At 46.2% G+C, this 71,416-nt stretch overlaps 5 protein-coding genes across 5 annotated transcripts; 1 reads left to right on the top strand and 4 right to left on the bottom strand.

The window, feature by feature from the left end:
- Positions 1 to 6,476: 6,476 nt before the first annotated feature.
- On the bottom strand, positions 6,477 to 7,496 carry LOC136505870 (phytosulfokines 2-like). The gene is made up of 3 exons (XM_066501005.1): positions 7,215 to 7,496; positions 7,029 to 7,132; positions 6,477 to 6,933 (listed from the first exon to the last, which is right to left on the bottom strand). Exons 1-3 carry the CDS (start codon positions 7,363 to 7,365, stop codon positions 6,802 to 6,804), a joined length of 387 nt encoding a protein of 128 aa, XP_066357102.1. The 5' UTR covers positions 7,366 to 7,496; the 3' UTR covers positions 6,477 to 6,801.
- A 16,446-nt stretch (positions 7,497 to 23,942) lies between these two features.
- Positions 23,943 to 24,991, top strand: LOC136503097 (uncharacterized). Its single transcript, XM_066498284.1, has 2 exons — positions 23,943 to 24,363; positions 24,441 to 24,991. Exons 1-2 carry the CDS (start codon positions 23,943 to 23,945, stop codon positions 24,989 to 24,991), a joined length of 972 nt encoding a protein of 323 aa, XP_066354381.1.
- A 4,601-nt stretch (positions 24,992 to 29,592) lies between these two features.
- On the bottom strand, positions 29,593 to 36,009 carry LOC136505226 (ATP-dependent RNA helicase DBP3-like). The gene is made up of 6 exons (XM_066500373.1): positions 35,173 to 36,009; positions 34,982 to 35,070; positions 34,728 to 34,827; positions 34,259 to 34,513; positions 30,404 to 30,573; positions 29,593 to 30,124 (listed from the first exon to the last, which is right to left on the bottom strand). Exons 1-6 carry the CDS (start codon positions 35,923 to 35,925, stop codon positions 29,854 to 29,856), a joined length of 1,638 nt encoding a protein of 545 aa, XP_066356470.1. The 5' UTR covers positions 35,926 to 36,009; the 3' UTR covers positions 29,593 to 29,853.
- Positions 36,010 to 47,682: 11,673 nt separating this feature from the next.
- On the bottom strand, positions 47,683 to 49,084 carry LOC136503096 (uncharacterized). Its single transcript, XM_066498283.1, has 3 exons — positions 49,074 to 49,084; positions 48,552 to 48,645; positions 47,683 to 48,360 (listed from the first exon to the last, which is right to left on the bottom strand). Exons 1-3 carry the CDS (start codon positions 49,082 to 49,084, stop codon positions 47,683 to 47,685), a joined length of 783 nt encoding a protein of 260 aa, XP_066354380.1.
- Positions 49,085 to 69,498: 20,414 nt separating this feature from the next.
- Positions 69,499 to 70,286, bottom strand: LOC136506071 (uncharacterized). Its single transcript, XM_066501195.1, has one exon. The coding sequence runs from the start codon at positions 70,089 to 70,091 to the stop codon at positions 69,651 to 69,653; it is 441 nt and encodes a 146-aa protein (XP_066357292.1). The 5' UTR covers positions 70,092 to 70,286; the 3' UTR covers positions 69,499 to 69,650.
- Positions 70,287 to 71,416: the final 1,130 nt, after the last annotated feature.

Here is a 71,416-nt window from a genome sequence, read left to right as displayed (position 1 = left end):
ATGCATGGACCCACCCCAAAGCAGCATTGACCACCATGTCCGGGTGTGGCTCACTCCCACGAAGTACAGGCACCTCCGCGTAGAGGTTGAGCAAAAGTCTTTTGGCACCGTACGTCCACTCAGTTGTGGCACCAGCAGAGCAGGTAGCAGGCACTGGCAGCCATGCTGCCTTCTGCTGCATCATCTGCGCTCTACCTCCTCCACTCACACTCACTCCGGTCACCATTTTCCTGCAGCGTCATTTCAGTGGCGCCACTTTCTTCTCCTGTTGCCCTGTTGGATCCAGTCTCGTCTGTCTCGTGTCGTGTGCTCAATAATCATCAGTGCTCCGGCCGTGATCTGATCGGTGGCATGCCCACCGTACCCAAGCAAGCTAGGGTGATGGGACAATGGGGGCGACGACGACCGGACCGAGGAAGTTGCGTGCGTGCGCATGTGTGCGTTCCGTTCATGTCGTTGCCGTCGTTGTGTCGTTGTCGTCGCTAGCTCCACCAGCCAGCCTGGGACGGTAGGGCATCCATGCGCTCGCTCGCCGGCTGGGTCGTCGTCTCACGCTCACAGTGCTGTTGCGGCGGCCGCGTGATCGACGGACGGCCGCGTGATCGAGTCTTTTCGCTCCATCACCGTCGTTAAGCTGTAGTGTCGTTTCCATCCACTTTCCACCCGCTCGCTCGATCGGTCTGTAGCATAGCTTTCAGGTTAGCTCGGCAGGCAGGCATGCTGGCCCGTGCAGTGCGCGGCGTGGCGCTAGCTGTAGTTCAGCAGCAGCAGCAGCACTAACGCACGAACGCGCACTACTGCAGTTGGACACGCACGTTTAGTTTGTTCATTGTGTAACACGTAGAGATTTGGAGTTTGGACGGGCGTGGTGCAGCCTTCGGCCTTCCACTACCACCAGTGTGTGCCAAACCAAAAAAAAAAAAAAATGGTTAAATAGATTTTACAAGGATTTGAAAGAGGCCAAATAATAACTAGCTTTTAAGTTCAGACCGAACAGACTGCGTTGTTTTGTTTTACTATGTACTTCCTTCGTTCGAAATTACAAGTCGTTTTGACTTTTTTGGTTTATTTATTTTGCTATGTAATATAGTCTAGATACATAGCAAAATGGACGTACCAAAATAGTCAAAGCGACTTATAATTTGGATCGGACGGAGTACTAGATATGACTAGGGTAGGAGTACTTGTTTGGACTTGGTGCTATTGATCAAATTCCAAAGAATATATTCTCTTCGTCCGCAAATATAATGAATTCTACTGAGTTTTGATTTGTCCAGGTATATAAGGAGTTCCCGTTACCCTGACTCTTGCTACTCCCAGATCCATGGATCAGGTCTAAACTCGGCACTACTAGAATTAGGTCCGGCAGAGGACAATCAATAATAGTGATGGATCGGGACTTGCTTATCACTATCGGGTCTTAGACCCAACACGCACAGTGAAATCCTGGTATCACTGCCGGGTATATATACACATTACCCAAAAGTGATATGATATGTGTCGCTACAAGGTGATACCTCTACCAGCAGTGAGAACATGAGTGTCTTTGTCGGATCAGTATCACACCCTGCAGTGATTTGTGGTGACTGCCGGTTTATACTTAAATATATTGATTGTTGTGGCTGTGAGTAATCTGAATATATGGACCTGAGGACCACTGTAGTACACCTTCAAACGCAAAGTATATGCTCTTGTCATGTAGCCAGCCACTCGAAGAAAAGGAGGATGAAAAGGTAGGATAAAACGGTGAAAGACGAAGGGATGGACGGAACGGAACACTGACTATAGTCAATGTTATCTTATGTATACTAGTGCCTTTGCTGGTCTGATTCTAGAAGAGAATGAAGGGAAGTATATACGACTCTTCAGCCACTTGAGATTCCAGCTGAAATGCATAAGCGCTGTTACGCACCGGTACCGCTGCGGTGTCACGGATGGATGGATGCAGACTGAGACATGCAGTAGTTTTAATTTGGACCATTCCCGTTCAAGCTGTTGCGTTTGCGGTATATCTTGTCCTTCGTTGCCTTGAAATCTAGCGTATCCTTGATAATTACTCTTTTCATTTGGAATTATAAAATATTTTGCCTTTTTAAATACATAGTTTTTATTATGCACGTAGATATACACTACATTTAGATACTTAGTAGAAGTAATGAATCAAAAAAGAAATCAAAAAATCTTATAATTTGAAATAGAGAGAGTACTCCGTTACCCTCCTAGCTAGCTAGCTAGGTGCTTGTTACTATATCCATGGCGATGAACATTTTGGTGAAGCAGAGACGAGCGAGTACTACGGAGGTTGAGAAGAGCAGAGAGGTAAATCGACGAGTGTAGGCTTCTGCTCTGCTCTGCCTGCGGATCGATCTCTTGTTAAAAAAAAAACCCAGGAGTATTTCCAAGAGAGGTGAGAGCATGCAGCACGGGCCCCGTGCAATGCAGCTAGCATTGAGCACCAAGTCACCAACCCACCGTGGCTCCCACCCACATGCACAGCACCTCCACGCGCGTATACCCAGCTGTAATCACATCCGTGCGCTGTTGGGGAAGAGGGTCTCGGTAACCAAGGATTACCATGGCCTCTCTTCGATGTAACAAAAACTCTTCTCTGCTTAATGAAATACGTGCCTCGGCACGGTCGCGAAAAAAAAGTGTTTTGCATCGTCCACTCAGTACGTATCAGCTGGGGCACCAGCAGCCATGCTGTGTGTGTGTGTGTGACTGTGTGTTGCACTTGAAACTGCACTGCATATGCGCGCTCGGCCACCACAATTTTCCCGTAGCATTGATCTACCATTTCAGATCAGTGGCGCCACTTGGTTTATTGTCTCGTGGTCGTCTGTCGTCTCCATCTCCATGTGTGTGTGGTCACTGGTCAGTGCATGGTCAATCAATAGCATGCATGCATGCCCACCCACGCTGGGTCTCTGGGACTGGGATGCATTATGCAGATGCATGGGACCAGCCACGACGTACTGTGCACAGCAGCTGAGAGACTAGCCAGCTACTAGTAGAGAGGAAGTTGTGTATGCGTTGATCCGTTCATGCATGCATGTCGACATGCCGTCCGTCGATGGTACCTGCTCGTCGTCGTTGTCGTTCCACACACGGCCACACCACACAGCCAGCGCCAGCTCCAGCAGCCTTGGACGTACGTCAGTGCGCTGCCGGGTCGTCTCATCTCTCACAGAGGTCGACGCACCATGCTCTGTCGTGGGGCCGGTCCTATGATTTTAAGGGCCCTCTGGCGATCTCATTGCGACGGCCCCTCTTAATTATGTATAAAATCTTATAATATATAGGCATTAATTTTACTTGCAAAACGAAAGCAAATTCAACAACATATTTTTAATTTAACATGTCTGATAATTATCGAGGAACCATGTAGATTAAGCAATATATTTATAGATGTATGATAATTATCGAGGAACAATATAGATTAAAAAAGCAATATATTTGTTTTTTTTTCTCACCCATAACAAATATTTCTTAGGTAACATTCTAAAATTCTAACACCTAAATTAGAAAAAAAATATGACTATATGGGTACAGAGTACTAGAAGTCTGGAATACTATATAAATAATTAATTTGGATTAAAAATAAAAAAGGAAGAAATACATTGGGCCTAAACAACTGATCGGTGATCACAATTCATAAGAAGCCAAGAATCAAGATGTCGTCGTCGTGGAGCCCTGCCTGGTCGTTGTCCTCGTGCGCCGTGTCCGTATCTCCGGTAGTCTAGCTCTTCGCAGCGGCGCGGCTCGCCAGCTCCGCGTGTGTAAGGCGCATGTCGCGAACTCACGATCAGAATGTGTTGTGTGCAACGTGACTCCTCGCCTCCTCTCTACCCAAAGGCCGTGGGGAAAGGAAACTAGGAAAGAAATGCCGATATTGTCTTTTTGTCTATCTGGTCAATTCTATGTTTCTCTTCTCATTAGTTTGCTAATACCTAATGAGCTATAGAATATGGAGGTTTGTATACATGGGCTTGGACCCCTTCTCCGCTTAGGCCCTCGGCCGTCGCACCTCGTGCCCAACCCCTAGGGCCGGCACTGCTCTGTCGTAGCTTTCAGGTCGATGTTGCAGCGCGTGCGTACATGTGTACTAGTCTACTAGATTCTTTCTTTCTTCGATTAGAAGACCCCCCTAGATTAGCTAGGTTAGTACGAAGCTACCATATACTTATTTAGGGAGTGTTTAGATCCAATGCATGCTAAAAAATTAGACCTGGGTTTTAGGTTCCAAATATAAGATCTAAACATGAGCTAATATAACCATTGTCTAATAAGAGCTAATGAAGCTAATCGGTGGTTAGAACCCATTAGTTCTTATTACCTCATGTTTAGTCCATTGCTACACGATGTGCTAATTTTTCCTAGGATCAAAACACCCCTAGCATGCACATATATATTGTGATGAACATACTATACATTACTTGGTTGTTTTATAATAATAGGTACACTGCTACTTTTTTTATAAGGAGCTTCATTAATTAAACATTAAACCCAACTGCAACGCACACGAACGAGGTTCAAGGGGAACTCAGGGTGCATTAGGCCAGTCTTAGTGAAAAGCTTCATGACACAATTACCAAGACTGCCACGTCAATTTTTATGTTGGTGACTGTTACAACAGGGTTTCATCTCAATGAAACTGTCTCTATCTTTATCTCTCTTCATAATTAAAACTTGTCAACTCAACAAATTTGTTGACGTGCCACAATAATCTCCTTTGAAACCCTCATTAAGACTGACCTTAAAGAGAACCTGCTGCACTGGGCATCCAGTGGTAAGCAAGGGGCTTCGATAGGAGAAGGCAGTGTAGAGGGCCTTGTATCATTTTTTTTTTGCCTGATGTGCTAATGAATGAGCAGTGGAGTTTTGGCTTGTTGGAATTTAAAAAATCATATAATAAACAGCTGTTGAGTTGAGTGATCTGAAATCTTCTATCAGAGGTAGGTAATAATCTCCAACGTGCTATTTCTTAAAAAGACCTTTGTCAGGCTAAAAATATGGGTGGTCTTCGCGTTCGCGACCTCCACAAAATCAACGAAATCCTTGTTATTCGTTCTGCTTGGACGGTAATCTCATCTCTGGTATCCTCAGATCAAAATACTACAAAGGCCAAGATCAGTATTTTTGTTCCGCCCTAGCTGTTATTAAGATATTAAGCACCACCATTGCACTACTCAAATAATCTTCCAGGCAACTTCAACTTTTGGACTGATTGTCCCAGTGGGATATATATATATATATATATAGTACTACAGTACAAAACTGATTGGAGCCGATGGGTCTTTTCGTGCATTCCACGTGGACACTGTAGTGCTGTTTTAGATCGCTAGGACTACCACGCACACCCTCTTTATTTAATTTTTTTTTGCATGCACACAACCATTCAAAAAGTTGTGTATACGAACTAGGACACTAGCTAGCTAGTTTTTCACACGGACACTAGGACAGTCACGTACGGCATGCAATTGTGCCAAAGGTAACCGGCAAGCGCGGGATGCGATGATACGAATGCTTATGCACGCGGTGCTCCTCGCCCCTTTTTCTGCCGCGGAGTGGATATGACACCGCTTCATGTTTACCAGACATTCTAGGCATTTGAGCATTACGGAGAAATACGTAGATGACGACCTCCATTAAAACCTATGCGCGTTTTAGAAATATTTTAACACTAAAATAGAAATGACTTTGTATGGGATTCGCCAAAAAAAAAACATGTGATGTTTTGGGACAAGGAGAGTAACCAGCAACATGCACATATTGTGGCTAGGTTGATTTTTTTTAATTTAATCATTGTTTAACTTGTGTCGGAATGTTTTGGGATACGTGTTGCTGGCACACCTAGAATGTTTCGGCATGTGTGTCGCGGCCAAGAAAATTAACACATGAACAAGGACACAAACACACACTAAATTAAAGAATACATGTTATCGAGGAATTCTTTATACCACCCGGGCATGTTCCTTTGCTTTTTGTTACCTTTTGTCACTGCTATGCAACGTTTCGCACGTATGAGAGGAATCGAAGCGTATATAGCCCATTTACATGGGAGCTTTACTTATTATGTGAATGAGATAGACGAGAGAAAAAATTGAGAGGAATATAATGGATCTCATGCAACAACCCATTTTATATAGGCGCTCCAAGCTGGTAAACAAAGTAAATGCAGAGGAAAAAGAAAGAGAAATGGAAAATGATAGTCGATCTAGTAAGCCAACCTTATAGCCAATTCACTATATGAGTAATTGCTACTATTTACTAATGATTGTTACTATTTACTAATGATGGCTCCAATAACAAACATTGGATTAAGAAGAGATGTTATTTATTTGTTCACGCCTTATTAGGGGGAAAATAAAGGTGTGGACAAATAATATAGCAACAGTGTCTCTGTCATGTGTATGCTAGCCCACTCCTATGTGGAGGAAAGAGGGAGAAGAGCTCTTCTTATAGCACCACCTTTCACCGTTAATTTTATGCATCATATACTCTTCTTTTTTGACAATACTACCAAGAAAATAAAAGACTAGAGAAAATCGCACCATGCATCATGTATTAGACTTGGAGACGGCGTACAAAGAGATGTCAGACGTACACAAGCATACTACTAGTATATATACTCCTAGCTAGACGGATGACGTACGGGTGTTAGTTGCAGCATATATTCATCTAGCAAGTGATTATATTCCCTCCACGAACTTTCCAGCATGGACGACGACTAGACGCCGGCCGTAGCAACCGAGACGAAGACCTCCTCCCTCCTCCATGGCTCCATCTGCATCCTCATCCTCATGGCTTGCCCTTGTGCTGCGTGTAGATGTAGTCGAGGTGCGCGTCGTGAAGCAGCCGCCTCTGGAAGCACTCGTCGTTGCCCTCCTCGCACGCCGCTGCACCCTCCTCCTCCGACTCTGCTCCCATCATCTGAACAAGAACCAGAACGAGAAGAGAGGTCAAACTCTAACTTACTGCTCAAACTGATGAAGAGCAGCGGATTCAGTATCGTCTTCGGTTGTCACCTCGGAGGAGGCTGAAAGCTCGTCGCCACCGAACACGGCAGCACTCCGAAGCACTGGGCCGTCAGATGCAGAAGAAGCAGCGGCAGCCGCCTTGGCACCATCCTCTGCACAAGAAATAGTTGAGAAAACATTGGAGCAACACTAACCTGGTAGGGCCAATAAACACAGAGGCTCAGCAACACTAACCATGGTGAGCAATCAGAGGAGGAAGAGGAGCAGCAGGCTGCAGGAGGCGAGCAGCTGCCGCGCGGTGGAAGGAGGAGGAGCAGACCAGGAGGAGGAGGAAGAGAGCGAGGGCGACAAGGGGCGAGGAGGTCTTGCTGCTGCAGCGCCTCATCTCTGTCGGTCTTGAGATACTGAAACTATGCAGCGTGGCGTTGTGGACGAAGAGCAAGAGGAGCAGAAGCTCTGCTAGCTGCTGGGTGGAACAGAGGATGAGGATGGGTGCTGTGTTGGGAGCTGCCACTTTGGAGTGGTCGTCTTGGTGGTGCCGAGACGCTCTATTTATAATTGGAGATGGCGGGCATGCGCATGTAGTCTTTTTTCAAGAAAAATAAAACGATTACCAATATAATCCTGCTTTGTTGTGAGTAAAATGAAGCTGGGTAGAGGTAATTCTAGAAGAGAGCTCATTCTAGAAACGTCACACACAAGTACCGTACCGTCTAGGCACATCCTACTAGCTAGCTTTTAGCTTTGTCTAGACCCAAACTCTTGTTTCTTATTTTGACTAAGTTTATAAAAAAAATACATATTAGTTTCACTATGTATATTATCAATGATCTGTGCACTACCGGAAATAAGCCTTTTGCAGAGTGTCCTGGTGTTTGTCGAGTATATTTTTTCGGGCACTCGGCAAACAAGCCTTTTGTCGAGTGTTGCGAAAAAACACTCGGCAAACGATGCAAAAAACACTCGGCAAACTAGAAAGAAAACACTCGGCAAAGATAGGCACTCGGTAAAGAAATATGTTTGCCGAGTGTAATTGTCTGGCACTCGGCAAATAATTTTTTTTTTATCTTTTGACCTTAAAACTTTTTCTACTCTCAACATACAACATGTGGTATTCCATGTTAAAATTTGGTATATTTGTGGATCTTTTTGCTATATTTAATTAATTTATTGTATTTCTAGGAATTTTTTCGTATAAGTCAAATTTAAACTGTAAGTGATTCAAATAATAAAATAAAATGAGTAGAAAAATGATATTCATGTTATTGAGTCTAATGTGAGGTGTCACCTGGGAAATGAAAAGAAATTTTGAACATCTTGTTCAGCAAACACGACCACGAACGTGTGGCCAAACGGTTTTTAAATTCTAAAAAAAGCAAACGAAGTCTGAAAATCATGAGATTTGTCATGATGTGATGATATCATACGTGGATACTGTGGTAAAAAATTGGGAAGGTTTCACACAATTGGTCATGTACGATGTTTACAAACCGAAGCATCACAGAAGAAAAATCGAAGCGTTGAGAAGGAATCGGTAAGATTTGGAGTCAAAGTGACGGTCGAATTGGGTTTGACTTCAAAACTTTTTGTATAGGCAAAAGAGAACATAGATTGTTTCATATGAAATTTTGATAATTTTTGGATCCGTTTGATAATTTTAATTTATTAAGTGCAATTATAGAATTTTAATTGATATAAATTAAATTTGAGTTGTAACTGCATAAAATAATGGAATTATATTCATAGAAAAATCATATATATATATATTGTTGAGTCAATTTGACAAGGTATTTTCAAAGTACATCGAACAAAAAAGGAAAAACACGTTATGAAAAAAAATATATTTGCCGAGTGTCCCAAACCCTAGACACTCGACAAAGATTAGTTTGCCAAGTGCCGTGATCTGACACTCAGCAAAGCCAGCTTTTCTGAGTGTCCTCGATCCGACACTTGGCAAACTGAGCACGTTATAAAAGCACCCCTCCCTTTCACGGCGCCGCCGTCCCGCCGCCCCCTCCCCTCTCTCTCCCGTCGTCGCCCCCTTCCCTCCCTCTCTCTCCCGCCGTCCCCTCCCCTCCCTCTCTCTTTCGCCGCCCCCCTCCCCTCTCTCTCCCGGCGCCGCCCCCTCTCCTCCCTCTCTCTCCCGCCGCCCCTCCCTCCCTCTCTCTCTCTCTCTCTCCCGGCGCTCCCCCCTTCCCTCCCTCTCTCTCCCGCCGTCCCCTCCCCTCCCACTCTCCCGGCGCCGCCTCGCTGCCCCTCCCCTCTCTCTCCCAGCGCCGCCCCCTCCCCTCCCTCCCTCTCCCGCCATCCCCTCCCCCCCCCTCTCCCGACGCCGCCCCCTCCCCTCCCTCCTCTCCCTCTCTCCGGCCGCTGCCCCGCCCCTCCTCTCCCTTTCTCCGGCCGCCGCCCCGCCCCTCTTCCTCGGATCCAGCCACTGCACTGCACCGCCCCTCCTCCCCGGATCCGCGCGGGGACCCCGCCCCTCCTCCCCAGATCCGGCGCGATGGTCGGCCGCGAGGTGGTTGTGGTCGAGGCGGGCTCCAGCTTCGGCACCGGCATCTCGGGCGTGGTGGCGTGGCGGGAGGCAGCTCAGGCGTGGTGGCAGCGGAAGGCAGCTCGGTGGTGGCGGGCGGTGGTGCTTGTTTGGTGGGCTGCGGCTCGGTGGTGAGCTTCCCCATCGAGGGCGGCGGCGTGCAGGCCCCTACGGTGAGCTCCCCCACCCTCTCTCCCTCTTCTTACTCCTTTGCACAGGGACGTGGTGGCAGGGGACGTGGTGGCGGCGGCAGCGTGGTGGCGGGGGACGTGGTGACGGCGACGGGCATGGTGGCGGCCGTGGCGGCGTGGTGGTGGCGGCGGGCGGCCTAGTGGCGCGTTTTTTTTATATTTTTCAAAAAATGTTTGCCGAGTGTCGGTTTAGCACTCGGCAAAGTGTTTGCCGAGTGCTCGACAAAAAACACTCGGCAAAGACAGCTTTGCCGTCACTGTGTACACCGAGTGTCCTTTGCCGAGTGTTTTTTGGGCTTTGCCGAGGGCACTCGGCAAACTCGCTGTTTCCAGTAGTGGTGTTTGCAGATATTGATATATCTTTGTAAAAACTCCATCAAAGTTAGAGAGGTTTGGCTCGTAACAAATAAACCTAAAGTGAATGGCAGCGTCTGCCACCAAAATCGAAACACACAGCTATGACCACTTTTGGCACCACAATATGTGTGTACGGCACGTGTCTAACCTTCCTAAGTACAGCTAGCCTTAAGCAGCTCCGTTTGGTCGGGCTCGTTCAAGCTTCGGCCCAATGCTATAGTATCAGAGGAGGTGGAGCCGGAGCCACAAATGGTAGTTTCTCTCGGCTCCACGTTTTGCAAGAAGAGAGAAAAACAATTTCTATGATCAGTGTTACTACAGTAAAAGATGAAAGAGTCGCAAGAAAACTATACCTAACAGATGACAGATCCTTAGCATATGTCTAACAAAATCGAAAACACAGCTACGACAAGGTTTAGTTAGGAGTCCCGTATGTCCGGTCCACATCGATCCGTGCATGGTTCACACGAGTCAACGCCTCAACGGCTCCGTGCATCGATCCGGATGCATCGACGTGCGACTGCGAGCATCGCATGCATGCAGGCGCAGAAGCCCCGCGGGCACACGTCGATGCTCCTGCTCCTGCTCCTCGCTCGCGTGACGCGTGCGAATACACGACCAGTCTACACAGACAGAGGGAGAGAGCTAGCGACGACGACGTCATCCTCGAACCGAATCCAGCGCTTTCCTCCGGCGCTCTCGGTCGATTGGTCACCCCTCCCTACTACTACATCATATTATTCATATACACATGCATCCTGTTCTACCAATGCTAACCTGCTTGCTAGTAGCTCATGGGAAACTGAATTACATTCCCTATTACAATGGCTAATAGAAATAGCATCAAATTCTTCCCAGGACCGACAGCACTCTTTCTGGGATTAAACGATCGAACTCCGCTTAATACACGTCCGTAAGCATGTGTCATCCATATCCTTCGTACGTGATCTCGAACACGTACTTGCAAATTTGAAGCCCAGTACGCATCATGCATGTATGTCTACAGCTGCGTGCCGCAGCTGCGTGCCAAGTTTTTCTTCTCCAAAATGAATGGATAATAACGAAATCTGAACCTGCAATTTCAAGATGTTCGATTCCATATATATCAGGGCAACATGGCATATCATATGCGGATCCATATTATTATGCAAAGTATACCGAAGACACAAACATATACTAGTATATATGATATGATACGATATTCAAATACACTGCTCAGATAAGATTACTATATATTAAGACTACTAGGGATCGAATACAGGAAGAAAAGAGAAAAAAAAAACAAAGCAAATCTGTCAGTGCCCAAATACTTTTTCAAGATACGCATCTACAGTGTAATTAGGACTAGACATCGTCAGTACTCAAATCCAAAATAGATACAAGAATTCCACGTAGGGCAGCCCAGGCTTTTCAATTTCAGTACTAGAAAAATTTAGACCACCACCGAAATTACCAAAACTTGACCGAAATTTCTCTGAATTTTTTCAGAGGCTTAAACATGAAATTTGTTTTTTTTCTCTAAAAATCTTAGATCTAAAACAGAATATTAAAAAGATTTACGATTACACATCTATTGAGTAGGAGAACATGAAACATAAACAAAGAGCTTAGAGTCATATAACACACGCGTTAGTGTAATATTTGGATATCTTTCTGCAAGCCCTGAAAGTACCGAAATTCACAAAATTTCAGTGAAATTTCATCGAAATTTTTAACCCTAGCTAGGGCAGCCACGGGGACGACGGACACGCACTGAAGCTCCACAACTGTAACCCCTTACAGAAAGCCCTAGATTATGTATGTAAAGTTGTTTGTTCCGTGTACTGCTTGTCTCTTGAATCCATCATGTAATAAGCTAAGTCGTTCCAGGGATAATCTCGAATCATTGCCGATTACACAATGGTCGATGATATGCATGCATGCGTACTGCGTGTGCGAACTCCACGTGAAAAATATTGTGAAGTGCAGTGTAAACATTATAAAGCTAGTTACACAACGATGGTCGTTGTGCGCGCCCATGTCATCTTACCATGCATGCACTGGACTTGAGCTATGTGGAAACAACTTTTTCACCCAACTATAGATCGTGCGATGTCACTAGCAGGTAAATACCTACCTACTAGGCAGGGCCGAGATGGCGAAAATTGGGGCCCTGTACCAAACTATAAAATGAGGCCTTATCTCTTGATAGACAGAATTATAGTAATTATTATAAATTCTACATACATATCATGCAATGTATTAATCTCTTGGAACACGATAAATAATAATATATATGAAGGATAATTATAGTTTATAATATAATGATTGTTTGAAAAAACATTAATTCATATAATCTTATGAAGGACAATAGAATTCAAAATTGGGGAAAAGATTAGAATTATCGAGTACTCTCTCCGTCCATAAACGAGTGCAATTTTAGCACAGTAAAAAGTTAAAATATCTCAAGTTTGACTAGCTATATATAAAATACATAATATTTATGATATCAAATAAATATTATTAGATTTTTCATGAGGTATACTTTCTAATATGTTTATTTGAGCATTAGTATTTTTTTACTTATATATTTGGTTAAATATATTAGACACTTTGTACTCCTGACTCATATGTACTCCGTAGTACGTAGTATGTAGTATCGGCTAGTTTCCAGTGCTAATACATGATGGTAGTTTACGCCATGGGCTTGAATTGATCCCTTAGCGTAGCTGGTAGTCACTAGTACTAGTTTGTATGCGCCTGATGACAAACTACCGCAGGCCCCCCCTAAAAATCATGGGCCCTATTCCCACGCACCGCTCGCACGCCCCTTGGCTCGGGCCTGCTACTAGGCTACTAATTAATTGGAACATGTAATCGCAAAAAGGAGTTTGTTATACATAAGGCCTCGTGACTAATTATATGGTTCACTGTATTGCTGATAGTGGAGAGAGTAGTGCTAATGCCGGAGGATATGCCAGCAAACGGTTCATTGGAGCTAATTGAGGAGTGCAGAGCTTGCCTTGTCATTTTCAGCGAGTTTTGTGTAGAGCATCATTAAGTCCTTTCACATCTTAGTTTAAGCATGCGAGGAGATGCCGTAATCTTGTGACGGAGCATGACGTTGTGTGACCTAAATCGGGATTGGAATTGTGGATATTTTCTTTTTCACCTAACGTAGCTTGCATCATCACCTATTTTTTGTTCTTGAATTGTAGTACACACCTATGCCAACTTGTCCAATCGAACAAGCCGTCGTGTTATCCAAAATCATTTTTACATGCGCCACAAATTCTTTTTCAGAATCAGTTGCATCTAGAGTTGTTCTTGAAAATACAATTTGAGGATACAATGTAACGGACCACCTCGAGAAATGGCTTCAGTTTTTAGGATCGGTTAGTGTTTCCAACTACCTTAAAGGCTTTAGTTTCACTTTGAAACACCGGTCGTCTTTAGAAATGGCTTTATTTCTTTGTTGGTAACAACGGTCGGCCTCCCCCAACAAGTTACCACTGGATATAAAAAAACACTCCTTTATGGGCAGAACGGTGCACTACTAGAAACTAGAATAATCCTGTGGGTGAAAAAACCGACAGAAAAATAAGGATACCCTAAAGTTACAAATATAAAGGAAAATTTTTCTATTGATTTTCTTCGAGGAGGTGGCTCTAGGATGCCAATCCAATGTTATTTTTAAAGTTTGGTGCAAGATTATTTTCTTCATATGAAATTAGCATATGGTTTGCATGGCATATTTCTCTCCCTCCACCATGCATAGTGATGTCGCCATTATTACATATGAAATTAGCTTAAATCTTTGGAGGCCTTCGTAAATTGAGTTGGGGGAACAATATTCTTGAATATAATGTCGAGAGGTAGTATACGGAAATGCTGAGAGTTTTATGCGCCTGTAGAAAAGCTAAGGTAAGCAGAACATCAACACTCGAGCATTTGATGCTCTACAAGCTTTAATACTTTTCACTGATGACGATGACACAACTAGAGAGCTTTTCGTCAAGTTGCTGAGTTTTAGATTCTTCCTCTCTCTTTTTTGAAAGTTGGGTTCTTTCTTCAGTTAGAAGGCCCCTAGGTTCGTAGTAGCCAAACATGCACGTATAAACAACATATCAAATACGTATTTGATTTGGACTGAATTGCTAGGATGCATTCCACGTGGTCAATATTGAATCGTGAAGCTATCCATATAGCTAGGTAGATGATGATAAGATGAAATATAATGATGCATCCATGATTCCATGTAATCAGCACCAATTAGCTTCCTCTGTGGACACGAGCTAGCAGCCGCCGGCAGTTTAGCATGCAAAGAGGACAATCACACACAGAACGCCGCTGTGCAAGCGGCAATCGCGGCCGGCGCTTGCGTGATGTGTAAAGAAGAAGAAGGCGCGCGTGCGTGCAGCTGAGGGACCCTTGGCCTTTTTTTTTCTAGCTATAGCTATACTGGCTGGCATGCAGGGCAATGGCGATGGCGACGGCCGACGGCGACGGCGAGTTCATGAATGATGACAGTGAAGCTCCATGATCGGCAGGCATCATGCATGGCAATGGATAGGTGGTGCACAGTGGGCAAACAATAAATGATATATGATGTGCTTAGGCTTCTTAATTTAGCATGCTGATTGCTGAGAGCGACCGTAAACATTTTATCCTCGTGGCTGCTGTGATGCGAATGGCGTGATGGGTGCTCATCATCCATTCATCATCCCTACCAATTACCAAAGCTTTTGTGTCGGAATATCTCGGAGTACGTGTTGAAGCCATAGGACACTGCGTGCTGCAATAGACTAATGTTTTAACACACATGGTGGAGAGAATAATAATGGCAACTCCTTCGATTGTAAATATAAGTCCATATAAGTTTATTATAAAATTATACATCAAACCATTTTGGTTTTGGTCCCCGATATATAATAATTTATATAAATTCGCTTTGCAAGGTTGGCATTACAAGATTGCTATACAAAAGTGATTCATAACTCTTTTTCATATATAAGATATGTGTGTATTAGGTATTGCTAGGCAATGTTAAAATTATGACTTAGGTTAAACCTAGAAAGATGAATAATAATATTTGCGATAAGAGGAAGTTAGGATCACTGAATGGATCCACGAGATTAAAAACTAGTCATTGTTAGCTTCTATTTACGGACTAGTAAATTAACAACTACTCTTCCGCGAGCCATTCGCTCTTCCGCGCGCCAAAGCAAAGGCTCGGACTATTCCCTTGCCCCGCCCTGCATGCATGCAGATGGATTTTTTTTTTCCGTTGGGGTGCCAAAGGAACTGCATGCACGACGCGCGCTAGTTTCTCTCGCATGACCGAAGTTTTCTTCCTTGGTGCGTGCCCATTTTGTCCCTTCACTACCGGAGGCGGATTCTTTGCCGAGTGCCTCAGGCACTCGACAAAAGGCCGATATACACTACACTCGGCAAAGGGCGCTCGGTAAACAGTTTATCGGCAAAGACCTCTTTACCGAGTGCACTTTATCGGGCACTCGGCAAAGACTTTGCCGAGTGCCAATCCGACACTCGACAAAGAAAAGTGGCCGTGACGGCGAGCTCCACTGTGACGGCGGCTTTGCCGAGTGTCAAGGTCAAGCACTCGGCAAAGGTCCTCGCTTTACCGAGCGCCGTTGACTTAGACACTCGGTAAAGGTGGCCACTTTGTCGAGTGCCGCCGGCAAGACATTCGGCAAAGCATGTGATGTTTACTGAGTGCAATGACATTTGCACTCGGCAAAGCATGTTCCCAGATAGTTCCCAGTAGTCACTTTACCGAGTGTCATGGCCATTGCACTCGGCAAAGTGACTGAAAACAATCTTTTTTATTTGTTTTTTACATCCCATCCAAACAAACAGAAGATATATATAACAAACATCACCAACATCACATATATATCACCAACACCACATATATATCACCAACGTCACATATATATCACAAACGTCACATGTCTCATAATATATCACAAATAAGTTCACAAGTAATCCAAGTGCTCCATCATCTTCAACCACAATTGTAAATAGAAGTACCATTAACAACCACAAGTACCATCACTGATTCGGTGAAGGATTCGCTGAAGCATGAGGATCGTTCGATGCTGCCGATTGATTCTGCACAAAGGAGAAGAGATTGCATATGTGAGACAAGATAAATATATACCATACATGAATAAAACTTTCATACTCCACTAGGTTTGACCGTAAGCATGAACATACAAACTAAAACATTTATACTCACAGGAGTAGAATAGTAAGGAGGTGGAGGTGGAGCGAATAGCGAAGGTGGCGGAGCTACACCCGTAGCGGCACCAAGACTTTGCATGTACTGAAGAATCTCCGCCATCCTCCGGTGCTCGGCCTCCCGCTTGGCCTCCACCCTCTCCATCTTCGCCTGCATATGCTCCCGTATCCTCCTCTCTTGTTCCAGCTGGGCCTACAATATATTCACCCCAATGTTACAATAATGCAAATGAAAGGTATGAAAAAACCAATGAACGACGAATAAACTAGGAATAACCTCGAGTGCCTCCACCCGGTGGTGTGAAGTGTCCTGCCGAGGTCGTATGGCCGAGCTCCTGCTCGTGCTGCTTGCTCGAATCTGGGAGAGACTGGGAGTAGCAGCCGAGTCGATTGCGCCGTCGCCAATCTAGTACCGCCCATGCTTCTTGCCTCCTCCCACCCTCATGACGACTTCTCCATCAAGGTCCTCGGTGTTCGGATCGTACTCTGACCCATGGATCTCCCTTGCCATAAATGTGTACTCACTAAGGCGGTTGTGGACGGTCGCATTGTTGTACGCCTCGGGCCCGTCCTCCGGGTTGTAGTCGACGTCGGACGTCGCCTTGCCCTTGTGGGCCATAGCAAATGCCTTGAAGATGGAGCAAGGATGGCCACCATGTGACGCCGACTACGAGAAAAACAGCAAGATGATTAGAAATCATGCAGAATTGAGCGTTAGAATAAATAAATGAATTCGCGTACCCATGTTTCTGCGTATCCGCTGAGGCTGCGGCTGCCTTGATGGTGTGCTACACCTGGCATCATCAAACGCCGTTCTCGGCACAAGTTGTGCTACACCTGTCTCAACTCGGCACACATAGACGCATCCCTCTAGCCCTTCAAGCTCAAGCAGGATACATCGTTATATTATTCGCACGTACGAGTAACTTGGAATGTCAAACTAAGTACGAGCTAAATTAGACGGTACCTTCCGTTTGAACCAAGAAACAAAATCGGGCATTCCATTTCCCGCACCCTGTCTAAGAAGGGTATCTACCTGCTGCGGGGTAGGATCCCTTGATTGACGCCAGAATTCATGAAGAAATTCCTTGTACCAACGAGAAACAAGGGGGTTGGATGCAGAATAATGACGGCGTATTTAACAAGTTCGTTAAGAACTTACTGCATGTACGGCGCCACTTCATCAAGGTTGGTCAACACGTATAGCATGATATGGTGCCACTCTTTATGATTCAAGGTCTTGGGGGTCGATGCACTTGCGCTTTTGAGTTGCCCTCAGAAAAGGCTGAGGTTCGATTCATTTTTGTCAGCATTGTAACGAGGGGGTGGATTATGCACGCTAGGGAGGTTGTCACCATAATATGTTGTTGTGAAGTTCGCCACCTCCTCCAGAATGTATGCCTCTGCAATGGAAGCCTCGATTTTGCATTTATTTCTATATTTCTTTCGAAGAACCTTTAGACATCTCTCGATTGGATAGCACCAACGGCCCTGCACGAGCCCCCCCCATTCGTGCCTCATATGGGAGGTGCAAAATCAAATGTTACATCGGATTGAAGAAGCCGGGTGGAAAGATCTTCTCCAACTTACAGAGCAACACATGTGCCATTCTTTCTAAGTCAGCAATCATGGTCCGAGATAACTCCTTGGCACAAAGCTGGCGAAAGAAATAGCTCAACTCTGCCAGCACTAGCCAGACATGCTCAGGGACATAGCCTCGAACCATCGCCGGATGAAGCCGCTCAATCCATATGTGGTAGTCATGACTCTTCATCTCTAAGACTAGCATAGTAGATAAGTTCACTCCCCTCCTCAGATTAGCTGCATACCCATCAGGGAACATTAACGTCTGGATCTATTCTAGTACTTTCCTCCTTTGGGGCTTGCTCAAGACAAAATCAGCCTTAGGCCTTCTCCATGTCTTGCCATGACTAGGAGGCATCATATGTTGGTTTGGTCTATCGCATAAGGTTGCCAAATCCACTCTAGCCTTAATGTTGTCCTTTGACTTGTCAGGAATGTCCTTGATTGTTGCCCAAAGTGCCTCGACGACATTCTTTTCAATGTGCATTACATCAATGTTGTGTGGAAGGAGAAGGTCATCAAAATAGGGAAGCCGAGTCAAGCCCGACTTATGAGTCCACATATGTTGCTCTCCATATCCCACAAAACCACCTTCTGGATTGACAATGAGACCATCTATCTATTCACGAACCGCGACACCAGTCATTATCGGTGGTGCAGGGTCTGTCACTATGACACCTTTCGTAAAGTTCTTGATGTCTCGTCTGAATGCATGGTCAAGAGGGAGGAATTGCCGATGTTTGTCGAACGATGAATACTTGCCACCCTTCTGCAACCAAATGAACCTCAGACCTTCCTTGCATACTGGGCATGGGAACTTTCCATGAACACATCAGGCGCAGAATATCCCATACGCTAGGAAGTCATGCAGGGAGTAGTGGTACCAAACATGCATTTTAAAGTTTTTCTTTGTAGCTCGGTCGTATGTCCATACCCCTTTCTCCCAAGCACGGACCAATTCATCAATCACTGGCTCCATGAACACACCCATATTATTCCCCTGGTGTCTAGGAATTATCAACGACAAGAATACGTTCTGTCGTTGAAAGCATACGCCGGGAGGGGGGGGGGGGGGAGATTGAGGGGGATAACGAACATGGGCCAACATGTGTATGGGACAGCCATCATTCCATAAGGATTGAACCCATCTGTTGCCAGCGCAACATGTACATTATGAGCCTCTTTAGCTTTCTCATGATGAATGCCATCAAAGTGGGTCCATGCTTCACCATCGGATGCATGTACCATCCTGTCAGGATTGTATCGTTTGCCATTTTTGTGCCATGTAATCTGTTTCGTGGATTCCTCGGTCATGTATAGTCATTGGATCCTCGGTATGAATAGAAGGTGCCGTAGGATTGTTACGGGAATATCAAGCTGCCTCTTCTGGCCATCACCAGAATCTACCTCCAGGAACCTAGAGGATTTACACTTTGGACAGTACTTTGCTTCCACGTATTCTTTCCTAAATAGGATGCACCCCTTCGGGCAAGCATGTATCTGCTCATACGGCATCTTAAGTGCACGAAGGAGTTTCTGTGACTCGTGCATGCTCTTTGGTAGAAGTGACCCTCTGGAAGCAGGCTGCCAATAATTGTCAACATATCATCGAAGGCGTCTCGACTCAGGCTATACTGGGACTTTAACGCCATTATGCGTCCAATGGCATCCAGTTGAGAAACCTTTGTCTGGCCGTGAAGGGGTTTCTGTGCCACGGCAAACATGTCGTAGAACGCCTTTGCAGTTGCCTCTGGCTCCTCCTCCGTACGTCCTTCAGCGAACTGTGCCTCGTGATAGTCATTTAACATGTCTGCTACCCCGGCATCAGCATCATAATCCTCGACACGTGGTCTCACCACCTCCTCTCTCATACGATCGGCTTCACTATGGTAGACCCACCTGATATAGTCTGCCGTAAATCCATTCTTCCAAAGATGTTCCCCCATGACCTTCTTCGTTTGTCTTTTCCTATTTGCACATTTGCTGTAGGGACAACAAATTTTACTCACTCCTTTAGCAGCCACGCCAAATGCCCTTTCCAAGAAAGCATCGGTCTTGTCGATCCATTCATTGGTGACTTGACCCTGACTTGCGCGACCCGTGTACATCCACTCACGGTCCTCCATCCTCTAACATATATAGCGACGAGTAATATAAACATCAATTGCATCTACACGACGTTCCTACTATCTAATAGGTGAAGATAGGTCCTAATCCCACGCGAGGATCCATAGATGAGGTTAGTTTCCATGCTCTACTCCTATCCAAGATAGAATTTTGGCAGCACCTCCCCGCTATTCTCCAAATACACGTCCTGCTAGGGAGAGTGTGTATCCGGAGAACAAAAGGGAGATGATACCGAAACTCTGTCTCGAATCGAAGCAGACCATGGAAACTAACCCCACCTACGCATCCGTGGGCTATCCAAAAAACATGAACAATTCGAAACAGATACGGTTTTAGATATGAAAATATCTACATATTTCCAACCGTATCTCTTTCGAACGGGAGACGCCTAACTGGGTTACGTGATCTACGACCATGATACGGAAAGAGGGGTTATACCTAGGGTGGCGGTGGAGTCAGGCTAGCGGGGCCGTGGCGGGTCGGTGCAGTGGCGAGGCGACGCGGTGCAGGCAGACCCGCAGCGGCGAGGAAGGCGATCGGGGTCGTCGAGGTACTCCGGCTCCGCTCCGACGGGCTCTTCTATGCAAAAAAAGAAACATAAAACTATCAATACAAAATTTCGGCAGTACCTCCCCTGCACGGTAAGGTTTCCAAAACCTACAAGAAAACCAACGGCACGATGGTCGACATGCACATATATATGAACGGCACGATGGCCGACATGCATAAGATTATGTAAGGAACACCAAGCAACGTAATCAAGATAAGCAAGGATCAGGGATTACAAATTCAAGATCTATATCCCATTACTAATATATTCCATAAGCTATATTAATTTATGACAAACATCAATCCATTCATCCACAATCCATCCATGCTAAACCTCATATTTGTAACTATGCACCATAACTAGCGTCCACGAAGGCACCCTAACCAGGACATCTTAATCTATTCATGCATCCATATCCATCAGGTGGAGACGGCATAGGGGCTCACCACTGCAGAATGGCGACCGAGATGGCTGGATGCGGGTCGCTGCTCCTGCTGGGCCGCGTAGCACCCCGGCGGTGTTGCTGCGGCGCCGCTGCAGGAGCGCGCGAGGGCGAAGGCGTCGTTGCTTCGGCGGCCTCCTTCTCTTCCTCCTTCTTCCTCCTCTCCTCCTCTCCTCCTCTCCTTCTCGTCCTCCTCGGGCGACGCGGGGCGGACGTGCGGGCAGGGGCGGCGCTGGCGCAAGCGCGCGGGCACGGGCGGTGGCGGCGTTGGCGCGGGCGGGCGGGCGTGTGTGCGGTGTGTGTGGGCTGGCCCAGCCGGCGAGGTTAAATCCCCCTTTGCCGAGTACCCCCGATCTGGCACTCGACAAATGTTTTTTTAATTTTTTTTAACCACCTCTTTACCGAGTGCCACCTGGCCTGGCACTCGGCAAAGAGGGTTTTTTTTTAAAAAAAATTCTTTGCCGAGTGCCCCCGATCTGGCACTCGGCAAAGTATTTTTTAATTTTTTAAAATTCTTTGCCGAGTACCAATCGGGCTGACACTCGGCAAAGAGGGGTTTTTAAAATTTTTAAAAAAATCTTTGCAGAGTGTCAGACGTCATAACACTCGGCAAAGAGGATCCTTCGCCAAGTGTCTTCTCCTGACACTCGGCAAAGAGACTCCTTTACCAAGTGTCATTTTTTGACACTCGGCAAACCATTTTTTTTTTACTTTTGACCTCCAAACTTTTTCTGCAGTCCTCATACAATACCTGGTACTCCATGTTCCAATGTGCCACATTTCTCGGACTTTTTCTATATTTCTTTAATTTATTTCATTTAATTGAATTTTCTTGGATAATTCAAATTATAACTGCTAGTCATTCGAATAATAAAAAAAATGAATGGAAAAATGATATTCATGTTATTTAGTATAATGTGAGGTCGTATCCAGAAATAGACCACCAATTTCGAACATCTTGTTCACGAAACATGACCACGAACTTGCGGTCGAGTTGTTTTTAAATTCTATAAAAAGTAAACGAAGTCCGAAAATCATGAAACTTGTCAAGATATCATATGTGGAGGCTGTGATAAAAAAATGAGGAGGTTTCGCGCAAGTTGTCATGTACGATGCTTGCAAACCGAAGAATCTCCGAAGAAGTTTCATGATTTCGTGAAGAGGCCGACGAGGTGGTAAGCATCGTACGTGACAACTTGCGCAAAACCTCCTCAATTTTTTATCACAGCCTCCACATATGATATCTTGACATCTTGACAAGTTTCATGATTTTCGGACTTCGTTTGCTTTTTATAGAATTTAAAAACAACTCGATCGCAAGTTCGTGGTCATGTTTCGTGAACAAGATGTTCGAAATTGGTGGTCTGTTTCTGGATACGGCCTCATATTATACTAAATAACATGAATATCATTTTCCATTCATTTTTTTTCATTATTCGAATGACTAGCAGTTATAATTTGAATTATCTAAGAAAATTCAATTAAATGAAATAAATTAAATAAATATAGAAAAAGTCTGAGAAATGTGCCACATTGGAACATGGACTACCAGGTATTGTATGAGGACTGCAGAAAAAGTTTGGAGGTCAAAAGTAAAAAAAATGGTTTGTCGAGTGTCAAAAAATGACACTCGGCAAAGGAGCCTCTTTGCCGAGTGTCAGGAGAAGACACTCGATAAAGGATTAACGGAGGCTGTCGGCCGTTAACGGAGGCGTTCCTTTGCTAAGTGTTCTGGTTTGCCGAGTGCTGAGCACTCGGCAAACCATCTCTTTGCCAAGTGTTATTGTTTGTCGAGTGCTCACCTCTTTGCCGAGTGCCAGTTGTTTGCCGAGTGCTTTCTCTCTGGCACTCGGCAAACAGCTGCTTTCCCGAGTGCCCGATAAAAAGCACTCGGTAAAGTCTGAGACACGCGGCAAAGAAGCCGTCTCCGGTAGTGCTCGGCACCTACAAAATTTTCATTGGCGCTAATGGAAATTGATTTGCATGTGGCGCCGCGGCCTATGCCTTCGGTATGTTCCTCCTATAAATACAGGGAATACTTATTCACAGTGGACACCACATCTTACTCCTCTAATCTTCCCTCTACTCATAATGCCCGGTCTAGATCTGAATCAGCCTATTTATTGGGATGAAATTGAGGAATTTGAAGGAGGCATACTTGATTTAAACTATGATTTCGTTTGGGACCCTGGCAACGAAGGTACTCATTCCTGGTTTCCGTTTCTATATTTCGATTGTGTTCCCATGTGTGCCTTTCCAAGTGTAATAGTTCAGCGGCATCCATCGCAGGTGATGGCGATGACGACGAGAGCGACAACGACGCAGCTGATGGCACAGATGAAGCTGGAGCCGAAGGAGACGCCGTGGCTCAACCTGAAGCTGGAGAAGCGGACAACGGTGTACACGCCATGGACCAAACTGAAGAAACGGACAACGGTGCACATGCCATGGACCAAAATGACGCCGCTGCCGATGAAGTTGATTTCATGGCATTCGATTCAGGTTGGTACCCGATGGACGTTCTGATGCAGGCGTCATCGTTTTTTCTCATTTGTTTTTGTTGCTGCATGTCCCATGCACGTACGGCTATTTGAACACGAGCATGTTTTTTGTGTGTGTGTAGGCACTCCTAACAATATCAAGAGGAGGAGGCACTACCCTCCTGACATAAAAAGGATCATCTATGCCATGTGCTTAGAAAGATCAGCTCCAGGCATGATGAAGGAGGGAGTAACGAAGTCCGTTGCTGCTGATACGGGGGTTCCGTGGAGAGTTATCCAGCGCGTATGGCGAACTAGACAAACTGGTGGTGGAATTTTAGCTTTCGAAAACAACAACAAAAAATTGTGGTAAAAAAACATTTAACCCAGATGCCATAAAAGATGTGCCGCTTAGACAGCGTCATACCGTCCGTGACCTAGCCAACGCCTTGCATATGCCAAAGAGCACATTGCATGACCGGCTCAAAGAAGGAAAGTTTAGGCGTCATACAAATGCCATAAAGTTCACCTTAACAGAACAAAACATGAAGGAACGTGTGCGATTTTGCGTAAATATGCTTGACAGTCAAAGCATACCAGATGATCCAACCTTCAAATCTTTATACAATGTCATTTACATAGATGAGAAATGGTTCTATAGGACAAAGAAAAACCAAATTTATTACTTGGCGCCTGGCAAACAGATCCCTCGAAGAACTGTGAAGAGCAAAAATTTCATTGAAAAGATGATGTTTTTAGGCGTGAAAACCCGCCCAAGATTTGAGAATGGCGTATGCATATTTGATGGCAAGATAGGGATTTTTCCCTTCACTTACTTGGAGCCAGCCAAGAGGCGAAGTCCCAATAGGCCTAGGAGTAAGCTGTTTAATTTTACTTAAATTAGGATTACTCTACTAATCTTGGTTACTCTACTTACGTGGTTGTATGTACAGGAACCATGCAGCTGAAGGCCATGACATCGGTCACGAGAGATACTATCCGAAAGCTTCTCATTGAAAAGGTCTTGCCGGCCATCAAAGAAAAATGGCATGCTGAAGAACAAGGATGTCGTATATTCATCCAACAACATAACGCGAAGACGGATATTGCAGTTGATGATCCAGATTTTTGTCGTGCTGCACAAGCAGATGGGTGGGATATACGGCTAATGTGTCAGCCACCCAACTCTCCGGATCTTAATATTTTGGATCTAGGTTTTTTTGCAGCTCTGCAGGCATTGTTTGAAAAGTCATCTCCATCAAACATCCAAGAAATTGAGTCGAATGTGATCAAAGCATATTTAGAATATCAGGTGGACAGGTCAAACCGAGTATTCCTAACACTGCAGGGGTGCATGATAGAGATTATGCGTGCAAAAGGAGGGCAACATTATGCTATCCCTCATATGAAGAAGGGTACATTAGAGAGAATTCATCAACTTCCAATAAGGCAACAAGTAGATCAGGAAATTTATCAAGATGCAGTGAATTTCATCGCTGCATAGCTTAGTGTTTCACAAAAATGTACTCCTACTGCATGTAACCTATTAGATAAAAAAACAAGAGTACACCATTGCTCGTTTCGCATCACTTGTGTAGTTCAGGAAAATTAGGGAAGATGATTTTAAACATCATTGGACGGACAATCGCAAGGGCTTTCTCATCCTTTTCTGCTTCAATAGCAACATGTGCAGCAATTCTAGCTTCTTCCTCGATGTCCTCGAATGAATCTGGAACACAGGTGTCGCTGGCCAGTGAGTCTGGAACGTACCAAATGCTGTCGGAGTCGGTGCCGTGATCGTCACCGGCCGCTTCACTTTCGTCCATGATCATGAGCGGATGAGCTCCACCAGTGTTGCATGGACAGAGCTCCCGCACGGCGGAGCTCCACTTGCTGACGGAGACGGAGCGCTCGCGCGCGGCCATGCTCGACCTGCGCTTGCCGTCGCATGCGGATGGCGCAGACACGGAGCACTGGAACACGGCCGAGCTCATTCTGTGCCTTCCGACGCATGCGCCGAGCACTGGCGAGCTGCTGCCTTGCTTGTGCCCCAGCCACCTCTGCCATCTTCGTCGCTGCACAAAAATGTTGTGAGCTAAGGTGCAAGCACGCAAGTTAGCACGGCTCATCCAAAACGGCTTCACCGGTGAAGCCAAAGCCGGTGAAGTCAGAAAAACTGGCTTTTTTCGACTTCTAGTTCATTTTAACCCCGACTTACAAAACGACTTCACACTACAGTGCCTCAATTTACGTAAAATAGATGAAGCCAAAACCGAGATAAGCCGTGCCAAAAGAGGCCCTTACAGTGCTTGCCTTCGTATAGTAGGAGTACTAGTCTCGCTCGAGAGAACATGCATATGCATGCGCTGTGAGTAACGGCCAACTGCATGCAGCGTGGGAGCCGAGGAGAAGGACGACGCAAGTTAAATGTTGCATGCGCGCGTGAACTACCGCCGCCGCCCTGTATTCCCGGACTAAAAAAAAAAGCAGTTACGCCCTGTATTCACGGATGGAGGGAGTACGAGAACTGCTCCAATACTCCTCTTTTTAAAAGTTTGCACGGATCTGAAAGCAGCTAAGTTAATTAAGGAGCGGACCTGCGACTGCGAGGAGTGGACCTCCGCAACGTGGCGTGCATCGGAGGATTATTTTCCTCGTGCACGGGCAGCCGACAAGAGAACACGGCAGCATCTCCAGCCCTCTTCGACGAGGTGTCGTTCGATTTCCAGATAGGAACTCCCGGCAAAGAGCGACCAGTTCCGCCGGGAGCGCACCGCCACCTCTGCTCTCTCGGCACCGCCGCAGGCTCATGTGTAGCTGATTGTAGCGCCATGCCTGTAACTCTGTAAGATGCGAGGAACCGCCGCACACGGGCAATGTTGTCCTCACCGCTTGCGCAGGCTTATTTCTTAGGGATGAAAACGGAAGAATTGAATATATTATCTATCAAATGCAAGTGAACTAGTCTGGTCCAGAATTAGCATTTACAGTACAAAACACATAATAGACATAGGGCCAGAATCCACGGATATTTCAGTGAAAACAGACTAATTGATCTTCTGAAGGAGTAAACATACATTCGATTTTCTCCCAGTTCTGAAGGAACTATATATCCATGCAATGCGAGTGCCCATCGTTTCCGGGCAGAAGATTAATGATTAATCAAACTTGACAGAACAAGTGTCATTGGATAAATGTGAAAGCTCAATTCTGAAGCAATCGTTTTTGAATCATCTGCGGTAGAGCACTGGTGGATTAAGAGGAACAATTGGATACGTTGCCTCAATTAACTCAATGATTTCTGACACTCCTTACTTTGATAACAAGGTTTCCTTTGCATGTTATCTCCAATTTTCTGAAATTTCATACTTAAGCTATCTATGCACTGTACAATATTGGGGAAGTGGTCAAGCTTCCGCATTTGGGGATATATAGAGCTTTGGAATTGTCATCCTCGAGATGTTTACAGTCATGGTCTCATGGAACCTACTCATGGCATGTTCAGAGAGATATCCAAGATATCAGTAGGAGCATGGAACCTACTCATGAGTCATGACGGGTTCAGAGATATCCAAGATATCAGTAACAGTAAGGGCATGGAACCTACGACGCATTGACAATTACAAGATCTTTGCTTTGAAAAAACAGGTGCTGAACTAAGAAAAATCTATACGAATCGCTACAAGAACGATCAGACAAAAAAGGGTGATGCGTAATGGAATGGCGCCGCCGGGCCTCCTCTCCAGGAATGGAACGGTTCCCCCCTCACGCGAAATGGGAAAGCGCTAAACAAAGGGATCCAGAAGGGGGCCTTGGATGACCATCGACGACGGAGTTGGAGGTGTCGCCGTGGTCGCGGTGTCCAGGAGGTGCACTCGTTTGGCTACCAACGCAAGGGAAAAAGCAAGATCCATACAAAGAGGATCGGGGTAGAACTAGTCTGGACTGGATTTGCCGGCCACGGAAACGAGGAGGGCGGAACCGGCGGCGAGCTCCCGCCGGAACTCGGACCTCGCGGAAATGCTTTGAACGGGCACGGAACGAAGGGGATCGGGGGAGAGATGAGTTTGGGCTGAGCACGGGCTGGGTTTGGCCGAGCCAGGCCCAAGTGGGACCCAGGAGAAAATACTTAATAAAATTATTTAATTAATTTGCTTGATTGCTTTGAGATCCACACAATTTTTAGAAAGAGGAGTCCTGGAGCAGTTCTCACCTTCTTAATTTGGTTACCATCATTTGTTTGGATCTTTAGGGACTAAAAATTAGTTAACAATCATTAGACCTGTGGATCCAAACATGACCTAAAATTTATGCTAAAGTTAGTGAATGTTATTGTAAAGTTAAGAATGGTGAAAGGGCTTCTAGTTGAGTTGGTTAGGTGGTGTAAGTATTGACTCGCCATGGAAGCGAATTTTAGGTTAGGGTTAAAAAAAATCCCTTTGTCCTGTCTCACGCTGAAGCATAGATCTAAGCCCTGGCTCTGGTCGCGGTCGTTCTCACATGGGCTATGGTGCTGATGTGTATGAGTGAGGCAAAGATTCGGAGATTTTCTCGATCTGCGTAAGAATGTCTTCTTCTTAATGCAATGCTTGGGGGTTGTCTTACCCGCAAGTCGAGCTTTTTAAAAGTTGAGAATATGTGTGTATATATATATGTTACAAGAAGTCGAGCATGTCGTACCAATGCATCCACTTTTTGTCGTCGCTGTGAATTTTAACGTTGCCTACGCCTACAGATAGCATTGAAAAGGAGTAGACATAGAACTCATTTAAAATAACAACTTCAGCATGTTTGAACCATGATTACTAGGCAGATTCTCCATGGAGCCTCTATGCTTTCAGCATCATGAAACTGAGGAGCTTGGATGGGCATGATGGCAACCTTGCCAAGATATGCTCTATCTATATGCTCCTCTCTTCTCCCTTCCGTACCTGCTGAAAAAGGCATCATGAAGCTAGTTTGCAGATGAAGATGAACTTATCAACCGGCTTATCAGCTAGAATCTACTGTATTTTTCCCTCACAACAAAACAGCTTCAGCCGAGTGTAGCCGGCTTTAATACCAGCCGAACAGGCACTCATAAACTTGCTGCTGAAAAGCAAACTTGTGTAGGAGTAGGACAGGCCTTTACAGGGGGATAAGCTCGTTCAAGCATGTGGCATGCCAGAACTCTAATAACCCCAAAGTCCAAAGATGTGGACGCATTAGACAAATGTTCCATCGGTGGCGGCGAAGGTCGACGTGCACGGCGCGAGTTGCCTGTGATCTGAAAAAGAAGAGGAAAGAAAGAATACCTTGCCTTCACTGATGGAGCGAAGCCGTCCACTGAAATTGTTGGTTTGGTGACTGCAGATCAGGTCGAACATTTTTCGCTTCAGCATCGTTATAGGTCGCCACGACAAGACGAGCTTCAGCTTCAGCTTCAAGCGTCCACGACTGCTCTCAAGAATTCAAGATCAGAACGAACATTTCACTCCAGTTCCAGCATTGGACACCACAGAAACACGATGAAACAAAGGTGACTGACTGCTATGATACCAGAGGAATCAATCAAGAAAGGAGACATCGTTGTCGAGCTATAGTCACGTTACGTGTAACAGAACTTTGTTTCCTCGCTGGACTGACGTGCAATCTGCTGCACAGCATGGTCCCGGCCGAGTCACCAGCAAGATCTGCCACCGGTGATCTACCCATGAGCATCCAGCCATCCCGCTCTCCGACCAACCTTTCAGAACCAGGCCGGAACGGCAAAGGTGCTGGCCGGTGCACAGCTCAGAGCTCACAGCCCCTTTAGTTGCGGCCACCAACTCAGCAGCAGTCAGCTCAAGAATCCGTTGAGCTGACATCCAGAGAGATGAGCCAGCAAGATGATGAGTACTTTAAAGATGTGAAAAGAACTTGATTAAAAGAAGCTGTGTCTTTGACATTTTGATTGATGCACTTTAAAGGTCCCAAGATCTATCAGTGTAGCGTAGGCCTCTTTTCAGCTTGCCTTTGGACAAAGGAAGCTGGGGGCAAAGGGAGGTCCCTGATGACTGACACAGTTCCTTTGACAAAATTGACAATAATAGAGACCGCCGTCCTATGAACATGCAGCACTTCGAGTTCTCCCAAGAAAAGGGCTTCAAGGCATTCACATTTCACAATGTATGAGATAATAGTACATTAGTACATATCAAGGTCGAGGCCTGAATACCAATGTTGCGCTGACAAATGAGAATAACATGTAGAACCCAACCCGCACGGGCGCGCGCGCGCACACACACAAATATCAAAATTGCTTGGTGACAATTAAGTGCCACGAACTGCGGTGCCTCATCCGAATCACCAAGATATGATCTGACTACTCTGATTGTGTACAGTCTGCTATGAAGGCTCCAGGTTTTTGAGAAAGTCGGGCACCACCTGACTGCAATCTGCAAGAAGCTCAGCCAGAGGTTTCGCAATAGAAGCATCAGTGTCGCAGAATATACTATGCACTTCGCCTCCAATCACATGAAGAGCAGCCCCCGTGAGGATCTCAACATATTCGTCGACTGAAGGAGGCAGATCCACCACCAACACTGTTTCAAATTCCTCTACATCTGTCACTGCCATGTTCTCCCGATCTTTCACAATGACATTCATCAGCCCCACACTGCACAAATACAAATGCATTTACAATGTCAAAGTTAAGGATATGAGTTAAACAGTACTCTCAGTCAAAAGATAATAATGTGGTGATTAAAACTACTTTAGGACTGACTGAAACCCAAAGTTCTTCTCACAGTATTTTATTAAATTGACAAGTTCAGTTCAGTTTGCATGCAGAGATTGGAAACTGAAAGGCTTTGCTAATAAATTGACAAGTTTGTTCAGTTTGCATGCAGAGACTGGAAATTTCAGAAAAACTACAATGTTGTTTAATTCACTGTACCTGCTGCATATGGTAAAAGAGCTGCCCTGTGAGTCATCAATCACTGTGCAATTTTTCAGCTTAAGCGATGATGACATGTGTCGTGCTTTTTGATCACTTGCGACTACTAGAAGAACCTTTGATGTCTTTTTAGGATGACTTTGCAATATCTGCTCAAGAATTTCCTTGACCTGAAAGTAGAAATAATTCATCAGAACATCAAAGCCACAACACACCCCAATCATACAAGCTTGAACAACTCCTGCTAAATAAACATTCAGCCATGAATTCAATACAGACATGAGAAAGGTTCTTAGGATCAGGATTCGTGGTAGGATCGTTTTTGACGAGTAGGGTCGTATTGTAGGATCAGGATCCTATGGGATTTTCGTTTTCTAAGTTTAATTTATTTTTATATGATAAAGTATACATCTACTTCAATTTATTTATAGCACTTCCATCAGATAATATGGTAATTATAATATTAAGATGCAAATACAGAAGTATTACTGTACGTCATTAAACATAGGTTCTGGAGATACAAACTGCAGAGTTCCATCCAGACTTGCACAATTATGGGCCTGTTTGGCACGGCTCAGCTTCACCATTGAAGCTGTTTTTTTTGCAAAATGGCTTCATGAGCAGCTCTCTAGGTGAAGCTAAGTTGTTTTTAGAAAACTGTTTAGCAAAACAACTTCACACATTAGACCAAAACAGCTTCACCAGGAAAAAATTACTATAATACCCTTAGTGTTTTCTTTTTCTTTTTTTTCTCGTTTTCTTCCTCGGTATTTTCTTCACGACAAAGGGCGGCCGCGCCCATGTGCCCACGAGCCACCACGGCGGCGGCCCGTGCCCCCGGCGGCCCACGCCCCCATGGCGGCGCCCCTCCCGGCAGCTCGCGCCCCCCGCGCCGACCTATCCCGGCGGCCCGCGCCCGCGAGCCGCCCCGTCAGCTGCGCCCTGGCGGTGCCTTGGTGGCCGTGCTCGCCCCGTGCTCCTGGCGGCCGCGGCAACTCGCGCGCCCAGCGTTGGCCACGCTGGTAGCCCCAGGCACCTGCAGCGCGGCACCTCATGCCCGGCGGCGGCGGTGCTCCGGCCAGGCGGTGGCGCGTTGTTGCCCGCGCCCTGGCCCGGCGACGGTGCGCGCGCTCGCACCGTGCCTCGGCAGCTCGCGCCCTGGCGGTGCCCGCGCTCGCAGCCCAGAACGCGGCAGCTTGTGCCCGGCGGCGGTGGCGCTCCGGCCAGGCGGCGGTGCCCGCGCCCTGGCCCGACGACAGCGACAACGCCCGCACCTGGCTCGACGGCGATGCCGTGCCTTGGCTCGGTCCTCCGCACGTGCCTCTGCTCATCTCGTTGGGGGCCAAATTGGAGATTGAACAGGCTGGGCCCCACTGATGGTAGGGAAAGCTGGGATAAGCTACTTTTTTCGGCTTCATCTCAACACAACCCTTTGTGAAAGAAGAAAAACAGCTTTACCCATGAAGCTGTTTTGGAAATAGGTGTTTGGCAAAAAAAAACAGCTCACAACAGCTCATGAAGCTGTTGTGAGCTGTGCCAAACAGGCCCTACATATGCAAATACATGGTTCTGAATCCAAGTATTGTCTGGATTACTCTATTGTTTCCATTAGTTGACTTTTTCCTCTTATCGCCAAGTGCAAGATGAACAAACACAATTACAAAATGCATCCCTCAAGACTAAGCTAAAATATACAGTAGTAAAACCATATGGCCAATCATTATGCCACTGCAGGCGTGCAGTGGAGTCACTGCTGATACCCAGGCTACAGAGCTCTATCACGATTTCAGTAATGCTTTTTTATTCTGCAGAAGCTGCTGATTGTTAGGAGTAGAAAGGAGATAAGAGTATGGGACAGATCAATGAGAAGGGGAAGGAAGGGAGCATGTGAGCTCTTCAGCAGGGTTCAGGCTACCATTTGCTGGGGGGAAAAAACGGTGCCCAGCGGTAGAAACGAACTTCATGAATTTCGGAGATTTTCGGATTTTCTCGGTTCAAAAAATGCCCAAACTAACTTTGAAGGAATACCAAAATATGTCCGAAATTTGAAGAAAATGACGGAATTTTTGAAGAAATCAGCGAAAATCGTCCAGAATTAAATGAATCAATAGATCAAAGCACACCTTTTAGTTTACAAAATCACAGTCAACATCAAGTATTCAACAACCAGTACACCGGACACTCCTCAACTCAAGATCAAGTAGAAACTACCATTGATATACTCCAAATCTAGATGGCAAATGATACTCTATAGTTGCATACAGATATACAGTCTAACAGTCCAGAAAAACAGAGTTGTTGAAACAAATCAACCTTCTGCAGCGCCATCCATGGCGAGATGTCTCCAGTTGCGCCGGCACATCAGCTCGTCTCATGGCCAGACTCCAATCAGATTGAGACTCAGAAGGCAAATGTGATGCTACACTATGAGACGCTGACCTTGCACAGCTGGAGAGTGGAGACACGCCGTGGAGGCAGCGGAACGGGAGGAGAGAAATCACAGGCGCCATGGAGCAAGCAAGCAGCAGACCGAGAGCAGAGAAGAAGAGAGAAGGCTAGTGGTGGCTGAGGTTCCGAGGAGAAGAGAGAAATATAATTCCCATTGGCTAGGGTTTCAAGTAGGTCTATATGTAATCAGGAATGGATACATGGGCTATGTGTACTCTATTGGGCCAAAAAAAACAGACTGAAATTTAGAGGACAGTATAGCCTTTTACATGGGCTGACCGGTAGAACCGAATTTCACCGAAATTCTGAACGCTATTCAGCAGCAATGCAGCAAACAGACTCCCTCTCAACCTCAGTATGGACAGTATAAAATCACATCTGAATCCTGATTCTACGATCTCATGGTGACTCCACTTAAAAACGACCCCTGTTGCGACTCAGATTCTTTGCCAGAACTAGGATCATAGCAAGGTTACAAAAGGCGCTAGGCGCTAGGCAGGCGCCAGGCCACTGATTAGCGCCTAGGACGCCTAAGAGGTTAAACGTGATTAAGCTTTTGTGCTTTTTTTTTCTTTTTTGTTGCTGAGATGTGTTTTAAGTGTATCACTGCATCACAGATTCAGTCTAGCCTTGTTACAACAACAGGCCAAGCAAGGCAGCAGCAGTATTTCCCATGGCCCAGAAGATATTAAGAGGCCCAGGCCCATTAAAAAAACTCTACACCCACCCCTTATCCACGCCTATTCTACTCCCCTCCTCTCTTCCTCCCAGGGGCACATCTGCTGCACGCCCGCACAGCTAGCCGCATTTCACAAACCGCAAGGTCTCCGCCCGCACAACCATGAGGTCTGGGAGCACCAGGGAGGTGCGCCGGGGGCAGGGGGCAGGGCTGTGCTGCTCCGGCGGCTACTTGAGGAGTTGGTGCTCGAGATTCAGGCATGCTCCTGCTGCTCACCTCTTCATGCGCTAGCTTGCCTTCCTCCTGATTTCCTCTGATTCCATGCCACTTACCCGTCAGTCAACATTTAATTCGATGCCTATGGCCTAGACGAGGCGCCAGAACTCCGTTTCGCGTTTAAGCATTTAATTGCGAGGTGCCAGAACTCAGTTTCGCATTTAAGCATTTAATTGCGTTTTTTTAACACTGGATCATGCGGTTTGAGGTATGAGTACGACATCCTAAAGAAAAAGATTTCCAGTACGCAGGAAATGAGGAAAACAATAAAGTATTTTAGATCTCCAGTAAGAAGGAAACGCCAACTAAGACTGGAAGTTCTGTAGAAATTACAGAGCTCAGTAGCTATGCATAATTGTTATCCTGAGTAAGTTGCACAACACTTGAAACACAACCAAACCATGAAATGCACCATCAGGAACAACGGCACTAGAGAAATAAGTAGTAGTTACCTTTGATGTTTTCTGCTCCTCTGATGGACAGAAGTGTACATGCTGGGCTATAAATGCACTTCGTGAAGAAACAGAATCATTGATAGAAAGCTTTGTAATTCTTCCACGGAGTAGACTTTTAACCATTGTTGCAACCTTTTTGTCAGATGGATCGGTGAAGATAGTAATCTGAGGATTGTTTGATATGGTGTCTCTAATAGAAAATATTTTGTCACTGACATTGTGGTCCACGAAACATTTCAGTCCGTCAATGACCTGTCAATTGAAGTTGTCATCTTTAGCTGAAGCCCCGTAGTAGGTTTGGTAACTATATGGAGAAAAGCAATACAGAAAACAGAACGACTAAGCATGCTAAGAGCCATGATGAATAACTTGTTGCAGGATTCATGGTTGGCAACATGCAATTACAGTTACAATCACATTGATATAGTTCATCAAGGCTTTCACTCCAATTGCCACATTTACTCACCAGCATTGATACACTTGATATGTCAATCGCCTTTAACGAAACAAGTTCAAGAAGCCTCTCAGGTGTGGCTATAAGAAACTCCGGCTCACAAGTTTTCAGTCTGATAGAGCAGTCCAAACAAAATGAATTAACACTAATATATCAGCTGTCGTTTAGTATTTATTATTATAAACAGTACACGACTACGCTAGCAGATAGCATGTTTCACATTTACAATCAACAGCGGATGACGCAAATAGTGGAACAAAACATACCCAGAGATCTGGTGTTCAATGAATGCGCCAGGATGCAAGCTCACTGAATGAATCCCAAGAGGCTTCAGGGGTTTGCATATCGTTCGCACCTGCCAAAACAACACCAAGAGAATCAATAAATCATTCACAGTTTGGTCATTAAACCTACACAAAGAAATAGGTAATATGAGCATAAAAATGTGAGTACAAACCTGAGCGGCCTTCTCCTGCGATGGGACGAGGTACAGCAGGAAGGGGCAGGACACGACCATCCCAAGCCTCTCCTTCCTAGCGACGATGTCGCAGGCGGTGGAGACGAGCCACGCTGTCTGGTCCACTGTGGCGCACGCGCCGCTAGCGTCGAGCACGTCGGACGGCGCCTGAGCGGAGCAGCACCGCCAGAGCTCCACGCCCCAATCGCCTGCGCCGTGGATGCTGCCGCCGCCGTCCTCGGGCGCCACTGCGTCCCGGATGGCATTGAGGCAGACCACCAGGAACTTGGACGGTCGGTCGAAGTCCACGCGGCCCTCCTCCACGCCCGTAGCCCTCTCGCGAACCGCCTTCGACTTGGCCCCGGCCCCGGCCTTTGCCACCGGCTGCTGCTGCTTTTTGGTGTTCGCGCCCTTCTTCTTGAGGTTGTCGCCGTCCTTGCCGGCGGCGGCGGCTGTGTCCTCGACCTTCTTCTTGGGGTCGTCGCCGTCCTTGGCGGCGGCGGCGGCGGCTGTGTCCTCGGTCGGCTCGTTATCGACCTTGCGCTTCTTCCCGTGGCGCTCGTTGAATGGGTCGTCGGACGTGGGGAGCGAGAAGCACATGCCCTCGCAGCCGCGGCGCTTCCCCGACTTGCGGCGGCGCTTGGAGGCGATGATTGCCGCGACCCGCGCGGAGACAGCGTTCTCGCTGCTGCGGAGGCGCTTGCGGCGCACCCGGTTGCGCTTCCGCGCCAGCGCGTCGTCACCCTTCGCCATCTCGGCTGCGCCGGTTGGACCGCTTCGGCGAGGCAGCCGCCGCCCGCCGGGGAGTGGAGGGGTGGAAGGTGGCAGGAGCACGCACTTGGGCGGTTGGGGCAAAAACCTAGCAAAAGCCTCTCTTACAAGGGATTATGGGCCGGGCCGGTTAAATTGAGCGTTGACGAGACATGTTAAAAAGGCCAGTGACAGAGAAATGACGATGGCTGATGGTTCTGCGGCTGATATTATTTGAGGGAATTTCTCGTGTGCCATTAAAAAAGATTCTAATGTCCTGTGTCCCTAGAAAAGTTCAACGGTCTTCAGCACCACTACTTCAACTTTTTTGTGTCCTCCATGCCACTTCCATCAGTTTAGGTTCTAACGCCGTCAAACTGCAGGTGTTAAAAGACGAAAATACTCTTAAGTCTAAATATGTTATTAATTTTTTTAGCATCTTAACGACTTTAAATGAAAAAACTCATAACTAGAAAGTTGTAGATCTCGTCGAGATCTATAATTTTCATATAAAAATTATTTTCATTTAATTCCGCAAAAAAATAATATGATTTTTCTAAGATATATTAATCATATCAAATCATTTTTTTGTGGAATTAAATGAAAATAATTTTTATATGAAAATTATAGATCTCGACGAGATCTACAACTTTCTAGTTTTGAGTTTTTTCATTTGAAGTCGTTAAGATGCTAAAAAATTAATAATATATTTAGACTTAAGGGTATTTTCGTCTTTTCACACCTGCAGTTTGACGGCGTTAGAGCCCAAACTGACGGAAGTGGCATGTAGGACACGAAAAAGTTGGAGTAGTGGCGCTGAAGACCGCTGAACTTTTCCAGGGGCATACAGGGCATTACGATCTTTTTTAATGGCCCACAAGGAATTGTCTCATATTATTTTGTTGGGAAAGAAAAACACTAACATACTAAAATCGTTTCAAATTACTTTTTTGACCTAAAGTTTGACCACTCATCTTATTTTAAATTTTTGTGCAAAATATCACTTCTTTTGTTGCTACTTGCTTTATTAACAAAAGTACTTCAAGAATAACTTAAATTTGACTATATTGGTACAAATTTTTAGAATAAGACAAGTAGTCAAACTTGGGGTAAAAAAAAAGTCAAACGAAGAACGAAGGGAGTATTTGATAAGCAGTTCAAGTGAAAAGAAGTGTTTCTCTAAAACAAAATGTGAGAGAGAAGTCAAACATCATGTAACTCAAGCCCAAAATAAGTGCACAAGGATTTGGGGAGGAGATCAATGATACTAAAAATATTATATAGATGTCCCTATCAAAAGTTTTCCAACTTGTAATAATGCATTTTAGGATTAGAAAAGGTAAAAAAGTCAATAAAAAAGGGATGTTTTGTTAATGGGAGCAATGAACTATTTATAGTTGTCATGATATAAATCTATCCCGGATAATAAAAAGGCAAAATTTCTGTAATATCTTTTTTTTCTATCCGTTTCTTTCCGTATTTTTCTGTCCGCTCCATATTCGTATTCGTTCGGTGTCCGGCGGGGCAGCAAGGTGCCCGTGTTTTGTTCAGTTTCTTTTTTCTGGTTGTGCTACGCTACGCTATGGGCTGGGCTGAAGCCCATGGCCCAGCCACACAGTAGCCCTTTTTCTTTCTTTTTGTTTTCTTTTCTTTTATTAAACTAGATGAGAATTCTAAAAATCATAGAAAATCACAGAAAACTCACAAAAATAACAAACCAGTTTTGTTACACTCCTATTGACTAGGATACACAGTAAACATATAATATCATATGTTTTAGTATAAAAAAATTTATCGTATCTATATATCTATGTTTTTGTTTTTCACGTGGTTCTTTTTTTATTTCCATCCATCTTTTTTGTTTTTCTATTTTTGTGTTCATTTTTTTGTCCCGTCAATTGTTTTTTTGTGCTTTTTATTTCCTTTTTTTCTCTCCCAAAGTTTTCGCCCCCTCCAAGTTTTCCCATTGTTTTTGTGTTTTCTTTCTAAGTGCCTCTCATTTTGATTTCTTACTTATGCTTCTATATCTAAAATTAAACCACTAGGTCATATTTATTGTTTTTAACGATTATCTCCTTTTTTCAAATAAGAATTTTCCCCACTAATTTGTTGCATCCATTATATCCTTTGCTATTCATGTGCCCGCTTCCTAATCCATGTGTTTGTCACTAGTTTCGTCTTCGTGTTAGTCGCAGAGGTAGCTTTGTTCTACTCCCTCTCCCAGGTCCTAACCCATTGCACCGCTAGAATCTCATTAGCACGTGCACAATGGATTATCGTAGAACTATGGCCCTATAAGAATTGGAGCCCCTAAGAGGGTGCAAGAGAACGATAGCGATGAGTCAAGGCAAATGACACATATTGAAATTATGAGGACCTGTTGTTGGGAAGACCGATAGTGGAGTTGTCGACTGACCAGACAACTACTGCTAGCTAATGCTGACCTCCACAACCTATTGTGTTGTCGGGTGCACCGATGGCACAATTAGGTATCTCATGCACGTTGCTCCTCTCAGTCGTTAAGGGCACTGTAAGAATTGTGTGCTCGCTCAATCGCGACCGTTAGGCCATGCTTGTGCCGCCCCGCATCCGCTTAACCACCACCAGAGTCGTGCCCACAAAACCACCCTCGTGTGGTTAGCAATGCTAGCCCATGTCTTCTCGATGGCCGGTGCACCGCTGTCATAGGTTGACTGGCCATGCGCGGTGACACAAGGCACGCGTGCTACCGTGGCTGCTGTGCCGAAACACAGCTCCACCGTGCAACCATGCTCATGCCACCGACAATGCAATAAATTATTCTCCCATTGCAACGCATGGGTGTGTTTGCTAGCAACGCATGTCGGGTTGAACTTCTCAAGGCAAAGGAACTTGTGAAGATGGTTCTACTATGATATTGACTAGAGACTCAAATATCCATGACATATGGACTCATGGGCCGTATATACAACCCAATACTTTCACATATGGACTCATAGGCCCTTTGACATATTTCGTGAGCACGATTTGCCTCCCTCAGTTGTAGAACCAGATTTTTTTAGACTCCTCTAACTCTTAAAGCCATCTAATTTACCTCCTAAATGATTTTTTGAAAATGATTTCGGCTGACATGGTCATACGCTAGCCATACTACATAAATTGCCAACTAAAGAAATTAAACTAAAAAATCTCACGTGCTCAAAAAATTGTTGCAAACCCATAAAGTCATAAACGAACTACATCTCACATGCTCACTAAAAGATTGTTGCAAAATTTTGATTTGTTTGTGTCTATGGGATAGGTTATAAATGAACTACCTTTCGGGTGTAAACCCTTACCTGCCCTCGTCCCTATCGGGTTTGAAACCTGTGGGGACCCGACCCAACCCGATCCACCCACATTGCCATCCCTAAACGTCAGCAATGAGGCAAGGTCAATTAGACTTTATAAAAAATATAGAAATAATTTTTCAAAAAATTATGCAAACATTTTTCTAGTATAAATATGCATTTAATATACTAAAATCTGATTTAATATTAAAGAAACTCGTAGAGAAACTACTTTCATTTTTTCTAAAATCATGCTCTACCTTTTAGTTCCTTGTTTAGAATTTTTTGAATCTTATATGGTCTCCTAAAATTTTAAACTGGACCAAAAATGAGATGTAGGGTGCAAACCAAGACAAATCGTTGCAAACCAAAGCGTGAATCTCCAGGCAACCTACCACGCAAACTAAAAAAATGTTTCCTCAACAGCAATGTCTTGCTTAACCATCAAAACATGCACGGGGGATTCCAAATAAAAAATATAATTCATTCTATGATTGCATATTAATAACATGTATCATGTGGTTTAACTTTGTAGCAACATTGTCTTCTTCAGGAGACATCACGGTGATGAAGGCTTTGAAGGAGATTGAGAAAGACAATGTTCATGTTGGTAAGGCTTATAATAAGAATGTGCAAAGCAAATCATTTCAGGTTGATGATCTAGTTCAGAAGACTATTTAACCTCTTAGGACAAAAAAGTAACAAGTTTCGCAAGTAGTCTCTAAGTTGGGAAGGACTATACAAGCACTACTGGACACAGGTTCTTTGCCGAGTGCCCTAAACGCTCGGCAAACCCAAGTTTGCACTCGGCAAACAGTTTGCCGAGTGTTACACTTGGCAAAGACCCGCCGGTATAGCTTTTGTCGGCAAAGGGTTCTTTGCCGAGTGCAATATATCGGGCACTCGGCAAAGCCTTTGCCGAGTGCCACGTCAGCACTCGGCAAAGAAAAGGTAACCTAACGGAGATCGCCCGTCTAACGTCCCCTTTGGCGAGTGGTGACGTGTCGGGCACTCGGCAAAATATTTTTTTTTATTTTTTTCCAAAAAATTCTTTGCCGAGTGCCACAGCGTCGGCACTCGGCAAAGTGCCCAGTTTTGCCGAGTGCTTTGGACCAGGCACTCGGCAAAGTGCCCAGTTTTGCCGAGTGCCATGACCATAGCACTCGGCAAATCTAGGACCTGAGTCGGTTTTGCACAGTTTTGCCTAGTTTTGCCGAGTGCTGTTGTCATGACACTCGGCAAAGGCACCTTTGTCGAGTGTTACACTCGGCAAAGCTGGGAATTATTCTTTTTTATTTTTTATTTTTTGCTTTCCATCTTTACAGACAAACAAATCACATATTCGCAACCATCACATGCCTAGAATCACAATATATATCACATAAATGCCTCGTCCATAGCAATATCCATCACATACACGATATAGATCACAATGTATATCACATCCACATCCATCACAATATCCACATCCAACACAACCATCCAATATCCATCACAGGATCCAACACAAGTCTAAGTCCATGAAACATAAGAAAAGAGACCAATCCAAGGTACCTACTATCACCCTTGCCACCCGAAGTGTGAAGAAGGGCCACCTGGCCCCCCGGGCCATGGCGGAGGGCCAGCTGGCCACCCGGACTGTGGAGAAGGGCCAGGTTCACTTGGATGCGTCGAGTGGTGCCCTTGAGGAGTCCGGTTCGAACCCACGGACGGTGGCTGTGCAAAGGAAAAATGAATTCATGAGTTTCTGTAGGAGGGTCGCACAAGCTAAAGCAATAAACAACCATACTCACCGGACTAGGATCAGGAGTACGAACCACTGGAGCGAGGAGCGAAGGTGGCACGGCTATACCCGTCGTGGCCTGAAGGTTTGCCATGAACGCGTAAAGGTCCTGCAGCCTCTTCTCCTCGGCCTCCCTCCTTCGCTCTTGCTCCGCCTATGAGGCCGAGTGCCTGGCCTCCAGCCTCTGCACCTGGGCCTGCAATATTTCACCCGCAATGTTTCAACAATGCAAAGGCAAGATATATGTAAAAGCAATGAACGACGAATAAAACAGGACTAACCTAGAGTTCCGCCACCTGCTGCTGTGCACTCTACTGCCGAGGTCATATAGGGAGGGAGGAGCTTGTGCTCCTTGCTCGAATCTAGGAGAGGGTGGGAGTAGAGGCTGTGTCAACTTGGCTGTCCGCCATCCAGTACCGGCCGTGCTGCTTCCCTCCTCCAAGCCTCATCATGAGGTCTGCATCTAAGGGCTAGGAGGCTAGATCGAAGTCCTTCCCATGGCGCGTGTGAGCCACCGAGGAGTACTCGCTGAGCTTTCTGTGGACGCTCATGTTGGTGTATGCCTCGGGCGGGTCCTCCAGGTTGTAGGTGAGGTCCGGGGCTGTCGCCTTGCCCTTGTGTGCCAGGGTGTACGCCATGAACTCGTTGCACTCCTGGCCACCATGCGACTGGGACTGCGAGGAAAACACCAAGATGATTACAAGTAATGAGAATTGAGCGTTCGAATGAATAAAGAAATAAATATAAAGAGCGTTACCCATGTCTGGGCATACGCGCCGAGGTGGTGGTTGCCTTGGTGGTGTGGCACACCACCCATCTGTAGGCGGCAGTCCCAACGGATGTTGTGCTTTTCCATCCACTCGTTCGAGCACCACCTGTCGACAATGGCCGCCCAGCAGGCTCGGTCCTTGGCGCACCAATCAGGACACATCTGCAGATCAGTAAGTATATAACATGTCAAAAGATAAAATGAAGCCTACCTATTTTTCATAGAAGGAATCAGTATTAATGTTTCGTACTAACCTGGAGGTACTGCTCCTTGGTGAGCGTCATGGTCCTGGCCGCCTGCTTCCTCACCACGTCACCAAGGACATTCCCGTTGTAGTTGATGATGCACTGGAGCCGCGTCTCGTGGTATAGGTCTGAGAGTCGGTTCCTATAGACCTTGTCCTGCACTCGCTCCGCCCGGCCCTCGTACCCCGGGGCGCACCTGAAGAAGTCCTGCATACATGCATCATGTATCATTTCATTATTTTAAGAATGACCAATGAATACAATAAATTGACCAATGTAGTGCGATGAAGACTTACCCAGTGCTCCTGCTTAATCCGCGCCGCCTTGGTGCCTGCGACGTTGTTCGTGGCGAGGGCAAAGTGGTCCCACGTCTAGGGCGGCATAGTCACATTGCTGTTGGTGCCTGCGACAGTGACCATGCCATGGTAGTGCTCCTAAATTAGAAGGCTCAGGATGCCATTGATCTGGCATACCTGGCCGGCTCCGGACACAACTTCCTAGTTGTTGTACGAGTCATTAAAAAGAATTATTAGTCTCCATTTTGATTGTCAACATGTCATATGAACAAGTAGAGAAAACATGAATGGTTACGTACCCGTCGCCCATGGGTCGAATCATCGGGCGCTGGTGAACTAGGATCGGCCTCCGCGGGAGGGTCGACGGCCCACGCAAGTAGATGGTCGACCCACCAGAGGAAGAGGAACCCCCTGCTATCGCCGCCTCCTCGTGGCCAGATGAAGCGGAACGCCCTGCTGTCGCCGCCTAGTCGTCCTCGTCCCCCACGGCTGCCCCCTGGTCGCCCTCATCCCCGGAGGCTGCCACCTGGTCCTCCTCGGGTGACGGGGCGTGAGGCGTAGGCCTTGTCCTTGGACGGCCGCGGGGGCGGCCAGTCCTAGTCCTCCTCGTCGATGTCTTCACCGGCGGCTCCTCGTCCTCCTGAGCGGGGGGGTGTCGCGTAGAGCGAGTGGAGACGCCTCTGCCTTCCCCCAGGCATTTTGTCGAGTTCCTGCAATTACAAAGATGCAAAATAAATTTGTAAGTCCTTATAAAGAGATGGAAAATGAACGAAACATAATTGCAAATTAATAATAATAATAATAATAATAATATAGTATTACATGAATTAGAAAATAATCTCCCTCGTCATCATCTCCCTCGTTGTCATCATCTCCCTCGTTGTCATCGGCATCACTATCAATATTGTCGAAAAAATCGACCTCATCTCCAACGTTGTCATCGTTGTCATCGCCTAAATGTAATCGCTCAAGCATTTGTAAGTCGTTGGCATTTTGCACCTCATCTCCATCGTCCTCATCAATGTCATTGTGTACTTCCATGCCCATCAGCGAAGACATGTCTATGTCAAACCTCCCTTCTAGCCCCTCTGGTTGATAGAACTCTCCATCGTATGTGTTTGGGTCAAAGTTGTAATCCTCATCGTTCGGGACAGGCACTTTACCGTGCGGCGATACCTTGTGCACAAGGTACCAGCCCGTAAGATTAGGGTCTTTTTGGCATGCCCATGGGAGATAATAAACTTGCATGGCCTGTTGAGCCACAATATAGACATCGTCGCCTCGATAGACGGAATCCTGCCGAATTTCGACTTGCCCAAGCTCAGGGGTCGTTCTCGTTACATCAGGATCGAACCAATGGCATTTGAATACGACTGGATTAAGAGGTTTGCGGCCCTCAAATCTGAGCTCGTATATTTCTTCGACTATGCCGTTGTAGTCGCGGTCATCAGTGCCAGGCGTACAAACTCTGGTATTCGTGGTTCTTCGGTTTGGGTGACTCTGTTCGTGTCTTGTTGTGTGAAAGCGATATCCATTCACATCATAAACGGTAAATGACTTGACCTTATAGGCGAAGCCATTGGCAACCTGTCTCAACTCATCACTCATTTCAGCATCCATGCTGGCCTGCAAGGTGAGGCCAGATAGATTGTTACATTACTCGCTCGTACGAGCAAAGTGGTGAGTCAAAGATAGAACGAGGTAAATTGGACGGTACCTTCTTACTAAACCAGAAAATGAAATCGGGCACACCATCTTTGAGAAGGCTATCTTGTTCTTGAGGGGAAGGAGCCCAATCCTCTTGCCAGTACTTATCCAGAAATTCCCTGAAAAAACGAGAGACAAGGGGGTTGGATGGATGGAGGATAGTGACGGCGTATGTAACAAGCTCATTGAGAACTTACCGCAAATACGGGTTCACTTCATCAAGGTTCAACAACACATACAACATGATAGTGCGCCACTCATCAATCTACAAGGTCTTGGTGCTCGATGCGCTTGCGCTTCTGAGTTGCCCTTTGAAAAGGCTGAGGTTCGATGAACTCTCGTCGGCGTTGTAACGAGGGGGTGGATTGTGCACACTTGGAAGGTTGTCCTTATAGTATGCTGTTGTGAAGTTTGACACCTCCTCCATAATGAATGCCGCTGCCACGGACGCCTCAATTTTGGCTTTATTTCTACACTTTTTGCGAAGAACCTTTAGACATCTCTCGATTGGATAGCACCAACAGGCCTGCATGGGACCCCCCATTTGTGCCTCGTACGGTAGGTGCAAAATCAAATGCTGCATCGGCACGAAGAAGCCGGGTGGAAAAACCTTCTCCAACTTGTAGAGCAACACATGTGTCACTTTCTCTAAGTCAACAACCATGGCTCGAGATAACTCCTTGGCACAAAGCTGACGAAAGAAATAGCTCAACTCTGCCAGCACGCGCTAGACATTCTCGGGGACATATCCTCGGGTCATGGCAGGAAGAAGCCGTTCAATCCATATGTGGTAGTCATGACTCTTCATCCCTAAGACTCGCATAGTAGACAAGTTCACTCCCCTCCTCAGATTCGCCGCATACCCATCAGGGAACATTAACGTCTGGATCCACCGCAATACCTCCTTCCTTTCGTCCTTTTTCAAGACGAAATCGGCATGAGGCCTTTTCCATTTCTTGCTGGGCGCATGAGGCTTCATCACTAGCTTTGGTCTATCACACAACGTCGCCAGGTCCAGTCTAGCCTTAACGTTGTCCTTTGTCTTATCAGGAATGTCCATGAGTGTTGCCCAAAGTGCCTCGGCGATATTCTTTTCAGTGTGCATTACATCAATGTTGTGTGGAAGAAGGAGGTCGTTGAAATAGGGGAGCCTAGTCAAGCCCGATATATGAGTCCACATGTGATCCTGATCATATCCAATAAAACCACCTTTGTTGTCATCAATTTTGAGAGCCTCTATCTGAGCACGGACCTCGGCGCCGGTCATCATCTGAGGTGCAGGGTCAGTGACTCGAACACCTTTCGTGAAGTTCTTGATGTCTCATCTAAATGGATGGTTAGAAGGGAGGAATCGACGATGTTGGTCGAACGAAGAGAACTTGCCACCCTTCTTCAACCAATTGAACCTCACAGCTTCCTTGCATACTGGGCATGGGAACTTCCCGTGAACACACCACCCGTAGAATATGCCATACGCTAGGAAGTCATGCAGGGAGTACTGGTACCAAACATGCATTTTGAAGTTCCTCTTTGTAGCTCGGTCGTATGTCAGTACCCCATTTTCCCAAGCATCGATCAATTCGTCAATCAGAGGCTCCATGAACACTCCCATATTGTTCCCCGGGTGTCTGGGAATTATGAGCAATAGGAATACGTTCTTGGGTTGAAACATGACGCCGGGGGGAAGATTTAGGGGGATCACGAACACGGGCCAACAAGTGTACGGGGCCGCCATCATTCCATACGGATTGAACCCATCTGTTGCCAGCACTACACGTACATTCTGAGCCTCCTCAGCTTTACTGGGATGTTTACCATCAAAGTGGACCCATGCATCACCATCGGATGGATGTACCATCTTCTCAGAATTGTATCTTTTGCTATTTTTGTGCCATGTCATCTGTTTGGCGAACTCCTCTATCATGAATAGCCGTTGGATCCTCAGTATGAAAGGAAGGTACCATAGGACCTTCTCGGGGATATCAAGCTGCTTCTTCTGGCCATCACTAGAGTCTACCTCTAGAAACCTAGAGGATTTGCACTTTAGACAGTGCGTTGCTTTCTCGTGTTGTTTCCTAAATAGGACGCAACCATTTGGACAAGCATGGATCTGCTGATACGGCATCTTTAGTGCACGAAGAAGTTTCTGTGACTCATACATGTTCTTCGTCAGAACGTGACCCTCCAGAAGCAGGGTCCCAACAACTGCCAACATAGCATCGAAGGCGTCTCGACTCAGGCTATACTGCGACTTGAACCCCATTAGGCGTCCAACGACGTCCAGTCACGAAACCTCAGTCTTTTCGTGAAGGGGCTGCTGTGCCAAAGACATCATGTCGTAGAACGCCTTTGCGGTTTCCTCTGGTTCCTCCTCCATTCCTTCACCAAATTGTGCCTCATGAAAGTCATCCATCATGTCTGGTACCCCGGCATCACCATCAAAATCCTCGAGGTGTTGTCTCACCACCTCCTCTCTCATATGATTCGCTTCACCATGGAAGATCCAGCTGGTATAGTTTGGCGTGAATCCAAACTTGCAAAGATCTTCCCCCACCTTCTTCCTATTTTTTCTTTTCCTGTTGTCACATTTGCTACAGGGACACGACATCCGACTCACCCCTTGAGCAACCGGGCCAAATGCATGGTCTAAGAAAGCAGAGGTATTGCACATCCATTCTAGGGTCATCTCTGCGTGGCCCGTGTACATCTAGTCACGGTTATCCTTCCTCTGACATATATATATATATATATATATATATATATATATATATATATATATATATATATATATATATATATATATAAGCGAGTAATAAAACCAGCAATTGCATCTACACGGCATTCCTACTATCTAATAGGTGAAGGATAGGTCCTAATCCCACCCGCGGATGCGTAGATGAGGTTAGTCTCCATGCTCTACTCCTATCCGAGACGAAATTTCGGCGGCACCTCCCCGCTGTTCTTCCGATACACGTCCTGACAGGGAGAGTGTGTATCCAGAGAACAACAGGGAAGAGCTACTGAAACTCGGTCTTGGACCGGAGCAGACCATGGAAACTAACTCATCTACACATCCACGGGCTGTCCAAAAAACGTGGACAATCCGAAACAGATACGGTCGTAGATATGCAAAGATCCGCATACCTACGACCGTATCTCTTTCGGATGGGAGACGCCTAACTGGGTTACGCGATCTAAGACAATGATACGGGAGGAGGGCTTATTTATACCTAGGGTGACGGTGGAGTCAGGCTAGCGGGGCAGTGGCGAGTCAGGGCAGTGACAAGGCGATGCTGTGCAGGCAGACCCACAACGCCGATGAAGAGGATCGAGGTCGCCGAGTCCCCTCTGACGTGCTCTTCTCTGCAAAAGAAGAAACACAATACTATAAGTTGAAAATTTTGGCAGAACCTCCCATGTACGGGGAGGTTTCCAAAACCTGCAAGAAAAAACTGGCACGATGGCCGACAACCACATATCAAGGGAACAAATACGACACGATGGCCAATAGCCAGATATATATTAATCCACCACCAACACACCACCACCATGACCATGACCACACCACGACATCCATCACAACGACCATGACCACACCACCACATCCACCACAACGACCACCATTGCACGCCACCACCACCTACACCTACACCTACACCTCCTCCTTCACCAGCATTGTACACCATGAAGCGAGGGAAGGGCATACCTGGATGTCGGAGGCCATGGACGGGGCGAGGGTCACGGACGGGGCGGCGTCAAGGGGCCGGGGTGGGGCACCTCCTCCTCCTCTCTTCTCAGCCTCCTCTCTTCTCCTGTTCCCCTTCTCCTCTTCCTCCCTTTCTCCCACCTTCTGCTCGGAACAGGGGCGGGTACGGCGGATAGCGTGGATAGGGTTGGCGGGTGGCGCGGGGTCCTCCTCCTTCTCCGGTGGCCGGCGGATGGCGCGGAGGTTCTCCTCCTCCTCGGGGCGGGCCGACCGGCGGGCGTGGGCGGGCGACGCGGCCGGGGCGGGGCACCTCCGGCGGGCTAAGGCGAGCGGCGGGGTGGGGCTCCTCGGGTGGCCTGCTCCTCCTCCCTCTTCCTCTGGCGGCCGGGGGCCGGGGGCGCACGGGGTGGCGGTGGCGGGGTGGCCGGTGGCGGGGTGGCGGTGGCCGGCCGGCGGGCATGGGCGGGCGGCGCGGCCGGGGTGGGGCACCTCCGGCGGGTTGAGGCGAGCGGCAGGGTGGGGCTCCTCCGGTGGCCTACTCCTACTCCCTCCTCCTCTGGCGGCCGGGGGCCGGGGGCACGCGGGGTGGCCGGTGGCGGGGTGGCGAAATCGAAAAACATGAAACTTGTGGAAATGTCGTGTTATCGTATGCGTAGGCTGTGGTAAAAATTTGAGAAAGTTTCGAGCACGTTGTCACGTACCATGCTTACAAACCAGGACATCTCCACATGTGATTTGGTGGCGTTGCCCCGTGAGCAAGTTGATAGAAATTTCAGGTCAGTTCCTGGATTTGGCCTAAACTTACACTCACAAACATGAATGTCATTTTTTGAATCATTCAAATCCAATATTCGATGCACCTGCAGTTCAAACTCGTATTTTCCGAAAAAATCAACAAAATGGAATAAACTAATGAAATATAGGAAAAATCAGTCAAAATGTGCAAAATTTGAATATGTGGTTCCTGGTACTGTTGTAGGGCTACCAAAAAAAAGTGGTGGCCAAAATCAAAAAAAAAATTTGCCGAGTGCCAATCCATGGCACTCGGCAAACTTAATTATTTGCCGAGTGCCTAACGCCTGGCACTCGGCAAAGTTGCCGGCGTTGGGTCCGTTATGCCTCTGACAATATTTGCCGAGTGCTCTAGTTTGCCGAGGGCCTGACACTCGGCATATTAAGGTTTGCCGAGTGCCTATATTTTGCCGAGTACTAGGCACTCGGCAAAATAGCCTTTACCGAGTGTTTTATTTTGCCGATGACTGCACTTGGCAAACTGAGTCTTTGTCTAGTGCCCGATATTTGGCACTCGGCAAAGTATTCGACACTCGGTAAATTACCAGTTTCCCATAGTGAAGGTGACTAAGGTTATCTTTAGGAATTCATAAATGATAGAGAGGCTACAAGGAGGTCATCTACCTGAAGTGGTTAACAGAAGATATTCAAAGAAAAGAGCACTACCCAAGTGTGTGGCAAGAAGCGTACAAAGGTGAAGATGGTCGATACATGTGAATATAGCCTTTAGAACAAATTTTAGCCGATCAATGTTTGTGCTATCATCACTCTTAGAAGGCCTATAGATGTAATGTGTTTTTAAATTTCCAAACTTCACTAAAAACAAGAGTTATATGTTCTCACCTTGGTTCACTTAGATTGGTTGGTCTAGTGCATAAATTTACTCAGGTTGATTGTCCAAGCACATAGACTTACATGTTTTGGTTGGCCTGATGCATTTCACTTGGAATCGACTTAGTAGGCCGAGTTCATTTGTTCACTTGGTTTGGTTGGCTAAAAGCATAGTCACTCGGCTTGAATGGCCAAATGCATTTATGGGTTGGAGGGATGTCCTCGTGCTAATTCACTCATGATAGTTGCCAACAATTGGTGATGCATTCAATGAATCAGGGCAGCAAGCCGACGACACACTTTGTAGTCAGGTCAATTGGCATCACCAACAATAGACTCGAGCAGACAAATAGTCAACGATGCATCGAAGTCTTCAGTGGGGATAGGAAAAGAAAAAAATAAGAGAGATGTTGCTAACCAATTAATACTTATGATACTACATCATTTATGTTGGGGAGAGATGGAATCCAAGCTGAAGACCTATAGCATACATGATGTAGGGGAGTTAGATCAGGCACCAGCCATAGCTATCTTAAAAGGAAGAGGATTTCTTGCTGAAAGAGGGTTGTCATATGATGGAGGAAAGGGTACTTGAAGTCTTTGGAGAGTCTGGTACTCTAGTTGGCAGAACTAATTAAGGATTATAGCCTAAGTCTTTCTTTTCATGGGGTTACATTTCTTTTTATGTAGTACCATACAGTGGAGAATGGTCTAAGTGATATGGATTTGTTGTCTCAAACTGTTATACTCATTCATTTGTGAATGTTGGACGCTGGAATATTTGTATTCCTTAATTTAAAAAAAGCCATATGTTATTCACAAAAATTAAGTCTGATGTTGAAGTTTATATTTAATGAACTATGCAGAGGTCAGTGCCAAGCAATATCCTCCTAAAGAAGAGCTAGACATCATGACAAATTTGTAGCAGATGACAAGGTGTGCATATTCTTATAATGATATATTAGTGGATGCACATCAGAATGAAACCAATATATAAGTGGCCACCTGAGTATTGACGAGTATGACCAAGTCCTTGGCTACTAGCTTGAGCTTATTACTTGGCGCTATGGTGAGGGAGGACACTTAAGTACAAGATGAACCTTTGACTCGGTTGACAAAAAAATGTTTTTGTCCTTCATAATCTCAGTCACTGAGCAATGCCACACAACCTGTCGGTGTTTTTGGACCACCAATGAGTAAATTTGTATTTACGCATCTGGCTCGGATGGTGTGCTCGGAGGACACAAGGGTTTATAGTGGTTCGGGCGAAACATCCCTACGTCTAGTTCACTGCTGCTCGTGTTACCGACACTTGGTTTGCAGTAGGGGTTACAAATAGGCGAGAGAGGGAGAGGATCCCAAGTCTCTGGTGGAAGGAGTGAACGGCTGCTGAGAGCTTGCTTGCCGCTCGGCCATGTGCTCGTGTCATGCTCTTGTGTTTTGATTCCCCGGTAGGGGCGCCCTGCTTCCCCTTTTATAGGAGAAGGAAAAGCGTGGATTACAGAGGAGGAAAAGTAGAAGAACGAGAGAGAGAAGAAGCCTTCCAAGGTCGTTGGGTCCTTCTTCTTCTTCATGCGAGTCCCGCTAATCCTGTAGATGTCAATAGAGACGGCTCCATGTCACAGCCCTGTTCATCACTGGCATCATACGTAGGCATCATCTGCCGATCATGGCATTCCACTCCATCCCTACGGACATCGTGGTGAACTGACACGCCTGTCAGCGTCTATACGAGGATTAGGTAGAACAGCACCGGCACGTCCAACACTGTTCTTGATGTAAATTCCCAGGTATGGCCCGTCATAGCCACATGTTACATCGAGGCGTGCCAGCCTCTTCCCTAGCGTCAGAGTTTTGACCTAGGCCCATACGCTTGGACCTAGAGTGGTTGGCGGCGGTATGGGTCCCCGTTGGATGAGATGAAACCCGCATCCTCGAGGTCAGGCGAGATAGAGCCCATGACCTTGGGCAAGATGGAGCCCGTGTCCTCGAGGTCGGGCGAGACGGAACCTGTGTCCTTAGGGTCGGGCGAGATGGAGCTCGCACCCAAGGGGTTGGGCAAGACAGAGCCTGTGGCCTCGAGGTCGGGCGAGACGGAGCCCGCGTCCTCGAGGTCGGGCGAGACGGAAGTCGCATCCTTGGGGTCGGGTGAGACGGAGCCCACACCCAAGGGGTAGGGCGAGACGTAGCCCGCACCCAAGGGGTCGGGTGAGACGGAAGCCACGTCCTTAGGGTCGGGCGAGATAGAGCCCGCACCTAAGGGGTCGGGCGAGACGGAGCCCGCACCTAAGGGGTCGGGCGAGATAGAGCCCGCGTCCTTGGAGTCAGGCAAGACCTTTTAATATGTCTCAAGCCATCCAGGGAAGTCAGCATGGGCACTAACTTCCTTGCTTTGGGTATCCATAATATCGATACCCGATAGTAGCCCTTGAGCCTGCGGAGGAGTAGAATACTCCTTTGGAGGGTTTTCTAGATGAGAGGACTCTAAGGGCCTTAGCCTTCTTTTTGTAGCCCGCGGTGTGTCCTGATAGGATGGCGATTCCCTTTTGTCGTGATCAATCTTTTAGGGGCATGTAACCATAGGATTCAGGAGGTCGGAAAGATTGTTCTTGATTCTAGTCCCCTAGAATCCGATCGGTCTGCCATCGTACTACGACCGCACGTTTGGTCTCCTTGCGAGTACAACTTCCCTTGAGCCCCTGCATGTAGTGGGGGTCCGGTCGAGGGTCAGCTCGTCTTTGTGATCGTCATCCCTCAAACATTTTTTTCGATAAAATGGAGGGGCTGAGCCGTGCCATGTTTTTTCTTGATGGACGAAACATGGTGCTCAGTGAGTTGTTAACGAGCTAGTTTGAGTGGGGCCCCAGCTTCCTATTTGTGGGAGTCTAGCATGGGTCAGCTGGTGACCGACTCTAGAGTCTTGGCATCCAATCCATATAGTTCTTGGGTCCATTCTGCTGGTCCCAAGAGCTCATTGCCTTTCTTTGAGTAAAAATCATGGACTGGGAACCGACTAAGACTTGAACATGGGCTAGGATACTCGCGGTGCTCGTGCGCCCAGGTGCTGATGCTAGTGGGCCCCATCCCTTTCCACCCTCGCTCTAAGGGTGCCCCGGAGCGGCTGTGACCCCGTCGGTGAGCCATCCTTCGAACTCCTAGTCCTGATTGCGTCGTAGGAGCATTTTCAGGTCTATATCCCTCCTTACCTACGATGGTTCTTGGCCCATCGACCGAGCGAACCATCATCCGGTGTGTCCTTTGAGGGCGCGGCCAGAGATAGCATGCGCATGATCTTTAGAGGTAGGTGACATGACGCGGTGCCGCAGGTGCGTGAATCTAGGTGGATGGTTTGCCTTCTTGCCCCACTCCATTCTATAAGTAGCAGCCTCCCCCTTCATATTTCTACACACCAAAACCACAGCCTTACCTTTTCCATTTCTCCGCCGCCACCGTTGGATTGCCATGCTTTCTAATCCATCGCTAGAGCCCTAGATTTGTAGCTTCCGCTTCTCCGCCGCCGCCTTTGCTTCTCTACAGCCGCCTCCATCCTCCATGGATTCGTGGTACCACTCCGATGTTACCCATGCGCACATGGAGGGCCTCGTCAAGCATGGTCTTCTCCATGGGAGGATCGATGTAGTGGAGTGGCTCATGCCCGACCCTGACGATGCACCGGCGCCACCCGACGGCTACGTTGTCTCCTTTACGCCCTTCCACGAGCGTGGACTCATGGTTCCTACCAACCCATTCTTCTAGGGTCTGCTGCACCACTATCAAATCAAGCTACAGCACTTGAACCCCAATAGGATCTAGCACATTGCGCCCTTCATCATGATGTGCTAGGGGTACCTGGGGATCGAGCCCCACTTCGAGCTATGGAGATATTTCTTCTCCATCTCCTTGATCAAGAAGAAGGAGAGAGGCTGGGAGACCCCGGTGCCGATGGGATGTGCTGGCATCCACCTTCAAGGGTAGCGAGTGATCGAGTACATGCCCTACCAGCTCTCTAGATCCAACAAGGGGTGGCACTTGCATTGGTTCTACCTAAAGAACGACCCTACCGCTCCCTTACCGATCTTCTCTGGGCGCCTAGTCGAAGAGGTACCACCGTCATGGCTGTGGGGGCCACCCATCAAGGAGAAGAAGAGGATGCGCAACCTCCTCGAGGCCATCGTGTTCCTAAAGACCCATGGCCTCCGTGGGGCTGGCGTCATCGGGGGGTATCACGCGAGGAGGGTGGCCCCGCTGATGGCCCAAGTCCTTCCCGCTGTATGGGATGACACCCGATGCACAGCTCATTAGGACGACACTCACCCAGGGGCTGCTCCATTATAGTGAGGTCATGTAGCGCATCAAGGAGGCCACAGGGGAGGCCGACTCCATGTTCCCAATCTCAGGGCATCCCGTGATGTGGCTAGACATGGGCTTCATCGAGCTACCGGTGGGGTTAGTCTTCTAGGACTCTGTCATGCCACTGCCAGAGCACGTGGCCATGAGGGTGGCAAACCATGCCATGGATGAACAAAGAAAGAAGAAGAAGGACGCCGTGGAGAAGAAACGGCAGTCGAAGCAGCGAGCGAAGCTATAGCGAGGGAAGCGGCGTCAAGGTTCATCGGAAGAAGAGGAGGAGGAAGAAGAAGAAAAGGAGGAGGAGGAGGATGACAACTCCATGTCGCCCATCCTATGGGATGATCTGGCCACCGGGGATGAGGACCCACCTTCGCCTCAGGCGGGGCCCTTCTCGTGGCATGCCATGGGGCAGGAGGGGAAGGACGCGCCCCCGGAGCCGATAGAATCAAAATGCCCCACCCTGTCTGGAGCTTCGACGGTGGCCTTGGAACCAGCAGAATCAGGCCACCTCGCCTCATCTCGGCCTTAGATGGCGGCCCCAGAGCCAATAGAAATAGGTCACCCCGCTCCATCTGAGCCCTTGATGGCGCATCTAGAGTCGGTGAGAGGCGATCGTTTTGATTTGTCCGAGCCCTCCAAGCCAAGGGAGGGCTCGAAGTGGCAACATGTCGATAAGGAGTAGCCGGGGTCGAGCAAGCCAGCCCTAAAATGTCCTCGCATGATGGCATCAGGGTGAGTCAAGAGTTTTTTCATCCTTTTGTCTTGACGAATTTTTGCCGTGAACTGACCGCCATGTCCCTTGCAGTGTCGGAGGACATGGGATTCTCCTATGGCTCGCTCTGAAAAAGATCCTACTCTGGCAAACATGCCAGGAGCCAGTTGACGCCGCGCCGGTGGTGAGCATGAGTGGCGTTTGGGTGGCCATGGCATCGACCGGGGAGGCACAGCCGATGGCTACATCTGTGGGAGAGTAGGCAGAGGAGGGTGCATCCGGGGCACCCATGGCGGGTGCGGCGTGGCTGGTCGTGACCTCGACATCGCAAGTGGAGGCGGCACGGCCGGAGCCATCGTCCATGTAGGTGGCCATGTTCGTGGCGGGGCGGACGGAAGGGGGCGCACCCAAGGCATCCTTCATGGATGTGGTGATAGGGCAGGCCTTCGTGTTCGCATCACCCGCCCCTCTATAGCTAGAGGAGCTGCAAGAGAGGTTGGCGCCACTTGAGGTCAGCACAGGGAAGTCCTGGTCTCTGATCTGGGTGGCTGCCCTCGATGAAGCAGCAGAGGAGAGGGAATGAGGGAGTGTCCACATGGAGGTTGGGGACGTGGTTCGTGCCCTGACCACCATGCTGAGCTCAATGTGCAACATTGTTGCCTCGGTTGGCCAGGTATGATATGACCGTGCTTCCGACCCTCATGTTCTCTTCCTGCACCTCTAAGTCTTGTCTTCTTCATAGATCCTTATGGCCCGTAGCCGGGAGAAGTCCTAGTTCCTTACTGAGGAGACACGACGGAGTGAGGGGCTGGCCATGCAGCTCGCTGTCGCCCGTCAGGGGGTGGCTAAGCTTGCCCTGCTGCCCAGGAGGTGGCCGACTTCTGAGTCAGGTAGAAGGACACTCGCGACAATGCCCATGAGGCCGAGGAGAAGCTCACGGCCCTGATCAAGAGGGTGCGCACGGACACCGTAGAGACAGAGTGGCTATGGAAGGAGCGGGACGATTTGCTCTGGGCCATAGAGGAGCTCCGCATGGGGATTGACCTGGCTTGTCAGGAGCGCACCGACGCTCAGCAGCGGATTAGCCATCTCGAGGATGAGCTTTAGGGGGAGAGGGACCTAAAGGTTGCCGTAGAGGGCGTGTCCACCGGGCTCACCGCGGAGGTCGGTCAGCGCCAAGAAGAGGTCCAGCGCTTGGAGGCCAACGTGACCCGGCAGCCCGATGAGGTGCGCAAGCTTTGAGTGGATGTGGACAGTAAGTCTCTGGTTTCCCTTATTGTCTTTCTCCCTAGAATCCATGGTAAGCCTTTTGACACGGTCAGTACATGACTTGGGCAGGTCTTGACGACAAGCTCGGGGCGGAGATGGTGAAGAGCCACGGCCTAGAGAAGGAGCTCAGTGAGGTAAAGGACACCCTCTAGAAGGAGAGCGACGAACATGACAACCTACGCTCACTATCTAGCTAGTCTACGACGAGCTCGAACTAGCCCCGGAGCCATCCCAACCTTCAAAGATCTCCTTCTTGATTCACCACGTATAGCTCACCGACTGGATATGATCATAAAGCACCACACAAGCATCCATACAATCATACATGAAGCAAACAATAGATCTAAATTAGAACAGTACACCAAACATAAAATCAAGATGAAAAGTTTGTAAAATGAATCTACGTCTCGCTACGAACACACAGACGCAAAAAGCACTCTAATCGGAGCTATAACAAAAAAGTTATGAATTAAACAAGATTTTCTTTAAGAAAATAATAGATTAAATCTAACCTTGAATTTCAAAAGTTGAAAATATATTTAACAGTAGGATGAACATGTAGATTGTGGAATTACAAACCTAACGCAACTTGAACGGGTCAAATCGGAGTTAAAACGGAGAAGATATAGCCTACAGAAGATAGTGTTAATTTTGTAAATATTTTGAAATTAATTTCATATTAAAAATAATTAAAAACCAAATTAAATCAGTCCGGTGGACCGAGCATCATTTTTGAAAAACTGCAGGGGTTGAAACAAAAAATCCAGGGGCATATGTTGAATTATTTTCAACAGAGGGTGGACTGCGGGCTGATTTCATAAAAACCCAGGGTCTCTTTAGCAAAAAAGGCCAGCGAACCAGTATGTTCTAATCTAGGCCATTGATCTCAGATCGGACGGTGCAGAGGACCTCGCCAGAGTTCGCCGTTCTCGAAGTTCCGGACATCATCGGTTAAAAAGAATGCATGGGGAGAAAGAGAATGACACGGTGAACTGACCAAGGGCTTTTTCGAGGTCGAAGACGGGACCACGACGTCGGGCAGCGCGGTGGAGTGGATGGCAAGCTCCGGTGATAGTGTGCGGACAAAATTAGAGCATGAGGTGGCAAAATACGATCCCTGGAGGCTTCCTTACAGAGATGCGAAGACCGGAGAGCAGCTTAGATCGACGGCGGAGCACGACCGTGGCAGAATCATGTGCGGTGGCGGGTGCTAGGGTTGCGGTGGCGCTTGCGAGCTTTGGACGAGGCAAGGTGACTTTGGCGACTAGATGGGAGGCGGCACGGTGTGACCTACTATTTAAGGGGGCAGGTAAGCATGGGCCTCACACCAAGGTGAAGACGGGGCAGCTACGGACACTCGGCGGCAGCGGTGAAGGAGTCCGAGGCGAGGACGAGAGGTGGGAGACACGACTGACAAGGAGGGCCCACCTATCAGCGAGACCAAGTGAAGAGAGGAGGCACGGCGACGTGGGCTCTGTAGGGCTGAGTGCAAAGAAGTGGGTGAAAGGTCCTAATATGGCTAGAGGGGGGTGAATAGCCTATTTAAAAATCTACAAATCACCTAGAGCAATTTAATTAGTATGACAAATAGCGGAATACAAACTTGCTCTAGCTCTACAAGGGTTGCAAGCCACCTATCCAACAATTCTAGTTGCAATAATTAATACAAACACAACTTGCTATGATAGTACTCACTAAGAGCTCTCAATCTTGCTACACTAAAGAGCTCCACTAGATGAACTTAAATTACAAAGCAAGCTCTCAATTCTAATTACACTAAAGAGCTTGCTACAACTAATTTGCAAGAATGTAAGAGAGTGTGTAGGGTGATTATACCACCATGTAGAGGAATGAACCAATCACAAGATAAATATAAACCAATCACCGGGAGAATACCAAATGGCAAGTGACAACCGATTTTCTCCCGAGGTTCACGTGCTTGCCAACACGCTATGTCCCCGTTGTGTCAACCAACACTTGGTGGTTCGGTGGCTAAGAGGTGTTTCACAAACCTCGTCCACATGATAGGATACCGCAAGAACCTACCCACAAGTGAGGTAACTCAATGACACGAGCAATTTACTAGAGTTACCTTTCGGTGCTCCGCCGGGGAAGGTACAAGTCCCCTCACAATCACTGGAGATGGCCACGAACAATCATCAACTCATGCCAATCCTCCACCGCTGCACCAAGCCATCTAGGTGGTGGCAACCACCAAGAGTAACAAGCGAAACCCACAACGAAACACGAATACCAAGTGCCTCTAGATGCAATCACTCAAGCAATGCACTTGGATTCTCTCCCAATCTCACAAAGATGATGAATCAATGATGGAGATGCGTGGGAGGGCTTTGGCTAAGCTCACAAGGTTGCTATGTCAATGCAAATGGCCAAGAGTGTGAGCTTGAACTGGCCATGGGGCTTAAATAGAAGCCCCCATGAAATAGAGCCGTTATACCCCTTCACTGGGCATAAGTCAGGGTGACTGGACGCTCCGGTCATGTTGACCGGACGCTGGACCCCAGCGTCCGGTCGCCCGATGATAGCCACGTGTCCCTCTGCATTTAACCGTAGCCAGCCGATCTCAATGGTCGTCTATCGACCGGACGCTTCGGCACAAGTGACCGGACGCTGAACCCCAGCGTCCGATCGTTTCTAGTAAGCTCCCAAAACCGATTTTCTTCGATCGGACACGTCCGGTCGTGCTTGACCAGACACAGCCAGCGTCTGGTCAGTCAGCCTGATCACTGTGCGGCCACGTCAGCTGGACCGGACAAAGCCTTCCAGTGTCCGGTCAGTCCGAGACCCAGCATTCGGTCGTTTGACCGATGTCGGCATCTTCGCTGTCACAACTGATCCGACGTGCCGGTCCACCAGAGACCAGCATCTGGTCACCTTGTGACCAGTGAGACTAACTCCTTTTCACCTCTAACTTCTTCACCCTTGCATAAATGTGCCAACAACCAAGTGTGTCACCTTATGCATATGTGTTAGCATATTTTCACAAATATTTTCAAGGGTGTTAGCATTCCACTAGATCCTAAATGCATATGCAATGAGTTAGAGCATCTAGTGGCACTTTGATAACCGCATTTCAATACGAGTTTCACTCCTCTTAATAGTATGGCTATCAATCCTAAATGTGATCACACTCACTAAGTGTCTTGATCACTAAAACAAAATGGCTCATATTATTTATACCTTTGCCTTGAGCCTTTTGTTTTTCTCTTTCTTCTTTTCCAAGTTCAAGCATTTGATCATCACCATGCCATCACCACTGTCATGATCTTCGTCATTACTTCAACACTTAGAGTAGTGTTACCTATCTCATATTCACCTTGATAAACTAGGTTAGCACTTAGGGTTTCATCAATTAACCAAAACCAAAATAGAACTTTCAATCTCCCCCTTTTTGGTAATTGATGACAACCCTTACACAAAGATATGAATTAAATTTTAATTGAATCCATGTTGCTTGTCCAAGCATGTTTACCATGTGTAAAGGATTATGGACAAGTTTTATGAATTCCAAATGGTAGCAATTGCTCCCCCAATATATGTGCTAAGAGTTTGGATTGTAGCTTGCACATATGCTTAGATAGGAAATATAGGAGACAATTTCTACCAAATGATGCTTAGGTATAAAAGAAGGACCTTTTAAGCGTGATACCAATTGAAGTGCACCATTATACCATCCTTAGCACCATGGTTAGATAGATACCACTTGGTAGCTAAATACCACTTGTAAATATTTGGAAGTGAAATCACTAAATATCCTATGCATGCTAGATTTTCATTTCATCATTCAAATCTATGACTAGCATACACCACACAAGCATGGATATTGAAATCTAAAACTTGTGCCATGTAAGCAAACATATGTAATGCACATTCAAATGCACCATACAGGTTTATGAGCTTACTCTCCCTACTTGTGTGCAATTTTTTTGATTGATCCCCTTATAATGACATTTCATTTGTTTGCTCCTCCTATCTCTCTATCATTGTGAATTTCTCTCCCCCTTTATCAACAATTAGCACAAAGGTGAGCTCAAATTATAGATAGGTTAGGGTGAAACCATATGAAATGAAGATCATTTTCCCAATTTGGTTCAATCTAGATTACTTGCCAAAGATATTAAACTCGGTTTGATCCAAGGACAAGCTTCTTCACACCTCCAAATAAGGGTTATCTTGTATCATGTTGAGTTAAACACTTATAGCTTGTTTTCTAGATCAAACACTAGGTTTACAAGCCCCCAAATATGTCATATGCTACCACTAGATCATTTCAAACATACAAGCAATAGTGGTACCATACAAGCATCAAATTCACTTGATTTTCATGAATGAGTCTATTCAAATGTGAAATATGTCTAGATGCACTAAACATGTCCTTAGCAAGGATGTATGCCATGCCAATCAACTTTTACCTTAGATTGCTCGAAGGAGAGGCATGTCATATAATTGGGGGTGCATCAACACATATTGGAGAAGTCAAGTATGTTTAATTCATTCCTTAACTTGCAAAACCTCTTTTCATCAAGTGGCTTGGTGAAGATATCGGCAAGTTGATCTTCGGTGCCCACACTCTCAATGCAAATGTCCCCTTTTTGTTGATGATCTCTTATGAAATGATAGCGGACATCAATGTGCTTTGTTCTTGAATGTTGAACCGGGTTGTTGGTAAGCTTTACGGCACTCTCATTGTCACATAGCAACGGCACTTGCTTGAATTTTATTCCAAAGTTACTCAAAGTAGCCTTCATCCAAAGTAATTGAGCACAACAACTACCAGCCGAAATGTACTCCGCTTCGGCGGTTGAGAGTGCTACACTATTTTGCTTCTTTGATGACCAAGACACAAGTGATCTTCCTAATAGTTGACATGTGCCCGATGTGCTCTTTCTCTCAACTTTGCATCCCGCATAATTGGAGTCCGAATATCCAATCAACTCAAATCTTGCTCCTTTGGGATACCACAATCCAACATTTTGTGTATGCTTCAAGTACCTCAATATTCTCTTTGTTGTCTTCAAATGACTTTCTCTTGGTGAGGCTTAAAATCTAGCACACATGCATACACTAAACATCACATCCGGCCTTGATGCGGTCACATAGAGTAGGCTTTCAATCATAGACCGATACATCTTTTGATCCACCATGTTGCCACTAACATCACTATCCAAGCTTCCATTTATCCCCATTGGTATACTAATAGCTTTACTATCATCCATTCCAAACTTCTTGAGCATGTCCTTGATATACTTGCCTTGACTCACAAATATGTCATTCTTCATTTACTTGATTTGAAGACTAAGGAAGTAACTAAGCTCTTCAATCATGGACATTTCAAACTCACTAGCCATCATTTTGCCAAACTCTTCACAAAATTCTTGATTTGTTGATCCAAAGATGATATCATCAACATAGATTTGCATGACAAATAAATCATTTCCAAGTTTCTTGGTGAAGAGAGTGGTGTCAACCTTTCCCATCTTGAATCCCTTAGAGAGTAAGAAATCCCTCAATCTCTCATACCATGCTCTAGGTGCTTATTTTAGTCTATACAAAGCCTTTCTCAACTTGTAAACATGGTTGGGTTTCTTGTCATCTTCAAAACTAGGAGGTTGCTCAACATATACAAGCTCATTGATGTACCCATTTAGAAATGCACTCTTCACATCCATTTGGTACAACTTGATGTTGTGGGCACAAGCATAGGCTAGCAAGATTCTAATTGCTTCCAATCTTGCAACCGGGGCATATGTTTCTCTAAAGTCAAGACCTTCAACTTGAGTGTAACCTTGAGCTACTAGTCTTGCTTTGTTCCTTATTATTATCCCATCTTGATCTTGCTTGTTCTGAAAGACCCACTTGGTTCCAATCACATTATGATCCTTACGCCTCTCAACTAACTCCCATACTTGGTTTCTTGTGAAGTTGTTTAGCTCTTCATGCATAGCATTGACCCAATCAACATCATTCAAAGCTTCATCTATCTTCTTAGGCTCAATGGATGACACAAATGAGAAGTGCTCACAAAATGAAGCCAATCTTGATCTAGTTTGCACTCCTCTTGAAATATCACCAATGATAGTATCCAATGGATGATCTCTTGTAACATTTGTTGGTTGAAGCACTTGCACTTGATTGCTTGCATTTGATTGATCACTTGGTTGAGATGATGAACTAGCCACTTGTTGTTGATCTTGCACTTTCCCATCACTAGTACTTGCTTGAATTTGATCATGAGAACCACTAGCTTGCACATTTGAGTTAGAGACAACTTGATTCTTGTCATCTTCAACATCAATCACCTCTCTAGGCCTTATCTCACTAATGTCCATGTTTCTCATTGTCTTGACCAATTGAGTGCCTCTTACATCATCTAGGTTCTCATCTTCCTCTTGGGAACCATTTGTTTCATCAAACTCCACATCATGAACCTTCTCAAGAGTACCACTAGCCAAATTCCAAACTCTATAAGCCTTGCTAGTAGTGGAGTAACCAAGCAAGAAGCCTTCATCACATTTCTTTTCAAATTTGCTCAATCTAGTTCCTTTCTTCAATATGTAGCATTTACAACCAAAGACCCAAAAGTATGCTATGTTTTGCTTTCTTTCATTCAATAGCTCATAGGGTGTCTTCTCCATCCTGGGGTGACAATAGAGTCGGTTGCTATAGTAGCAAGCCATATTGATTGCTTCAGCCCAAAAAGAATGACTCACATTGTACTCACTCAACATTGATCTTGCCATACCAATCAAAGTTATATTCTTTCTTTCAACTAAGCCATTTGATTGAGGAGTATACTTAGCTAAGAATTGATGTCTAATTCCAAATTCATCACATAACTCATCAATTCTAGTGTTCTTGAATTCACTACCATTGTCACTTTTAACTTTCTTGATAGTTGTTTCAAACTCATTGTGAATGCCTTTGACAAATGATTTGAAAGTTGCAAACACATCACTCTTATCAACAAGAAAGAACACCCATGTGTATCTAGTGAAATCATCCACAATCATAAATCCATATTAGTTTCCACCAATGCTAGTATATGTGGTTGGTCCAAACAAGTCCATGTGCATCAACTCAAATGCCTTAGATGTGCTCATCATGCTCTTTTTAGGATGTGTGTTACCAACTTGTTTTCCGGCTTGACATGCACTACATAGCTTATCCTTTTCAAATGTGACATCTTTCAAGCCTCTAACTAAGTCATGCTTAATCAACTTGTTTAATTGTTTCATTCCAACATGACCAAGCCTTCTATGCCATAACCAACCCATGCTAGACTTAGTGATCAAACAAGTTGACAATTGAGCTTCTCTAGTATTGAAATCAACTAAATATAGATTCTCATATCTAAATCCTTTGAATATCAAATTAGAGCCATCTACACTTATGATTTCTACATCATCCACACCAAATATGCACTTGAAACCAAGATCACACAATTGAGCTACCGACCATAGATTGAAGTTCAAGCTCTCTACTAGTAGCACAATGGAAATGCTCAAGTCATTGGATATTGCAATCTTACCAAGCCCTTTGACCTTGCCTTTGCCATTATCACCAAATATGATACTATCAATCCCATTGCTCTTGTTTTTATTGATTGAATTGAACATTCTTGGATCACCGGTCATGTGTTGTGTGCACCCACTATCAAGCACCCAATGCCTTCCTCCGGCTTTATAATTGACCTACAAAAGAAGATTAATTCTTTTTAGGTACCCAAACTTGCTTAGGTCCTTGAAGGTTAGTTACCAAGGTCTTTGGTACCCAAATGGCCTTCTTCTTTGGGCCCACAATTGGTGTACCAATAAACTTAACCTTCACACCATTGGCACCCTTAACAAGCATGTAATAAGAATCAAATTTAATTGAGGATACACTAGGTAGCTTATTCTTGTTAGTCTTGCAATTTTGCTCTATATGCCCAACTTGCTTGCATCTATTGCAAAACTGACCATTGCCCTTCACAAAGCTAGCTTTGGGAGTGACAAAGGCCACCTTGCCTTTCTTGGAGGTATAGCTTAATCCCTCTTTGTTGAGAGAAAACATTTGGCTACCTAAGCACTTTAGCAAGCGGGCATCTCCACCATAGGCATTGCTTAAGGCACGAGTGAGCTCATTCACCTCCTTCTTGAGGGTATCATTTTCCACCATTAGTGAGGCATCACAAGTGAGACCATCACTCAAAGGTGAAGTAGAAGTAGTAGTGCTACAAGAAGTGCTAGTGGGAGCAACTACAATAGGCTTATAAAAAGATTCATCAATGAGATCACATGTTAGTCCCACATCGTAAGACACAATCACTTGCTCCTTCTTGGCCTCCTCCTTCTTGACTTGCTCGATGAGAGAGGAGTGAGCTTTTTTAAGCTTAGAGTGAGCTTTGCCAAGCTTCTCATGGGATTCCATTAGCCTCTCATGAGTGGCAAAGAGCTCATCAAAGGATTGCTCAAGAAATTTTACTTTCTTGCGTAATTCTTTACACTCCTTTCTCTTCATCTCATTACAAGCGTGCACTTGCTCACACATGTCTAAGAGTTCCTCTTTGGTGTACTCCTCCTCCTCATCATCATCATTATCATCATTCCTACAAGCATCACTTTCACATTCATCATCATTACTCTCATCATATTTTATCTTGGTAGGCTTTGCCATGAGGCATGTTGATGGAGTGTCAAAGATGGAGGGCTTGTTGTTGATGGCGATGCTTGCTAGAGTTCTCTTGATAGATTTCTTGTCATCATCACTAGAGCTATCACTTTTCGAAGAGCCATCACTATCCCAAATGACCACATAACCTCCACCCTTCTTCTTTTGGAAGGTCATTCTCTTCTCCTTCTTCTCCTTCTTTTCTTTCTTGTCTTTCTTGTTCTTCTTCTTCTCATCCTCATCATTGTCACTATTGTAGAGACAATTTGCTACAACGTGATCGGGGCTCTTGTAATTGTAGCATCTTCTCACATATTCTTTGCTCTTGGTGTGATCTCTTCTCTTTCTTGCACCATAGCCCTTCTTCTTCATGAATTTTCCCATCTTATGGACAAAGAGGGCCATTGCTTCATCATCAATGTCACTAAGATCATCATCATCACTTGATTTTTTCTTTGACTTGCCCTTGTTCTTGGATGATGATGAACTAGCCTTGAATGCTATGCTCTTCTTCTTCTTGTCTTCTTCTTCCTTCTTCTCCTCCCTTTCCACACGGTATGTCTCTTGGGTCATGACATCACCTAGTACTTGGTTGGGGGTAATCTCCCTCAATCCTCCTCTTATGATGAGCAATCTCAACATCTCAAATCTTGGAGGTAGGCACATCAAGAACCGATGAGAGACATCATCATCCTTGATCTTCTCTCCCAAAGCCTTCAAGTCATTGACAATCACTTGCAATCGATGGAACATCTCCAGAATGCTCTCATCTTCTTTTATCTTGAAGCTTGTCAATTTGTCCTTGAGAATGTACAACTTGGCACTCTTCACCACCGGTGTGCCCTCATATGTTTCCTCCAATCTCCTCCACACTTCATTTGCTCTTTCACAATCCTTGATTTGCTCAAACACCTTGGAATCAATGGCATTGTATATGGTGTTGAGAGCCATTGTGTTGCATTGCTTGTTGATCTTGTCTTGGTTGGTGGGTTCATCAGGATCAATGATAGCATAGTCATTCTCGGTCACATCCCATACTTGATCATTGATTGAACCAAGATACATTCTCATTTTTCTCTTCCAATAATCATAGCATGTGCCATCAAAGAATGGTGGTTTGAACCCCACATGGTTGAACATAACTTGAGCCATAATTTGACACCGAGGTTGTTAAGCCTTTAATCAAACGGTGACCACGGCTCTGATACCACTTGAAAGGTCCTAATATGGCTAGAGGGAGGGTGAATAGCCTATTTAAAAATCTATAAATCAACTAGAGCAATTTGATTAGTATGACAAATAGCGGAATGCAAACTTACTCTAGCTCTACAAGGGTTGCAAGCCACCTATCCAACAATTCTAGTTGCAATGATTAATACACACACAACTTGCTATGATAATACTCACTAAGAGCTCTCAATCTTGCTACACTAAAGAGCTCCACTAGATGAACTTAAATAACAAAGCAAGCTCTCAATTCTAATGATACTAAAGAGCTTGCTACAACTAGTTTGCAAGAATGTAAGAGAGTGTGTAGGGTGATTATACCTCCGTGTAGAGTGATGAACCAATCACAATATGAATATAAACCAATCACCAGGAGAATACCAAATGGCAAGTGACAATCGATTTTCTCTCGAGGTTCACGTGCTTGCCAACACGCTATGTCCCCATTGTGTCGACTAACACTTGATGGTTCGGCGCCTAAGAGGTATTTCACAAACCTCGTCCACACGATAGGACACCGCAAGAACCTACCCACAAGTGAGGTAACTCAATGACCCGAGCAATTTACTAGAGTTACCTTTCGGCGCTCCGCCGGGAAAGGTACAAGTCCCCTCACAATCACCGGAGATGGCCACGAACAATCACCAACTCATGCCAATCCTCCACCGCTGCACCAAGCCATCTAGGTGGTGACAACCACCAAGAGTAACAAGCGAAACCCGCAGCGAAACACGAATACTAAGTGCCTCTAGATGCAATCACTCAAGCAATGCACTTGGATTCTCTCCCAATCTCACAAAGATGATGAATCAATGATGGAGATGAGTGGGAGGGCTTTGGCTAAGCTCACAAGGTTGCTATGTCAATGCAAATGGCCAAGAGTGTGAGCTTCAACCGGCCATGGGGCTTAAATAGAAGCCCCCACGAAATAGAGCCGTTATATCCCTTCACTGGGCATAAGTCGGGGTGACCGGACGCTCCGGTCATGTTGACCAGATACTGGACCCCAGCGTCTGGTCGCCCGATGACAACCACGTGTCCCTCTACGTTTAACCGTAGCCAACCGATCTCAACGGTCATCTGTCGACCGGACGCTTCGGCACAAGTGACCGGACGCTGAACCCCAGCGTTCGGTCATTTCCAGTAAGCTCCCAAAACTAATTTTCTTCGATCGGACGCGTCCGATCGTCCTTGACCGGACATAGCCAGCGTCCGGTCTGTCAGCCCGATCACTGTGCGGCCATGTCAGCTGGACCGGACGTAGCCTTCCAGTGTCCGGTCAGTCCGAGACCCAGCGTCCGGTCGTTTGACCGACGCCGGCATCTTCGCTGTCACAACTGACCGGACGCGCCGGTCCACCAGAGACCAGCGTCCGGTCACCTTGTGACCAGCGAGACTAACTCCTTTTTACCTCTAACTTTTTCACCCTTGCATAAATGTGCCAACAACCAAGTGTATCACCTTATGCACATGTGTTAGCATATTTTCACAAACATTTTCAAGGGTGTTAGCATTCCACTAGATCCTAAATGCATATGCAATGAGTTAGAGCATCTAGTGGCACTTTGATAACCGTATTTCAATACGAGTTTCACTCCTCTTAATAGTATGGCTATCAATCCTAAATGTGATCACACTCACTAAGTGTCTTGATCATTAAAACAAAATGGCACCTATTATTTATACATTTGCCTTGAGCCTTTTGTTTTTCTCTTTCTTCTTTTCCAAGTTCAAGCATTTGATCATCACCATGCCATCACCATTGTCATGATCTTCGTCATTGCTTCAACACTTGGAGTAGTGCTACCTATCTCATAATCACCTTGATAAACTAGGTTAGCACTTAGGGTTTTATCAATTAACCAAAACCAAACTAGAGCTTTTAGTGGGTCGAGGGAGAGAGGGACGATGCTTGCACGGCTTCGGCCGGGGGCGGCCTGCTTGTTGGGCTGCGCAAAAGCAAAAGAGGGGAAGCGGGAGTGGCCGGCTAGGCCTATGTGCGAGAGAGGGGAGCGGCGGGGAGGAGCAAGCCGGGCTGAACTGGGCCGCAGAGAGGGCAAGCAGTGCTTTTCCATTTTCCCATTTTCAATCTAAATTTCAAATATGACCCAAATGAAATTCAAATATAGTTTCAAATATACTTTTTAATTCCAATAAAAATGAGCAAATTTTAGTAAGCTTCCAAAAATAAATTTTACAACCCTTTTTAAACTCTTTTATTTTCCAATTCCCTTTTTCAAAGCCATTTTTAATTTATTTCCAAAAGAAATTCAAACCATTTTCAAATTTACAAAAACATTTTGAATTCAATTTGAATTTTGGATTCAACCACTCATTACAATAAATCAAATTCATCGGCATGTATATACATCCATGTTGCTACTCCTTATGATGAATTTTAATTTAATGAAAAATATTCTTTTTCTTATATTTCATGTGCACAAAAAAATTTGTAATTAAATCGATTTAACTATATTTCTAAAATAGAAAATTTTAGGGTGTTACATCCTAGAGGGGGGAGGACGATCCCAAATAGATCATTCCATTCCTCATCGATCTGCTCCTGCTCAGCACCGAGAGCAGGGCAACCTACATAGGGGCATCGAGAACTCCTCCACCACACCCATCGTCTTCCTCCTCTCCGACGAGGGGAAGGCTCCACCGGCGGTGAGACAACCTCAGGATTAGCACCGAGCTAACCCCCTACCAAATCTCTCTTCCTCCTGTACACTCTGTTGTAACCCCCGATTTTTGGTGCTCTTGAGTATAAGGATCATCAGCTGCTGGACATAGGGCACCGATCGGCCCGAACCAGGATAAATCGTTGCGTCCTCTCTGTGATTCTCGTGTTCTTGAGTCCACCCGAGCCACCGGACACACATACTCTGACACCGATTCGAACAACAATGCTTGCCGTGGTTCCGACCCTGCGACACTGCTCTCGACACCTAAGACCTATAACTGGGCCTGTAATAAAAGAATCAACACAAAGGTTGCCTCAAAGATAGATAAAGCCGTGGTGGCAAAGCATCCACCCAGAGAAAGCATAGGAGCATCCAGCAGCAACGGCGCCAAAGCATCCACCAACGAAGACCAAGCGACCACGACGGCCAAGTATCTTCCAAAAAGTGAGCCCGCACTCTCAGCAGCAAAGCATCTACCGGAGAGGGGACCAAAGAGCCAACGACGACAAAGTATCCGCCAAGGATTCCACCGATGGCCAAGTCACCACCAGGGAAGAGACAAAGACGCCCCCTACGGCAAAGTATCCACAGAGAGAAGTGGCTATCACACTCTCGACAACAAAGCATCTATCAGAGAGAAGACCAACGACAACGAGGACGAAGTATGATAGCGGCAGAACATCCGCTATGAACAGACGACGATGCAACTTCAGAAAAATATGATATGAACTCCCATCGTTTTACATCAAATCTTCCAAGTTCAGGAATGGGCTGTCTTTGACACCCATAAGGCCTATCAAGAAGCTTACCCAAAAAAAAAACCTGGATCTCTAACCTTCCTGATACTTGGGCTTAGCTTTAAGATTATTTTTTCGCAACAATTCCTGTTACCTGGGCTTAGTTTTAAGATTCTTATTTCGCAACAATTCGTGTGAAATGTAAGTTCGAGCGATTATTTGCTTGACAAATCAAACACTTGTGCTATTGTTTAAGTTGTTAATAATCAGTGATTGTTTGTTGTTTTCGACTAAATGCTTGTGCGCTAAAAGTTTCAGCAGTCGGTCTTCGTGCTTTGAGGTGTTGGGTCTTTGTATCCTAGTAGTCGGCTGATTTTTTAGCCCGGTTTCAAACAGGAAAAACTGAACCGTATATCACTGCAACACGATGAAGATGGCAACTAATCCTACGATGGCATCTCTGGAAACTTAGTGCAAAGATAATCCACACTTTGCTTTCACACTGGTTTATTACTGATTAGTACATTAATTAAAGCAGAAGAGTTGACGGGCACCCTCTGCACCGAACAAACTCAAAACACACACCGAGTCGAGAGTCGAGACGCATCCAGAAAACAACAGAAGAAGAAGAAAAAAAAGCGTCTACTGCTTCTGATCCTGGAGCAGGGGCGGCGCGACGTCGACCCTAGCGACGCCATCCCTGCTCTCGGCGACCTTAGCCACCTCCACCTCCTCGTCCGCTCCTCCTCCCTCTTCCCCCTCCTCGTCCGCTCCTCCTCCCTCTTCCCCCTCCTCGTAGTTGGGGTCGTTGGGGTCGATGGCGGGCGGCGCGGGGTCGAGCTGGCCCTCGACGACGCCGCCGGGGCCCTCCCAGGTGAACTTGCCGCCACGCCCGGACTTGGGCGGCGGCGCGCCGATGCCCACGCCGCGGGGCGCGTTCGCCGGGTGGCGCTCGAAGCGGTGGAACCCTTGCTTCTCCAGCTTGCGCTCGAAGTACTTCACCGTATCCGGGCTCCGCGTCTCTGGGATTGGCATCTTCTCCGTCACATCGTCCCGGTGCGTCACGCGCATGTACGCCGCCATTATCGGTGCTGCTGAGAGATCGCGCGCGGTTCTGTGGAAGAAGAGATGAGGATCGATTCGATGGGATGAGATGGTGTGTGCTGGCTGGACTGAACTGCTGCGCTGCTTGTTCTTGTTCTCTGCCTGGTGACAGGACGGTGTGGGCGGCGAGAGGAGTCTAGAACGTGAACGAAGGTGGCGGAAGGAGACGGCGACATCTAGAGCACACGTCACGAGTCACAAAGCCACCGCTGGGCTGCAAAGGAATGGAAATATCTATTTGCCCGCGTGACGCGGCGCATACGCACATATGCTCGCGTGGCGACCGTTGATTGGCGCCATCAGCACCCGCTAGCGAGGCTTATCAGTCATGATACAGTGAGCCCGTTCAGCTGAACAATTTTTATCTTGTTTTAGCTTATTCTCTCTCACAGAATACTATTGATTCAGCCGAACATAATATACTAGTATTTTTCTCTCACAACAAAACAGCATAAGCCGATTTATAAGCTATAGAAACGATCAAGCGAATATGGTGTAGGTGTCATAAACTTATTTGTTGTTTCTTTTTTTATAATAACTGTTGATTGGAAGGGTTCTTGCACAACAGCATAAGTGCAAATGCAGGTAGAGCATCCTCCCATTTGTTAAAAAAAATAATTGGTATATAAGGGGGTATTTGCATATAGGGACTAAAGTTTAAGAGGTGTCTCATCGGATATCACATAGGGTGTCGTATGGGGTCTTCGGATACTAATAAAAAAATAAATTATAGAATCCGTCAGTACTCCACGAGACGAATTTATTAAGCCTAATTAATCCTTCATTAGCACATGTTTAATGTACCACCATATTATCAAATCATGGACTAATTAGACTTAAAAAAATTCGTCTCGCAAATTAATCTCAATCTATATATTTAGTTTCGTAATTAGTCTATATTTAATACTCCGTGCATATGTCAAAACATCCGATTGCACAGTGACTAAAGTTTAGGAAGTGAACCAAACACCCCCTAAGGAGTTTTCAAGTGGCTAAAAAAAGTTGAAAATATATTTATTGGGTTTTCCAACTATTTTTAAAGTCTCACACTTAAAAGATACATGATAATTTTGCATTAGGAATCTCGGACTAAGAGTTGAATCTGTTGAAATCGAGAGTTGTTTTGACAATAAAATCGAGAGTTGTTGGAGAGCGGGTGTCGGGTACCTTAGAACGGGGTACCCCAAGCAAACATCAAATGGGTCGCTAAAGTCCCATCTAAAAATAATAATAAAGCTAGAAGGTAAGCCGTGGGCCCCTCACCCGCCACGACCGAGCCCACTGGGTCCTCCTCCTCCTCGCCT

The sequence above is a fragment of the Miscanthus floridulus genome, chromosome 14 (assembly GCF_019320115.1).
Source record: "Miscanthus floridulus cultivar M001 chromosome 14, ASM1932011v1, whole genome shotgun sequence".
Lineage (NCBI taxonomy): Eukaryota > Viridiplantae > Streptophyta > Magnoliopsida > Poales > Poaceae > Miscanthus > Miscanthus floridulus.
The sequence above is the reverse complement of the archived record's forward strand: the minus strand, read 5'-3'. Positions and strand labels throughout refer to the sequence as shown.

What these genes read in the sequence shown, in the direction of transcription:
- LOC136505870 (XM_066501005.1), bottom strand. Translation starts at nt 7,365, where the DNA reads ATGAGGCGCTGCAGCAGCAAGACCTCCTCGCCCCTTGTCGCCCTCGCT. An exon ending in TCCTCTGATTGCTCACCATG is followed by an intron (nt 7,133 to 7,214) that starts GTTAGTGTTGCT and finishes TTTCTTGTGCAG; the next exon opens with AGGATGGTGCCAAGGCGGCT. An exon ending in AGCTTTCAGCCTCCTCCGAG is followed by an intron (nt 6,934 to 7,028) that starts GTGACAACCGAA and finishes GTTCTTGTTCAG; the next exon opens with ATGATGGGAGCAGAGTCGGA.
- LOC136503097 (XM_066498284.1), top strand. Translation starts at nt 23,943, where the DNA reads ATGCCAAAGAGCACATTGCATGACCGGCTCAAAGAAGGAAAGTTTAGG. An exon ending in AAGTCCCAATAGGCCTAGGA is followed by an intron (nt 24,364 to 24,440) that starts GTAAGCTGTTTA and finishes TTGTATGTACAG; the next exon opens with GAACCATGCAGCTGAAGGCC.
- LOC136505226 (XM_066500373.1), bottom strand. Translation starts at nt 35,925, where the DNA reads ATGGCGAAGGGTGACGACGCGCTGGCGCGGAAGCGCAACCGGGTGCGC. An exon ending in CGCAGGAGAAGGCCGCTCAG is followed by an intron (nt 35,071 to 35,172) that starts GTTTGTACTCAC and finishes TTGTTTTGGCAG; the next exon opens with GTGCGAACGATATGCAAACC. An exon ending in AGGAGCAGAAAACATCAAAG is followed by an intron (nt 30,574 to 34,258) that starts GTAACTACTACT and finishes TTCTACTTTCAG; the next exon opens with GTCAAGGAAATTCTTGAGCA.
- LOC136503096 (XM_066498283.1), bottom strand. An exon ending in ATTCAAAAAATGACATTCAT is followed by an intron (nt 48,361 to 48,551) that starts GTTTGTGAGTGT and finishes CATTTCCACAAG; the next exon opens with TTTCATGTTTTTCGATTTCG.
- LOC136506071 (XM_066501195.1), bottom strand. Translation starts at nt 70,091, where the DNA reads ATGGCGGCGTACATGCGCGTGACGCACCGGGACGATGTGACGGAGAAG.